General features: G+C 43.5%; 3 protein-coding genes across 8 annotated transcripts; 2 read left to right on the forward strand and 1 right to left on the reverse strand.

The window, feature by feature from the left end:
- The first annotated feature begins 24,913 nt into the window (after positions 1 to 24,913).
- Positions 24,914 to 26,711, forward strand: LOC135524829 (transcription factor JunB-like). Of its 2 annotated transcripts, XM_064952697.1 has the most exons (2): positions 24,914 to 25,095; positions 25,345 to 26,711. In XM_064952697.1, the coding sequence occupies exon 2, from the start codon at positions 25,383 to 25,385 to the stop codon at positions 26,280 to 26,282; it is 900 nt and encodes a 299-aa protein (XP_064808769.1). In that variant the 5' UTR covers positions 24,914 to 25,095; positions 25,345 to 25,382; the 3' UTR covers positions 26,283 to 26,711. The 2 variants fall into 2 exon arrangements, with proteins under 2 accessions (XP_064808769.1, XP_064808761.1); XM_064952689.1 differs by having other exon boundaries at positions 24,914 to 26,711.
- Positions 26,712 to 27,903: 1,192 nt separating this feature from the next.
- Positions 27,904 to 32,193, reverse strand: LOC135524843 (peroxiredoxin-1-like). Of its 2 annotated transcripts, XM_064952714.1 has the most exons (7): positions 32,091 to 32,189; positions 31,452 to 31,524; positions 31,081 to 31,201; positions 29,966 to 30,119; positions 29,309 to 29,431; positions 28,935 to 29,065; positions 27,904 to 28,450 (listed from the first exon to the last, which is right to left on the reverse strand). In XM_064952714.1, the coding sequence occupies exons 3-7, from the start codon at positions 31,181 to 31,183 to the stop codon at positions 28,368 to 28,370; spliced, it is 594 nt and encodes a 197-aa protein (XP_064808786.1). In that variant the 5' UTR covers positions 31,184 to 31,201; positions 31,452 to 31,524; positions 32,091 to 32,189; the 3' UTR covers positions 27,904 to 28,367. The 2 variants fall into 2 exon arrangements, with proteins under 2 accessions (XP_064808786.1, XP_064808779.1); XM_064952707.1 differs by lacking the exon at positions 31,452 to 31,524 and having other exon boundaries at positions 32,091 to 32,193.
- A 238-nt stretch (positions 32,194 to 32,431) lies between these two features.
- On the forward strand, positions 32,432 to 48,335 carry LOC135524860 (protein Wiz-like). Of its 4 annotated transcripts, none has more exons than XM_064952722.1 (12): positions 32,433 to 32,529; positions 32,830 to 32,905; positions 33,059 to 33,146; positions 33,358 to 33,813; positions 34,030 to 34,416; positions 34,611 to 35,063; positions 35,276 to 35,460; positions 45,068 to 45,242; positions 45,518 to 45,744; positions 46,447 to 46,693; positions 46,843 to 47,008; positions 47,225 to 48,335. In XM_064952722.1, the coding sequence occupies exons 3-12, from the start codon at positions 33,125 to 33,127 to the stop codon at positions 47,415 to 47,417; spliced, it is 2,511 nt and encodes an 836-aa protein (XP_064808794.1). In that variant the 5' UTR covers positions 32,433 to 32,529; positions 32,830 to 32,905; positions 33,059 to 33,124; the 3' UTR covers positions 47,418 to 48,335. The 4 variants fall into 4 exon arrangements, with proteins under 4 accessions (XP_064808805.1, XP_064808794.1, XP_064808799.1 ...); XM_064952727.1 differs by having other exon boundaries at positions 32,435 to 32,458; XM_064952718.1 differs by having other exon boundaries at positions 32,440 to 32,519.
- The last annotated feature ends 23,754 nt before the right edge of the window (positions 48,336 to 72,089 follow it).

The raw sequence follows: 72,089 nt of genomic DNA on the forward strand, positions 1-72,089 counted from the left end.
GAGCTAAGAGGTGATCTCATCTGAATCACCCCTCTCCACAACATTGTATTTATCTGACCAAAATAACCACCTCGGGTTGGAAAAACCCCACTCAAGACTACAGCCACCCACAAAAATAGGCCAAGCGTTTCCAAAACAGGAAGCTAGCAACTACCTGTCTGTCTGTCTGTCTGTCTGTCTGTCTGTCTGTCCGTCTGACCGACTGTCTGTCTGTCTGTCTGTCTGACCGACTGTCTGGGTGTGTTGAGGTGGTAGTGAAGATAGCTGGTTGAGTCTAAGTTATGAGACAACAGCTACATGGCACAATAACTTTATTTATTGATAAGGTTCCAAACTCTTGACAAAGGCTTCATCATATCTGTCATGCTTAGATTCATTAATAATGTGCTAATAGTGAGTACTGACAATCTTGTTCAGGAATTCTTCTGAATTGAAATCTGCTCGAACCTCAGTTCAATTTTGTCAACTAAATGTATCATCATCATCAATCACCTAGAGCCAGGTCTTCCTTCACTACCACCACCCTCATCAACATTGAGCTTCATGTTTTGGCTATGGACAGGAGGGAAACAGTGCTCTCTTACATTGCTGTCTGACGTTGCTTTGCCAACTCTAAGTCGTCTTGAGGCGATAATTACGCCTATGCACCCTGAGGGAATCGACACACACTCACACAAACATTAACCCTCCCCATCTCCTCTAGAACTCTAGCGTGGTGGAGAAAAAAATAAACGAGCTAAAAAAAACACATTCCATTTCCCGTAAAACCGGGAAAGGGGACCGTGAGTCACCGTGGAGCAGTCTTAAACCGCCCTGTTCTCATCAGGCGGCCGCTCTGAATGTCTCGGCGCGGTGCTTTTAACTTCAGCCGCTCTACTGGCTCCAGTCAAGTGTAGTCTTCGGCCCTCTCTCGCCATCCGTCTCCTTCCCATCGCGCGAATTGTGCAACTGCCACTACGTCTCCGACTATAGCGCTGCACTGTGGAGTTATGAATTTTCTGTCGTTTTTGTCAACGATCCAACGAAATCCCATGTTTTGTTGGCCCGCTCTGAAGTGCGCTCCAAAGATAAGTGTCAACTTCACTAGGAAACATCATACATCATTTACAAAGCAGACGTAAGTTTGAAGCGCCCATCGTGTGAGGATATGCAAACAAAGTGTACCACTACATTTCATGGCAGATGATGGATTACCACTTGCAATAGGCAAGTTCAGCAATTGATAAGGACATATCAATAGAGCAATGTACTCTCACACGCATAATCTGATCCCAATAGGCTACACAGACAACAGTAAACACATCAACCAGCCCACACAGCCCCAGCAGATTTGCTATTGTTTGTCATTTAGAGTTCCAGTCCTTTCTTTTCTTATTCTGTTTCCCCACAGTTTAATGGCGCCTTAAAAAGCATTATGGTAAACGGAACCTGAAAGGAACTGCCAAAGAAAGACACTCTTATGGGAATACGCTTCAGTAGGCTAACACACACACACACACACACACACAGTCTTTCTCTCTCTCTCTCGGAGTACCCATGACTAGTATAACTGGAACCCCAAAACAGATCCAAACCCCCAAACAATCACATATTATTTTTTCCCATCCAACTCGCACGCACTTCCCTGAATCACTGATTAGTCAAGTCCCGCTGATATACCCACTTCATACATTCACAACATAGGGAACCGGTTAAGTAACCCAGTCAGGGTTCTGGCGAGGTGTCAACGGAGCCTGGGTTCTATTAGACAACTGCAGCTGCATATAACTGATTCAGCTTCAGGTAGATCACAGAAATTGGTATGATGATTTCTGTTCATAATTAAGACCAGGGACCCGTGTGTGTGTGTGTGTGTGTGTGTGTGTGTGTGTGTGTGTGTGTGTGTGTGTGTGTGTGTGTGTGTGTGTGTGTGTGTGTGTGTGTCTGCCTGTCTCAAATACAATTTATGGCTTGCCAAAGGGAATATGTACCCCTCCTTCCATCCATCCGTACCTCCCCTGCTCAATGTTTCCCCATGATCATCCCCCTCTATCTCTTTTTCCACTCTCTCATTCCTTCTCAGAGGATTTTATAGGCAGATTTATGTTCTTCCCCCATGTCTCGCCCATTGGGTTTTAATGATCACATGTCAAGCTCCCTCATCTGGCCAATGTCCTCCAGCTGATACCTTTAGGATCACTTGGGGCCAGATTCTCAGACACAGATTAAGTTTAATCCTGGACTGGAATAAAAAACACACTCAATGGAGAATCTCTGTTTTTTAGTCCAGGAACAACTTTTATCTGTGTCGGGAAAACTTACAAACATACAGTAGATCCTTAGAGTTCATAGTTACATACAGTAGATCCTTAGAGTTCCTAGTTACATACAGTAGGTCCTTAGAGTTCATAGTTATATACAGTAGGTTATTAGACTTCATAGTTACATACAGTAGGTTATTAGACTTCATAGTTACATACAGTAGGTTATTAGACTTCATAGTTACATACAGTAGGTTATTAGACTTCATAGTTACATACAGTAGGTTATTAGACTTCATAGTTACATACAGTAGGTTATTAGACTTCATAGTTACATATAGTAGGTTATTAGACTTCATAGTTACATACAGTAGGTTATTAGACTTCATAGTTACATACAGTAGGTTATTAGACTTCAAGTTACATACAGTAGGTTATTAGACTTCATAGTTACATACAGTAGGTTATTAGACTTCAAGTTACATACAGTAGGTTGTGTCTCTATCCAGACAGAGATGCTGTTCTAAACCCAGACAGACCCAGACTGAGACACATTCCCCTCCTATGATGGAGATATCCCACAGGTCTGTACAACTCCCTGCCTGGACCTTAGTGCCTGTCTGCACACCCACCCACACACTCCCACACACAGCAGCTCCAGACCCCTAACCATGCACCCAAAGGGGACAATTGTGACTCAGTGCGACTCACGCATAGGTCTAGTAAGAGGTGCAAACAAACACACACACACTCATACACAGTGTGTTACTATACTTGTGGGGACTTTTTGGGGACCTGCAATTGAAAGTAAGGACCAGAAAGATGTCCTCACTTCTCTGAATGTTCGTTGGTTTGCTATTTTTGTGAGGACTTCTGGTACTTACAAGTATAGTAAAACGTGTACACACACACACACACACACACACACACACACACACACACACACACACACACACACACACACACACACACACACACACACACACACACACACACACACACACACACACACACACACACACACGCAGTGCTTCCAAAATGCCAAACAGCCAGCCTCTTACAGTCAGCTCTCCATCTCCCTCACTGAAGTTATCATGTTTTGATGATGGTGACCACTTGGGAATTTGGCTTTGCGTTAGATACCCTCCTACGCTTTCTGAGCAGAGGGGAGGAGGGGTAGGCGAGGGGGTCAAAGAGAGGAGGCGAGGGGGAACAACTGATTTTGGCTGGAAGTTCCACTTCAGGTGCCAGAGGAGACACCCCTCCCCCCCTTACTCACCCCTCCTTCCCTTTTCTTCATGTGGTGGAATGCTGGGTAACTATTAATCATTTAACTATTAAACAACACAGTGATGTCATTGCCCCCACATCTTATTCTGTAGCCATAGAAAAAAAAGCTCACGTGGACCATTAAAGTGGCGTTGCTACCAGTAACAACACAAACAAACGTTCTAACTGGATGTCTAGAGTGAGCTCTCGGGGCAAGTAAAACTTAGGAATCACAATGATGTTTTTATCAGGTTGTTTCCTATAGAAGACCCAAAACGTAATACACAGCAACACTTTCGCCATTCGTCCTTCATATTATGAAAGCACCTATTGTCCAATTCTGTACCTATTATCATGATGATAATAGTGATACTTGTGTAGTATGTAGATGAGGTATTGAATGTTGAACAGTAGTTACAAAGGGGGAGGTGTGTGTGTGTGCGCGTGTGTGTGTGTGGGGGGGGGGGGGTGAATTGACTCATGTTCACATTTTCCAAGCAATAGAAGGAGAGACTGTTCTCTGGCCCATATGCACAAGGCAAGCTGAGGCAAGGAGAAAGAGTGGAGAGATAGAAAAAGAGAAGAGAGAGAAGGTGAGAAGAGAGAGAGAGATTTAAAGAGATTTAAAGACAAGGGAGGCTAGAAAGAGAGAGAAAGAGAGATAGATAGAGGAAATATATTGAGAAGAAGAACGAGAGAGAGAGATGGTGAGAGAAGGAGAGAGGACAGATTGATGTCGTAACACAGAGAGGGTGAAGTGGGAGAGAGATGGTGAGAGAGGAAGAGAGGACAGATTGATGTCATAACACAGAGATGGTGAGAGAGGGAGAGAGAGGCAGCTACAGTGCGATAGTGTTTCAGCTGGTCTGTGTGTGTACTGCGAACATCCAAGCGTCAGAACGAAGCTATTCCCAGACTCACACACACTCACAAAAGCATTTACATATGAGTGTCTGTAGCCCTCCATTTCTACGCGCACAATGTAATTCCAGGAGAGAAACTGCGTGCATGTTGTGATCTTTCTTTTTTTTGGTCTTCGCTCTTTTGATGTATTCGTTGCCATTTCTCCACACACCGCTTTGATTGGCTTTTGGTTGTTTCCTTGACAACAGATCTATATTGGTCGTATCCCTGTTGGCGTAGGGGGGTACACAGTCTAGGGATGCATCACTACTACAAGTAGACCCATGAAGGCTCATGGCTGTAGAGATACACACCTTACACGGCATGGGTGTGGCAAATACCAGAACATCAGGACACTGGCAGTGTATTTCTATCACTATAATATCACTCCATATTGTCATATCATGACTTTCTTTTTCTCATTCGACATGAAGAGGCTTAAGAGTGCCGTTCACCACTCTACAACACCATAGCCAAGGTGAGCTGTGGTACCAGAAAGTGAGAGGGATTGAGTGGGGCCTTTGAGGCCCCAAACACTGGTAAGGAGACGTTGGCTCAGTTCCAATATCCATACTTGCCACTTATTTAGTTAGAATCTATGGCCATTACATTTCTTCATTCTAAGTAGTACGCTAGTATAGACACTGGAACGAAGCCACAGCCTATAAGAGGCCCCTAGGGAGTGAGCGTGGCCCCTGAGGACCCCAGACACTGGGAACAGGAGACATCAGACTGGGTTTATCTACAGTACAAGGTGATAATCACACAGAGAATTCTGAAGGCTCCGATGTTGAGTGAATGTGTCAGTTTGATTTTCGGATTGCTTAACACCTTGTGTTGTCTTGACGTCATTTCGAGGATCTGGCAAGACACACACCCTCGTGACTAACCACCCACCTGCTGTGTCCGTAGACATTATGGTAACAGCCACGATATTCAAATAGTTCTATCAAATGGTTTACCTCCTCTCTTGCATTTTGTGACTTGAACTCCCTCTGTTTATTAGCACTCAGGCTTGGCCCTCTAATGCTTCGTTCATTTTAAGGGGTAATGATTAACATAGTTCATGATTAATGAGCTTCGAAGCATTTTCCTTACTGTTATTGTATGACGTGTGTGTCCATGATAATATTACACGTACATGGCTGAACACACACACACACACAAAGACATGTACGTACGCATACGCACACCGACATACACACACACACATACACACACACACACACACCAACCCCCCACGTCACTAACATGCTCACTCCACTACAGGAAATAAAGCATTTCCTGCTGCATTTCACACAGGAAGTGAGGTTTGTGGCGAACTGTGTTTTTGGTGAATTATGAATGAGAAGCGTAGTGTCATTCAGCCCTGATGAAGGAACTGTTCGAGGGCTTTTTATTGATCATAAACCGGAAATCAAATCCGTCTGGGTTGTGTGTCTATGAGGCTGAGTGTGACCGATGTCTTACCTCTTCAACTTGATGTTCAGTTGTTTATACACGTGCAATATCATTCTGCTCATCCAACCAACCCCAAATCCTTCCCTCTGTATCCCCATTCGGGACACACAACCCTGGAGTCAAAGCATCTGCCCCCCTCCCACTGGCTCCCAGTCTATAAAAACAGAACGTGTGCTGCTCCCTCTCTCGCCTGTGGAAAGGAGAAGGTGAGGGGAGGAGGCGGTGTGTGTGTGTGTAGGGGGGGTGGGGGGGTTTCGCTTAGAGCCGCGCCATTAGACTGATTATAATTGGTGAATTACACAGGTGCTCGTTAGGCCTCGTTAGAGCTCTGCGCTCTGATGTGGCTTGTCGACACAGGCACTTACAGATACAGAACAAAGAGGGATGGAGGAGGGGGAGTCTGTTGTGTTTTCTCTTTATGGCAGGGGTGTGTGTGTGTGTGTGTGTGTGTGTGTGTGTGTGTGTGTGTGTGTGTGTGTGTGTGTGTGTGTGTGTGTGTGTGTGTGTGTGTGTGTGTGTGTGTGTGTGTGTGTGTGTGTGTGTGTGTGTGTGTGTGTGTGTGTGTAGACAACTATGGGTACGTTTACATGGACACAGTAATACAATTACTGAGATCAGGCTACTGGTGGGATTTGATAAATGCAGAAAAATTGGCAATCAAAATAAACATTTTATCAAAGTGACCATATTATTTTTGGGAAGCCAATTTAATTCTGAGTTCGGGCATCTGAAGTTTGTATGTGAAAACTATTTCTAACATGCATACTTCACTGGCGCTAAAGAGAGAGGCTCTCGGCTGGTGCTAGCACATGCGCAGATCAAACACACTACTGGAACGCCGATTAAGGTGTTTACATGTCCTAACAATTAGTATAGAAGGTGTTTTAATCAGCGATTATGACCTTACATCGATTAAGATAATCAGTTCAATATCAAATGATGAATGTGCATGTAAACGTAATCATTGATGTAGCAAGGTGGAGTCCAGGGATGAAAACAAGTATTTCATTAGTGTTGTACACCTGTGTCTCTTCTCATTGATCCGTTTTTTCTTCTTCATCTAGGTCAGATCCTACCCCTGGTCATAGAAGTCAGTGGAGGCTACTGAGGGGAGGACGACTCATAATGATGGCTGGAATGGATTAAATGGAATGTTATCAAACAGATCAAAGACGCGGTTTCCATGTGGTTGATGCCATTCCATTGACTCCATTCCAGACATGATTATGAGCCGTCCTCCCCTCAGCAGCCTCCACTGATAGAAGTTCAAAACAGTGCCTTTCTTTAATGGAGATAGAGTCAAAACCATGTTAGGATCATCACCTTTCTTTAATGGAGATACAGTCAAAACACTGTTAGGATCGTCACCTTTCTTTAATGGAGATACAGTCAAAACACTGTTAGGATCATCACCTTTCTTTAATGGAGATAGAGTCAAAACAGTGTTAGGATCATCACCTTTCTTTAATGGAGATACAGTCAAAACACTGTTAGGATCGTCACCTTTCTTTAATGGAGATACAGTCAAAACACTGTTAGGATCATCACCTTTCTTTAATGGAGATACAGTCAAAACAGTGTTAGGATCATCACCTTTCTTTAATGGAGATAGAGTCAAAACAGTGTTAGGATCATCACCTTTCTTTAATGGAGATACAGTCAAAACACTGTTAGGATCGTCACCTTTCTTTAATGGAGATACAGTCAAAACACTGTTAGGATCATCACCTTTCTTTAATGGAGATACAGTCAAAAGAGTATTAGGATAATCACCTTTCTTTAATGGAGATACAGTCAAACGAGTGTTAGGATCATGACCTTTCTTTAATGGAGACACAGTCAAAACAGTGTTAGGATCATCACCTTTCTTTAATGGAGACACAGTCAAAACAGGGTTAGGATCATCACCTTTCTTTAATGGAGATACAGTCAAAACAGGGTTAGGATCGTCACCTTTCCTTAATGGAGATACAGTCAAAACAGTGTTAGGATCATCACCTTTATTTAATGGAGATACAGTCAAAACAGTGTTAGGATCATCACCTTTATTTAATGGAGATACAGTCAAAACAGGGTTAGGATCATCACCTTTCTTTAATGGAGATACAGTCAAAACAGGGATAGGATCATCACCTTTATTTAATGGAGATACAGTCAAAACAGGGTTAGAATCATCACCTTTCTTTAATGGAGATAAAATGTCAAGAACAATATTTAAAACATTTCCACCATAACAGGTGAAGACTTAGGAAGCAAAGATATTTCACATACAACCACTCTCCTGATTGAATGATAAGACACCCTCATTTCTAGGCCTCAGCCACCAGGACTACCAAGTCAGCTGCACAGCTGGGGGAGATTTCAGAAAAATTATATAACTCAGTTTAACCGTTTTGCTGCCGGACAGAATTAAAGTTTAACCGTTTCACTGCCGAGCAGAATTGAGTCGTCTGTGGTCTAGGCTGAGCTCCCTGACTAAAAGCATGCAGCCTTTCTCTCTCTGTCTTACTGGCTGAGAAGTTTCAGTCGCACCAGTACTGGTGTTGTTGAGGTCCGTTGCTCGGCCTCTCCCAGTCTGCTGGTGGTTGGTAACTAGGCTACGCCTGTCTCGGCTACCACTACCTGACAATTAGCATTGTCACTACTGCTAGTTTGTGCTGATGACCCAGAAAACACCTAGAGTAAAACAGACTGATTAAGTATAAATGTAATATCACGGCACGAACAATACTGTCAACAGTGAAAATATCCTTCAGAATCCTTTGGCTTTTTTTCTCTAAATTCATCACTGCTAGTCGAGTTGTGAGAATGGGTGTTTATGACTGTTCAGGTACATCATCATGTGTGTTGCACAAAGTGTTGCTTAGAAAAAATAAGTGCAAGTAAGCTTTCTCTTTCAGTGAAAATGAAGGGTGTAAAAGAAGAGAGAGAAAGAAGAGAGAAAGAAGAGAGAGAAAGAGTGAGAGTGACAAATCTGCTGCCGATTTTCTGAAAAAAGAAAGCCACACATGCTTCACCGTGCCTAGCAGTGACGGTGTGTTTTCTCCCCTCTGCTTGTCAGGGGATTCAGGGGAAGGTAGATCGAGCTCAGGGGTCTGCACAGACAGGCACAGAGCATTTGATGTGTGACTGAAAAGTGTGTGTCATGTTTATTTGGGGGCGTGTGAATCCGTGAGTCACTGGGGTGCACAGAGGGCCTTTATGAGTGGAAGTGTCTGTGTGTATATGTACTACGATCCCATGTTTCTATGGGACTGAAATGTTTCTCTTTGTGTTTTTTTAAAAGTATATGTTATCCATCCCGCGTATAACAGTTGCAAGTGTGACTTTCTGAGATTGTAGATTTCAACTGACTGGTAGTCTGCTGTATAATTCTGATAAGTAGAAATCAATGCTTATGAACACAGACTATGTATATTGTGGGTACAAGCTGGTGAACCACTTCTGGTAAATAAACTGGAAGGAAGTGAAATCTTTTGTTAGTTGGCGTTAGTGTGGCATAGTGGTTAGAGTAGGTAGCCTAGTGGTTCGAGCATTGGACAGGTAACTGAAAGAGTTGCTGGATCGAATCCCCGAGCTGACAATGTCGTTCTGCCCCTGAACAAGGCAGTTAACCCACTGTTCCTAGGCCGTCATTGAAAATGAGAATTTGTTCTTAACTGACTTGCTTAGTTAAATAAAGGTAAAAGAAATGTAAAAAATACATCAACAGCAGTTGCTGATAGAAGAGAAAGTTAATCATTTTTCATACTAGCACTGACTTTGCGGATAAGTACTTTGAGGGAAAATTGACTTGCTACAACTGTGATATGTTGTCTCACCCAGCTATCTTAAGATGGATGCACTAATTGTAAGTGTTTCTGCATAAGAATGTCTGCTAAAATGACTCAAATGTCAAATGTAAATCGGTTGGTGCTGATTTCTGAAGTGTTTTCAATTGAGGTGTTTTGACGCAAAATAGAATTGAATGGTAAAAACATAGTGAATGTAACCAGACATTCAATGGACCGGAGAAGTGAATTCACTTCACTCTGCCCTGAGGAAACGTCATCAAATCTCCATCCCAAGCATGTGAATCAAGAGTAAAGTGAAATTGATGTTTGTCGAGCAGCATATACCGTATCATCATGTCAATCATCACACACACACACACACTTCTCTTCATTACTTAATTTCCTGGAAGCATCAGGGGCAGTTGCTGATTCTAAATGATGATCAGCCCTGCATCTGAATGCAGCATGTCGCCCACACAGTTTCGGCTAAACTCACACCATCACACGCACAGACAGTGTGTCCTCTCTCTCTCTTTTTAAAAGCCCATCCTCTTACTTTGTAAGATAAATGTTTATGCATTTCCTATGCAATTATGTATGTTTTCACTGTCAAACAAATGACAAAGTGTCTTTATAAACACACACACACACTCTCACCAACACACACCATTTCTTTGAAATGGGACTGCCTGGGAATGTGGAGTTGTTTGGGTTGTCAGACTCTAGAGCGCTACTGGAAATGACTGCTTTCACTTTTTGATTCTGATCACTGGAGTATTCTAAGTATTATTACTTGAAGAGTATATATAGCCTCTGTGAATTCACACAATGGGGTACATGGTTAACATTTCACCATCTATCATTCAAATCACTTGCTGGGAAATACTGTCTGTGTCTGTGTGTGACTGACCTCCAAACCAAAGTGCAAGCGCTCACATGCCAGACGTAAGCTACCGTATATATGCTAAGTAATTGTACTGCAATGGTTAACAGCATTTTTTAAACACTATTTCCAAATTGTCATTTTTTTTCATATTTAAAAGTAATCCTTAAAGCTAGAATAATACATTTAAACAATAACAAATCATTTCCCCTGGCCTTGTTTTGCTGAAAAGCTAAGGGAGAGGGCTGGAGAAATGTAACCAGTCGAAAATTCATAGACAAAGCTATGGATGCAAGGACTGACCCTCCATGATATCAACCTTATAGTTTTAACTATGTTTTGAGGCTATACAGCGTTTGTTTACATTTAGGTTGTTTACAAACATTTGGGTAAAACAGAGCTTATATTTTGGGTTCTGATTGGGTATGTGTCACGACTTCCGCCGAAGTTGGCTCCCCTGCCTGTTCGGGTGGTGCTCGGCGGTCGTTGTCACCGTCCTACTAGCCGCTACTTGTCCCCTTTTGAGTGTGTGTTAGGTTACCAGCCGGTCCTGGTCCCATGGCATCAGAGTCAGACCGAGGCTCCTGCGGTGAGAAATGGGTACAGCGCTCCAAGGACACCTGGAAAGCCATCCAGGACTCGCTAAGGTTAGTGGGAGAACGGCAGAAGAGGAGCGCTGACCAGCACCGCAGTGAGACCCCCGTGTTTGCACCGGGGGACAGGGTCTGGCTCTCGACCCGAAACCTGGCTTCCGCCTGCCCTGCCGGAAGCTGGGGCCGCAGTGTGTGGGGCCGTTCAAAGTCCTGAGGAGAATAAACAAGGTGTGTTATAGGTTACAACTTCCTAGGTATTATCGTATTAACCCCTCGTTTCATGTGTCTCTCCTCAGGCCGGTGGTGGCTGGTCCCCTGCAAGAAGGTGAGGTGCCTGAGGTCCCTCCGCCCCCTCTGGACATCGAGGGTCCCCGGCGTACACAGTCCGTGGCATTCTGGACTCGAGACGCCGGGTGAGGGGCCTACAGTACCTCGTGGACTGGGAGGGGTACGGGGGGGGGGTATTGTCACAACTTCCGCCGTTGGCTCCCCTGCCTGTTCGGGTGGTGCTCGGCGGTCGTTGTCACCGTCCTACTAGCAGCTCCCAATCCCTTTTTTGTTTGTCTGTTGGTTTTGTTGGTTTTGTGTGTAGCTTCCCTATATGTAGTAGTTTGACCCGCCCTTGTTTTGTGCTGGTTTGTCTTTTGTTACGTGTGTACATATTAGGTCGTGGTGTATTTTGTTTTCTATACTGGACACCCTGTGGTTTTGGGTTGTCTGGTATAGTGTCCTGCGCCCTGTATTGTATTGGGCTTATCAGTTTGGTGTGCAATAGTAAAGCACTTTACTCCGTTACTCTCTCTCTGCGTCTGATTCCTGCACACACACCAAGTCCAGCGTGACAGTATGACACGAGCTCAAGAGGCATTTCTAAGTTATATACTTCAAGAATCAATGGGTATTTATCATTCATTTAATTCCATGTATTTAAAGATGCAGGAATATGACAGTAGTAAAATAATATAAATACCTTTAATTAGGGCCATAAGTGTTTGTGAGAGTGAGTTTTGCCAGATTATTTTTGTGTGCTGGTGTTGAGAGGTTTTCCTGTCTTCTTGCCACACAGGTCAACTCCACCATTCTGGGAAATGAAGATGTGGTGTACTGTAGCTCCATCCATCCAGCCACACCCAGACCAGTACCCCCCACCTCACATTCACTTCTGCTATTTCTCTAAAGATGAACCGTCTCTAGTACTAAGACCAAATACACAAGTATATGATTGGAAAACATTTACAGTGCCTTCAAAAAGTATTTATACCCCTTGACTTATTTCACACTTTGTGTTACAGCCTGATTTCAAAATTGATGTTTTTCACACCCATCTACACACAATATCCCATAATGATGAAGTGAAAACATGTTTTATTTTAATTTTACACAGAAATATCTAATTTACTTAAGTATTCACACCCCTTTGCTATGACAATCCAAATTGAGCTCAGGTGCATCCAATATGCAAACAAGTCTCTCGCCGTTGCCGCTTGCTATAGACCACCTTCTGCCCCCAGCGGTGCCCTGGACACCATATGTGAATAGATTGCCCCCATCTATCTTCAGAGCTCGTGCTATTGGGTGACCTAAACTGGGACATGTTTAACACCCCGGCAATCCTACAATCTAAGCTTAATGCCATCAATTTCACACAAATCATCAATGAACCTACCAGGTACAACCCCAAATCTGTAAACACAGGCACCCTCATAGATATCATCCTAACCAACCTGCCCTCCAAATATACCTCTGGTGTCTTCAACCATGATCTCAGCCTTCACTGCCTCATTACATGCGTCCGTAATGGGTCTGCGGTCAAACGACTACCCGTCATCACTGTCAAACGCTCCCTAAAACACTTCAGCAAGCAGGCCTTTCTAATCGACCTGGCCCGGGTATCCTGGAAGGATATTGACCTCATTCCATCAGTAGAAGATGCCTGGTTATTTTTAAAAGCATGCCCCATAAAACAATTTTAGGACCAGGAACAGATATAGCCCATGGTTCACTCCAGACCTGACTGCCCTTGACCAGCACAAAAACATCCTGTGGCGTACTGCATTAGCAATCGAATAGCCCCCGCGATATGCAACTTATCAGGGAAATTAGGAACCAATATACACAGGCAATTAGGAAAGCAAAGGCCAGCTTTTTCAAACAGAAATTTGCATCCTGCAACACAAATTCCAAAATGTTCTGGGACACTGTAAAGTCCATGGAGAATAAGAGCACCTCCTCCCAGCAGCCCAGAGGCACTGAACCTAGGAAACACTGTCACCGCCGATAAATCCAGGATAATTGAGAATTTCAATAAGCATTTTTCTATGACTGGCCATGCTTTCCACCTGGCCACACCTACCCTGGTCAACAGCCCTGCACCCCCAACAGCAACTTGCCCAAGCCTCCCCCATTTCTCCTTCACCCAAATCCAGATAGCTGATGTTCTGAAAGAGCTGCAAAATTTGGACCCCTACAAATCAGCAGGGCTAGACAATCTGGACCCTCTCGTTCTAAAATGATCAGTCGAAATGGTTACAACCCCTATTACTAGCCTGTTCAATCTCTCTTTCGTATCGTCTGAGATCCCCAAAGATTGGAAAGCTGCCGCGGTCATCCCCTCTTCAAAGAGGGAGACACTCTAGACTGCTACAGACCTATATCTATCCTACCCTGCCTTTCCAAGGTCTTCGGAAGCCAAGTTAACAAACAGATCACCGACCATTTTGAATCTCACCACACCTTCTCCGCAATGCAATCTGGTTTCCGAGCTGGTCATGGGTGCACCTCAGCCACCCTCAAGGTCCTAAACGATATCATAACCTCCATCGATAAGAGGCAATACTGTGCAGCTGTATTCATAGACCTCGCCAAGGCTTTCAACTCTGTCAATCACCACAGTCTTATCAGCATACTCAACAGCCTTGGTTTCTCAAATGACTGCCTCGTCTGGTTCACCAACTACTTCTCAGACAGCAAGGACTGACCCTCCATGATATCAACCTTATAGTTTTAACTATGTTTTGAGGCTATACAGCGTTTGTTTACATTTAGGTTGTTTACAAACATTTGGGTAAAACAGAGCTTATATTTTGGGTTCTGATTGGGTATGTGTCACGACTTCCGCCGAAGTTGGCTCCCCTGCCTGTTCGGGTGGTGCTCGGCGGTCGTTGTCACCGTCCTACTAGCCGCTACTTGTCCCCTTTTGAGTGTGTGTTAGGTTACCAGCCGGTCCTGGTCCCATGGCATCAGAGTCAGACCGAGGCTCCTGCGGTGGAGGAATGGGTACAGCGCTCCAAGGACACCTGGAAAGCCATCCAGGACTCGCTAAGGTTAGTGGGAGAACGGCAGAAGAGGAGCGCTGACCAGCACCGCAGTGAGACCCCCGTGTTTGCACCGGGGGACAGGGTCTGGCTCTCGACCCGAAACCTGGCTTCCGCCTGCCCTGCCGGAAGCTGGGGCCGCAGTGTGTGGGGCCGTTCAAAGTCCTGAGGAGAATAAACAAGGTGTGTTATAGGTTACAACTTCCTAGGTATTATCGTATTAACCCCTCGTTTCATGTGTCTCTCCTCAGGCCGGTGGTGGCTGGTCCCCTGCAAGAAGGTGAGGTGCCTGAGGTCCCTCCGCCCCCTCTGGACATCGAGGGGTCCCCGGCGTACACAGTCCGTGGCATTCTGGACTCGAGACGCCGGGTGAGGGGCCTACAGTACCTCGTGGACTGGGAGGGGTACGGGGGGGGGGGGTATTGTCACAACTTCCGCCGTTGGCTCCCCTGCCTGTTCGGGTGGTGCTCGGCGGTCGTTGTCACCGTCCTACTAGCAGCTCCCAATCCCTTTTTTGTTTGTCTGTTGGTTTTGTTGGTTTTGTGTGTAGCTTCCCTATATGTAGTAGTTTGACCCGCCCTTGTTTTGTGCTGGTTTGTCTTTTGTTACGTGTGTACATATTAGGTCGTGGTGTATTTTGTTTTCTATACTGGACACCCTGTGGTTTTGGGTTGTCTGGTATAGTGTCCTGCGCCCTGTATTGTATTGGGCTTATCAGTTTGGTGTGCAATAGTAAAGCACTTTACTCCGTTACTCTCTCTCTGCGTCTGATTCCTGCACACACACCTAGTCCAGCGTGACAGTATGACACGAGCTCAAGAGGCATTTCTAAGTTATATACTTCAAGAATCAATGGGTATTTATCATTCATTTAATTCCATGTATTTAAAGATGCAGGAATATGACAGTAGTAAAATAATATAAATACCTTTAATTAGGGCCATAAGTGTTTGTGAGAGTGAGTTTTGCCAGATTATTTTTGTGTGCTGGTGTTGAGAGGTTTTCCTGTCTTCTTGCCACACAGGTCAACTCCACCATTCTGGGAAATGAAGATGTGGTGTACTGTAGCTCCATCCATCCAGCCACACCCAGACCAGTACCCCCCACCTCACATTCACTTCTGCTATTTCTCTAAAGATGAACCGTCTCTAGTACTAAGACCAAATACACAAGTATATGATTGGAAAACATTTACAGTGCCTTCAAAAAGTATTTATACCCCTTGACTTATTTCACACTTTGTGTTACAGCCTGATTTCAAAATTGATGTTTTTCACACCCATCTACACACAATATCCCATAATGATGAAGTGAAAACATGTTTTATTTTAATTTTACACAGAAATATCTAATTTACTTAAGTATTCACACCCCTTTGCTATGACAATCCAAATTGAGCTCAGGTGCATCCAATATGCAAACAAGTCTCTCGCCGTTGCCGCTTGCTATAGACCACCTTCTGCCCCCAGCGGTGCCCTGGACACCATATGTGAATAGATTGCCCCCATCTATCTTCAGAGCTCGTGCTATTGGGTGACCTAAACTGGGACATGTTTAACACCCCGGCAATCCTACAATCTAAGCTTAATGCCATCAATTTCACACAAATCATCAATGAACCTACCAGGTACAACCCCAAATCTGTAAACACAGGCACCCTCATAGATATCATCCTAACCAACCTGCCCTCCAAATATACCTCTGGTGTCTTCAACCATGATCTCAGCCTTCACTGCCTCATTACATGCGTCCGTAATGGGTCTGCGGTCAAACGACTACCCGTCATCACTGTCAAACGCTTTCTAATCGACCTGGCCCGGGTATCCTGGAAGGATATTGACCTCATTCCATCAGTAGAAGATGCCTGGTTATTTTTAAAAGCATGCCCCATAAAACAATTTTAGGACCAGGAACAGATATAGCCCATGGTTCACTCCAGACCTGACTGCCCTTGACCAGCACAAAAACATCCTGTGGCGTACTGCATTAGCAATCGAATAGCCCCCGCGATATGCAACTTATCAGGGAAATTAGGAACCAATATACACAGGCAATTAGGAAAGCAAAGGCCAGCTTTTTCAAACAGAAATTTGCATCCTGCAACACAAATTCCAAAATGTTCTGGGACACTGTAAAGTCCATGGAGAATAAGAGCACCTCCTCCCAGCAGCCCAGAGGCACTGAACCTAGGAAACACTGTCACCGCCGATAAATCCAGGATAATTGAGAATTTCAATAAGCATTTTTCTATGACTGGCCATGCTTTCCACCTGGCCACACCTACCCTGGTCAACAGCCCTGCACCCCCAACAGCAACTTGCCCAAGCCTCCCCCATTTCTCCTTCACCCAAATCCAGATAGCTGATGTTCTGAAAGAGCTGCAAAATTTGGACCCCTACAAATCAGCAGGGCTAGACAATCTGGACCCTCTCGTTCTAAAATGATCAGTCGAAATGGTTACAACCCCTATTACTAGCCTGTTCAATCTCTCTTTCGTAATCGTCTGAGATCCCCAAAGATTGGAAAGCTGCCGCGGTCATCCCCTCTTCAAAGAGGGAGACACTCTAGACTGCTACAGACCTATATCTATCCTACCCTGCCTTTCCAAGGTCTTCGGAAGCCAAGTTAACAAACAGATCACCGACCATTTTGAATCTCACCACACCTTCTCCGCAATGCAATCTGGTTTCCGAGCTGGTCATGGGTGCACCTCAGCCACCCTCAAGGTCCTAAACGATATCATAACCTCCATCGATAAGAGGCAATACTGTGCAGCTGTATTCATAGACCTCGCCAAGGCTTTCAACTCTGTCAATCACCACAGTCTTATCAGCATACTCAACAGCCTTGGTTTCTCAAATGACTGCCTCGTCTGGTTCACCAACTACTTCTCAGACAGAGTTCAGTGTGTCAAATCGGAGGGCCTGTTGTCCGGACCCCTGGCAGTCTCTATGGGGGTGCCACAGGGTTCAATTCTCGGGCCGACTCTTTTCTCTGTATACATCAATGATGTTGCTCTTGCTGCTGGTGATCCTCTGATCCACCTCTACGCAGACGACACCATTCTGTATACTTCTAGTCCTTCTTTGGACACTGTGTTAACTAACCTCCAGACGAGCTTCAACGCTATACAATTCTCCTTCCGTGGCCTCCAACTGCTCTTAAATGCAAGTAAAACTAAATGCATGGTCTTCAACCGATCGCTACCAGCACCTGCCCGCCCGTCCAGCATCACTACTCTGGACAGTTCTGATTTAGAATATGTGGACAACTACAAATACCTAGGTGTCTGGATAGACTGTAAACTCTCCTTCCAGACTCACATTAAGCATCTCCAATGCAAAATTAAATCTAGAATCGGCTTCCTATTTCACAACAAAGCATCCTTCACTCATGCTGCCAAACATACCCTCGTAAAACTGACAATCCTACCAATCCTTGACTTTGGCGATGTCATTTACGAAATAGCTTCCAACAAATTCTTCTCAGCAAATTGGATACAGTCTATTACAGTGCCATCCGTTTTGTCACCAAAGCCCCATATACCACCCACCACTGCAAACTGTATGCTCTCGTTGGCTGGCCCTTGTTTCATATTCGTCGCCAAACTCACTCAGAGCAGCTCACAGATCACTGCACTGTACATAGCCCATCCAACTACTTCATCCCCATACTGTTTTTTTCCCTTCTCCTTTGCACCCCAGTATCTTTACTTGCACATTAATCTTCTGCACATCTATCACTCCAGTGTTAATTGCTAAATTGTAATTATTTTGTCAATATGGCCTATTTATTGCCTTACCTCCCTTAACTTACCTCAGTTGCACACACTGTATGTATAATTTTTTCTATTGTGTTATTGACTGTATGTTTGTTTATTCCATGTGTAACTCTGTGTAGTTGTTTGTGTCGCACTGCTTTGCTTTATCTTGGCCAGGTCGCAGTTGTAAATGAGAACTGGTTCTCAACTAGCCTACCTGGTTAAACAAAGGTGAAATAATCCTATACAACTTTAAACAAATTCATTCAGAATGATGTACCTGTAAATACAATTGTAAGCCTACATGCATAAATTGATACTAGGCTACGATTACTCTATGACTGGCAGTTGGCCAAGAACATCATGTGGACCAACATTAAATGAGTCACTTTAGAGTCTAGTCGACAACACTTTACAATGGCAGATGTTTAAAGTAGCATGACTGTGATGAGCATTGTTTTGGTGTGTTTGGAGTGGAGTGTGAGTTACTACTTACTCACATCTCTCCATTATTCACTCTCTCTGCTCTGCGTTAGGTATGACGTCATCACCATGACCCCTTCATAATGTACGCCCCCCCCTATCCCTGACATCTCCATGGCAACCCGTGACCTCTATAACCCTCTGTAGATACCACCTTGACATTGTGCCCTAGCAGACCAACGATAAACCCCGTTTAACTGCTATAATGGAAGAGTTGAGAAATTCATGGTGCTTTTCACCTTACAGCAGGGGTCTCAAACAAATGGTGCCCACAAACCAATTTAATGCAGGATGAGTTGTTTGAACTCTGGAATTACCTGTATTAGACCTTTGTAAAGGTCAGGGTTAAAAAATTTAATGATAGGTAATTCTAAATGTGTGAGAGAAAAAAAACATTCTAGTCTCCACCCTCCCTCGATATTCCTTACACAGCAATCGAAAACGCCTCATCTCTTTATGAAAAACACAATGGCAACCCAATTAAATGAAATTAGCATGAATTAAATCAAATGATAAATCCTGTACTTATAAGAACCTACTACCGTTCGCCTTTTTACAGACTGGCAGAGCGACAGTTAAGGAGATGGAAGAGGAAGGACAGCTCCATATGTATCGCGTCAGCCCCTGGGCCAGAGGGGACAGTTTAGGCCGACCGTCTTTTCTCTGCTGCGCTCTGCGCTGCTCATTTGGCCTCCCCCTGTCTTGTGCTAAAGGTCTCTCACTGCTACAAGGCTCCTTAGCACTTCTCTGGGAGCTATGGAACGAGGATATGCAGATTCAACGGCAACGCTGCATTCCCTTCATTAAAACGATTACATACACAAAATCTAATTTTCCCACGGGCGGACAGATAACGACGACAGATGGAAAATGGGGATTGACAAAAGGAAGAGAGGGAGGGGTCGAATGGGGTGGGGTAAATTATTTTAAAAATGTATCTAATTATAGATAGTGACCCCCACGCACAAGGCTGACTAGCCCCTTTACTAACCTCTAACAACCGTCCTCTGACTTATTTTGCTGGTTCAGGGTAGTGAGCGAGTTTTCCACTGTTGTCCTCGCGGGGACAGAGCCATACCTGACTCACCGTACCTTCCAGGCCGTTTCTGGTTCACTGCACATGGAGCAGAGAAGACCTTGCCAGAGAAAAAGACATGTAGTGGGGAGTAGATGAGATTTGTTCTGGTTCGTTTAACTGCGATGGCCAGTGTTAAGCGTTCGGCAAGGGCCTGACTCAGAGGGTGAACCGGGGGCAAAAGAGGAGGGAGGAAGAGAAAGAGGAAGTAGAAATAGTCATTGTGAAGGGGGAAGTTCGGAACTAGGGGCATATGAGGAAGGAACGATGTAGGGATGGAGGAACTGGGGGCATTAGAGAAGGGAGGGATGGAGGGAAGTAAAAAAAAAACAGTCATCATTGTGAAGGCCAAATAGACATCATGTTCCTTCAGGCAGCTTTATTGTTTTGTCCTTTACTAACTGAGGACTCAACTTTGGAGTAAGCGAACTAATGACATACAACGGACAGAGAACACAAACACGTAGGTTTGGTTTACAGTATATGATGGCAGAATGGAGACGATACTGCTAGTGTTGGCACGCATAGGATACACCTCAGTGCAGAGATCTTACTGAAAAAGAAAGGCCAAGCGGGATTTCAGATGAGTTTCTTTCACCCACAAATTCTGTGACTCACAATCAAATTGATCTGAACGTACATGCCTCTTTCTATTACCAAGCCATTTGCCGTGAGAGAATGCTTAACACTTAACCATCAATCTCTGTCTTGTCATCAAGGTAGTGCTGAGTTATTATTGTGCTTTGAGGTCGGTTCCGATAAAAAAAAAAAAAAAAGAACACCAAATGCGTTATTAAATTACTCAAAAATTATTTTAGAGCTTTTTAATGGACATTCCAAAGCCAAGAATGGTGAACATGCAATTGCTAAAACATGTCAAATATTCCATTGTCTCTGTCAGGTCCACATTGGGTAAAACATCAATAGTAAACAACTAAATTACTATTAAATCATACAATATCTCAGTTGTTTATTTACAATACTTCGTTTTTATTTGACGACTTTATTTTTTTTTTAATTCCTTAAAAGTCATCACCTCATCTCTGCTCAGGCAATAGCAGCCAAACAAAAGTTATCTCTGCCCCCCATACTGTACTGTCTGTACTGTCTATAGTCATCCCATTTAGGGTGTGTTCGGAATTTCATTCTGGAGTGCCAGAGTGCGCTGGGCGATCATAAGTGTAGAGCGTTGTCAGATTCTCCGTTCGTAAATTCGGAGCGTTTCGCTCTCGGAGCGTACACTGGATGCTCTGGCCGAGGAGTAGGGTTGATCCGAGCGTTCTGAACTCACAACGGCAGGCTAGACTGCCTAAGCATGCTGCATCCTTTCCTCATTCTCTTTCAAAGCCTTGCTTGACCTTACCACTCTCCTTCCATTCTCATACAATATCCTTCCTTCACTCCCTCTCTCTCTCTCTCTCTCTCTCTCTCTCTCTCTCTCTCTCTCTCTCTCTCTGCCTCTCTCCAGCCCTTCCGCCCAGCCCAGGGCAGAGTGCTAGAGTAACACCCATGGCAGGGCAGTGATGTTTGGGCCCAATAGTGAGTGACCAGGTTTAATTGCCCCTCTTTTCCTACAGCTCTGCCACAGGCCTCATGCACGCTCACACACACGCCTGCATCATGCTCACCACCGTGAGTGATTAACACCTCAGGGCTCTATGGTTTTACTGTCTTTTTCTTCCACATTTTGCTTCCCATCTTTCACCTTCCTCAGAAAGCAAATGAAATCTGTCATCCTAAATTACCCTCACTCAGCAAAAATGACTAAATTGCCCGTATGAGCTGTGAACTGTGTGTGTGTGTTTGGGCATGCATGTGATGTGTGTATGTCTGTGTGAGAGAGCGAGTACGGGCTCAAGTGAGTCTGTGTGCTTATGCATGTGATGGGTGTGAGAGAAAGAGAGAGAAAGGGGGAAAGAAGAGAATTCTATTTGTGTTCAGGAGAAATCTTGTCTCGAAATAAAGTGCTGAAAACACCTGTTTTCTCATGAAATATTGAATACATTTTTAAGTAAACGGAAGCAAAACAAATATCCATGTCTATCTTAATAAACTGGAAACAGTGCACTTATATGACCACTCCACAACTCACTCATCCATTATTAGGTCTATAACTAGTGAGTAATTACTTAATAACCACTCACTAAGTGGGACCCCCCCCCCCCCCCCAAAAAAAGAAAATGGCACACCATGTCACAGATCATAGGCCCACAATGAACAAGATCCCTATTGATTTTTGACAATCTTCTTGACCTTTTAATGAATGAGGTCAGACTGGTCAGTGACCTCTCTCAAGTCAAGAGTAGACCACTGCTGTGGTGACTGGCTCTTTCTCAAGTCATATTTCCTTCATTCCTCACATTCTCATCTCCTTCTCAAACCACATTGGAGGAGGACCCAAGTTCACTCCCCTCTAACCTTCTCCCCCAATGCATATTGAGAAGGGGATGTGGAGAAAAGAGCAAGAAGTCACAAGAGCCGCTATGCATCATGCTGTTCCTCTGAAGTTACTCACTGACAGGAGAGAAGAAGGGCAGATGTAAATAAGGTCAATGTTTCATGTGGAGGAGTATGTGTGTAGGGGTGACCTCTAATTGACATGTCCTGGGGGCTGGACCCATGGGCTGACCACCATTTAGGCCGAGCATTAGTTCCCATAAAGAAAAATATTAAGAGTCAGCATTGGCTTGAGAAAGATAAACAATGGACATATTTCGGAAAACCCATTTCTCATGGGGAAAACCTTTTTTTTCTAATTGCAGATACAGAATATTAATCGTATTTTTTTCCCTTACAAATGATCATAACGGATCAATTCATGTGGTGCAAATTTTATTGAACAAGTTGCCTAAAAATAGCACAAAAGGTCACAGAATTGGGTGCACAACAACAGACATGGCAGATGCTCAGAAGTAAAGGTAAACCTAACGGAAGTTGCTTTCCTGAATACAATTTTGACAGAAGTTATCAAACAACTTCGCTTATAACTTGAATGTTTCTGTCTAGCCACAACATCGTTATGGTGTTTTCCCTTCAAACTCATCTCATTATTTTACTATGAGTGTCTTTATAGTACAAACAATGCGCTTACTCATGAATGTACCTAGACGAAATATAACCATAACATTTGTCTGTAAATAATTAACACATTTTACTCATCACTTTATGGCCATAATAAATTGATAATATCTTAGACGCACTGAACCGATGATTTCAAGTCCAATCATGATACATGTAAGTCATCGATTATTGGCTCTTAAGTATTTTCTACTAAAGCTATCTTATCTATACATTGCAAGGTCTGTGGTCAAATTGTTGTCAGGAAATGTGTCAGTGCGTAATTGACATATGTCATATTTCTTGGCATATGACAAATTGCCATACCAAAACTGAGTACACAGAAATTATATTAAAACATTCGTACTGAGCACATTGTGCTGCCAAAAATCTGATTGTAAAAAAAAATAATAATAATAAAAAACAGTATTTACGGCTTGAAGGAAATGACAATGGAAGTGTTTTTAACAGTTATTTATTGTCAGATATCGTTCTGTTCCCCTGATGGGCATACAGGTATAGACAACATAGTAGACTGCTACTCCACCTGAGGATATGGGTGAAAGGTTGGGACGAGTCGAACATGGAGATAGGACTTGGAGAACTAGGGGCGCGTGGGCGGATGCCTGCATCGTTCGATTCGACCGTTCTTTTATTCTGGATGAGAGAATGATTCAGACCTCATTACCATACTCAGGAGACAGAGACGTCTTTCTCCTCGAACCAAAATAGAGGGGTCTCCTGCTCTGTTGTTTTGTTGCTACCATCGTTTCTCAAGGTAAAACACCACCTGAGGCCAGAAAATAGCTGTTTGTCAGCTAATATTATAATACATTTAAAAGTCTGGCGTGGCCTTTCCATGCGTAAAATACCAAAGGCTGATTACAAAAAAAGCCTAAACCACACTAAGTGTCATCGTGATGCTTACAGCAATTGATACGAAACAAAATAATGCTGCTTGGCCTCTGTCTCTGGGTAAAAAGAAAAAATAAAGACAAAAAGGTTGATTGTAAGAATAAAAAGAATCCTAAACCACTTTTTTCAGGTTTCATCGTTATGATGTCAGCAATTCTTCTGATTTGGATATTCTGGACATAACTACTTTTCCACCCCATAATAAATTCATAACCATTTGGCTGGCGTCACTATGCGTAAAATGAAAAGGAAAGACTCCAATACTTGAGAAATAATAGGCCTACTGACCTATGTGGGCCACAACCACTTTTTCACATGTGATCGTGATGGTGCCAGTCTTATTCTTGTTCTGAATAAACTATTTTAGACATATCGCAGTACCTTACAACTCAAGCTTCTGCTCTCCTCCACATCCTACCCTCCCTCTGCTCTACTCGGAGTATAGTACGGCTACTCCGCCTCTTCCCGCCGGGAGGCCTGCTCCTGGAAGCGGTCCAACCTGGGAGTGGCTTCCCGCTTTTCACACGGAGCAGGAACTGATGCGCCAGGATAACCAAATATGGACTTGCTATCAATTTCGTTGCCATGACTCAGCCTTGCGCCTTGTCAATCGAACACTATTGAACACTGTGTGGATAGAAGGCGATGGGAAGGGGAATTTGGCTACTGTTCAATAAGTTATAAAATGACATTGCATAGGCTAAATAGTCGTGTTCTTAGCATGAGGAAGACCTATAGTTTTCTTAGGTAAATGACCCAAGCTGATGTAATTGTAAGGCAATCTTCAATCAGCTAAATGTGTCAGTGATATTTTCTGATATGGACCCTAATAGGCACAAAATACATGTAGCCTATCAATACATGTAGAGTACTCAAATGTATCAATATAATATTATATCCAACTGGCAATGCCCCCTTCATAACGGTGTTATAAAGATAGCCCTCAAGATTATATCCACATCAATATATGAAGTCAAAAGGAATCCGAAAGTGGAGGTTCGACGCAAATAACACTACAATTTAGCCCAGATAGATGTATAAAATAATTTACGTCGCCTATCACTTTCCTCTCTCAAGTCTTGTTTATCTCAGCAGTTCCTGGCAACAACGTCATCGAGCAGCTGACGTTTCAGGGCGTGGAACAAGGGCTGGCCAATCGGTGCGTTTCTTGCACTATAAAATGTATAAATTGCCTGTATCGCATGAACACTGGTAGAACGCGAGTTTAAACCAGCGAGAAAACAACTAACATTCCAGTTCGCAAAGAAATATCAACGGGACGAAAGACTGTGTGGAATCCAATAATTAGTCACCGGACATCAGTTTGAATACAACGTTCAAGAAAAAAAACCCGACGACTATTGACTCGGTACAGTACAGTTCCACTATTTTGGAAGTTTTGCTCTGTTCTACATTGATAACTTTGGGCTTGATTATAATATACCTTCTGCGGAAACGTTTGGTTGCTGAAAAGACACTCGAGAGGGCTTGCCCTTTTTTGGACTTATAAATTCAGCTACTACACTGAAGAATTCCAGCAATATTTGAATAATGTCCACAATAATGGAACAGCCTTTCTATCATGACGACTCGTTTCTTTCTGCTTATGGTCATTCAGGCGCTGCCCTGCACGACTACAAGCTCCTCAAGCAGAACATGAACTTGAACTTCGCCGAGAACTATCGGAACCAAAGCCTCAAGGCTCAGCTGCGCAACGAGAGTGAATTCTATCCGACCGGGGGCGCATCAGAAGTCGGCTCGCTGAAGCTCGCCTCTCCTGAACTGGAGCGATTGATCATCCAGAACAGCAACGGTGTCATCACTACCACACCGACACCTGGGCAGTACTTCTACAGTAGGGGAATCACAGAGGAACAAGAGGGCTTCGCGGACGGGTTCGTTAAAGCTCTGGACGACCTCCACAAGATGAACCAGATGCCGCCACCGAACGTGTCCATCGGAACCGGTGGAGTCTCCACGTGCACTGTGGCCTCCACCGTGTTTGGTTCCTCCATGCAGCCGGAGCACCTGGAGTACACCACCCTGAACAGCTGTGGCCCTCACACTAACCTCACACCTGCAACCAGCAGCTACCCCTCCACCACCATCAGCTACCTGCCTCACCACCAGTACCAGCACCACCAAGCCGCGGCGCACCCATCCCACCACTTCCAGCACCCTCTATCCGGAGCAGGCATACACGCACAGCGATATTCGGGGCTGAAAGAGGAGCCCCAGACCGTTCCAGACATGCAGAGCAGCGACGACGAGTCAGTTTGCGGCATGTCCCCAATCGACATGGAGAACCAGGAGCGCATCAAGGCCGAGCGCAAGAGGCTAAGGAACCGCCTGGCAGCCACCAAGTGCCGGAAGCGCAAGCTGGAGCGCATCTCGCGCTTGGAGGACAAGGTGAAGATTCTGAAGACAGACAACGCCGGGCTCTCCAGCACAGCTTCCGTCCTGCGCGAGCAGGTAGCTCAACTCAAACAGAAAGTTATGACACACGTCAGTTCTGGCTGTCAACTCATGTTGACATCCAAGATCAAGTCGTTTTGAAAACTATAAAACGATGGACTATAAAATAAACACTGGACAATAATAGGGATTACATTTGTTTTCCTTTGTTAAAGCAATCAGAACTTACTGCACTGTTGGGACAGCAATTGAGTGAACTACAATTTATGTGTTTTCATGTTGAAAATATTCAAAAGTTGGTTATTTTTTTTGCATTGTCTATTGGTTTCCAGGGTATGATGGACATGGGAAACCGCGTGCACAATAAGACTAATAACACTCGGGGCATTCTGAACAAGTTATATACAGTGTCCCTCAGTAATGACTTTGCCTGTTTACATTTGTTTTTTATTCATTTGAACTGTCATTTGTGAAATGCATTCCATTTATAAGTTATTGTTTTAAGTCAGGTTGATCCTCACTGTCTTTTTTACTTGTACAGTAAATATTTAAGTAAAATCTTAAAATGTACCCTCGTCTATTTTACATTGTATCCTTTCTACACAACTACATTGACATTTCTCAAACCAACGAACGCTGTAGGCCTATGAATTAGATATAGCCTAAATATTATATTTCAGCTATAGTGTTCATGACAAGCTTTATTTTTAACATAGAAGTAGGTGCGTTAAGATGGATACGTAATTACATTGAAATGTCCCACGCTAACCAGTAAATTATCAGGAACGGTTTCTGTTTTTAATCAACCAACACAGAAACGGGGCTTGACGTACGAGACGTGCCCGCGTTGTGGTGTTTGCCCTCTGACGTACATACGTATTGCCAAATATGGTATTTTTTTGAATTACACGTCACAGCAGGGGGAAGATTTCCGTGAACCCCCGCCTACATTGCCCGTCAGTAGAGCGGCGCGTTTTCGAGAGACCTTACTACTAGACCATACTGTGCGTGAGAAGAGACGTTTGTCAATGGCAAGCTTTTAAAGACGGGGGGAGTTTCCCTAGTCAGCCACCGCAGTGTTTAAGTTCCCAAAACAACCCTATGCGATACTAATGTCGAGACAAAAATACACGGGTCAATTTTCCAGCAAAGCAAACGATGTTCTTTGCTGATGTGAGAAAGGAAACTAAACATATTGGTAGGCTACGTGGGAGTAATCTTGTACAGGTCTCTGAACATTCCAAGTCTAATGTAAACTCAGCAAATAGCCTTGCCAATAAGTAGAACAGGAAAAGTGTAGGACTATTATAGACCAACTGAAGGTCATGTCATTGATATCAGCAGAGCTCGAGCAAAGTTCTTAATTCAACTCCATGGCTCCTAAACAAGAGCTCGGCCAGAGTTCATATCCTCCTAACAGTTAGCCAATGATCTAGGGGATGCAGGGTAGAGGTTGGCTGCGGAGAGCGGTAGGTTCTCTGCATTTATTTGGAGCTCAACTTCATAGAAAAGGTGTCATCTGATGACTGACGGTGCTTTTATAACGTAGCCTGCTTCAAGGAATCCAATCCAGGGTGCAGGATATCCTACTGATAAAGACTGTGCTGGGAATTCTCCACATTACACAATCTTACAAAACCTTTATTAGATCACCACCTACCATTGTTGAAACAGATCTGTAATCGGATTTTAGGAGAGAATCTGGCAAAGTGGCGATAGAGCGCCACCTAGTGGTCAAAACTAAATTTCACACATAACAAACCACCTTCACTTAGTTTTATTTTTCAGACAAAAACACTGCCAACATGTAAATCATTATTTCCCCCATTTGTTGTTATTAATGTCCCGTGACAGTAGACTGAATAGTTAACAATTGTGAGGTACAAAACACTCAATGCTTCTTTTTTTTTTTAAACACTTGAGAAAAGAGCACAAACACTTTCAGTGCATGGGACTAGAATAAACTTTCCACCAGTAGCTTATTTGTCATACAGATAGAAGAGCGGGAGTCTAACAAGTTCTTTAAAACCTATGTATAAGTGTGGGTTGGACACCAAGAGACTGTTGCTGAAGGGAGGACTTCCCATCTGAAGGTAAGTGCTAGGACATCTGAGCGTGGGTCAGAAATGGCACCCTATTCACTATAAAGTGCACTACTTTTGACCGGGGTCCATATGCACTATATAGGGTGCCATTATTGACACAGCCTGAGGCTCTGTTGTGTTGTCACTGTTTGGAGAAGAACTCCTTGCTCTTCTGGATGTCGGGGACGATGGTGTCACTGCCTGGCTTCCAGCCAGCGGGACACACTGTCACAGGAAGAGAGGGACAAGCCCAGGATGAGTCACACTGACATGGAATATTCAAACAATTCCTAACCAATGGTAAAAATTCCATGTTTTCCAAACACATGCCACATGTTTGAAAGTGAGCTCCCATATTAAAACAGACTAATGAAATGGTATTAGGTTTTGTAAAGAGAAAATGATTGCTTGCTCTGTTAACTGAATGACTTAATGTCTTTAAAAAAGACAAAGGTGTTGGAAGTGTCCTGTGTGCATAGCAATGAGACTAGATCCAGATGCTGCAGGGCGCTACACACACTTTTAATTAAAACATTTATGTTTAGAAGGAGCACGCATGTGAAAAATGTAGGGGAACAAAAATTCCAGGTTGCACAGATAAATATTTTACAGCATATGCGAGTAAAGTTGTCGCACTGTAGAGCCCTGTGCTGGTTCTTGAAATATGAACTAGGTAGCAAAAACATGTAAAAACCTGCTAATCACTTACCCTCTCCGTATTTGTCTGTGTGCTGGAAGGCCTGCACTAGACGCAGGGTCTCGTCCACAGAGCGGCCCACTGGCAGGTCGTTGATGGTGATCTGCCTCAGGATGCCCTTGTCGTCAATCACAAACAGACCCCTGAGAGAGTGAGGGAGAGAGGAAGCAGACAGTTAGGGTCAGAAAGCCACATAGGGCATCTGAGACATGCTTGAATCAATGTCCAATACAAGAGTAAAATTCGAAAGTCAGCCAACATGAAAGTGAATCAAATGCAAAGTTAAATACATGAATTTAACAATAACCTTGGAAGTGCACACTAAACTTCAAATGGCACCTTTATATACAGAGGTTTCAGAAACACACTACTACTTAATAACTGACCTGTAAGCGATGCCCTGGTCCTCCTTCAGCACTCCGTAGTCTCTGGAGATAGACTGGGTGAGGTCAGCCACAAGGGGGATGTTCATTGGTCCCAAACCACCCTGCTTCCTGGGGGTGTTGATCCTATAGGGAGGGAGAGGGAAAGGGCACAATGTCGTCATAAAATCAAAAACAGCCCCTGTTTAAGCTTCATTAAAGATGTAGTGAGCATCACATGGTAACAGAAAGTCAAATTAAGAATTCTGACATTCACACAGTAATAGTCAAAGTAAATGAACAATTAATGCAAATGTAAACTACAGAAGACAGATTCTAAAACCATTGTTGGATTGAGTCCAGTGACCGTTAGTTCTTCTAAGAGCTATGGCACTTATCACCACTAGGCAGTACAGCAGGCGAGATAGCCAGAGCATGGGAGTGTACTCAAAAGCCTGTTACATTTTTTACGATTGGCAGGTGGACAACTGGAAAGCATTTTACACGGACAGAGAAATGCACGGATACATTTGTCATCAGTTGAAATAGGTCAGTCTCTTGACCATTCTGATCAAGGTGCAGGAATATTCAACCCTATTGTATGTCGCCGTGCCTTTAAAGTTCCCATCAACAGAAATTACTAAAACAACCCAATGCTCAAAAGTCTAAACCAGTTCTTACCAGGCCAGGTGGCTAAAGTGAGAGTCTGTGGAGGCGCCGATGACCTCACAGCCGATCTTGCGGAACTCCTCGGCCTGGTCGCTGAAGGCCACAATCTCAGTGGGGCACACAAAAGTGAAGTCCAGTGGGTAGAAAAAGAACACCACGTACTTCCCTGGAGGGGACACAGGCAGGAGAGGAGTCAGAAGTGTGTGTTTGGGTACATGTAGGCCTAGTCTCTTGGAACAGCAGTAACACAGAGTTGCTGATTTGGCTCCGGTTGCCAGTAGTGTACTCTTTAGCCTATTCTTTTGAAGATGTGTCACCTTCCAGGATGCAAGTACATAAGACAGTTACATTCTAGTCGGTCAGAATATCAACTATTCTGTACCCTGCACACACACGGCTGACTGGCCTTGTTAAAACTGGCGTCATGAGTAGTTCTGCATGGTTGTTAAAGACAATGAAGACCCTTAGCTTCATAGTTAGTCTGATTAATCAGGCTGTAAAAACAAATTAATTGGTATATACAGCCTGTGACGTGTGAAAATGTGTAAATGGTCATTTCAAGCCAGACTGTTGAATAAAATTACATTTAAACTTGCTCTATCCATTGTCTGTGTAGTTTGTCCTTCAGCTACTCAAATTTAGACAGAATACCCAGAGTGGTGTTATTAACCAGACTTTCAGAACACTGGTCTGTATAACTGTTTGTACTTCAGATTTTTGATTTCAATACTGATGCAATTCGCACATGACAAACACTTGCTCAATATGGCCGAGTCTAACCGAACCAGACCAAATGGAAAACACTGCTTGCTGATTGTGAGGAAACAAGCTGTGGTCGACTACTTTCGGTTACATTTGGACCTACCGGCGCCGAAAATAAGTCCTCCTCCTACCGCCAAAAGTACCAACAGCAAGTACAACCAGTAAAGTAACCTCAAATATAATTTAATACAACATTCTGGCTTGTAGAGACTACTGCCTCTACATCAACTTCTTTCAGACTGATATCCATGGTTGTAACCATGGTAACACTCTGATGCTTCAGCAACTTTGCTGTTAGATGGTAACCTGTAAATGACTGACCTGCCAATAAAATTGTCATTTAGAGAAAATCATAAAGTCATTACCCATGTAGTCAGACAGCTGAATCTCTTTGAACTGTCCGTCCACCACAGCAGTGGCTTTGAACTGTGGGGCCGGCTGGCCTATCTTAGCGTTTCCAGATGACATGGTGACAATGACAGCTCACTGGGAAAGACAAACGACCCAGAAAAGTCAATCAACAGTATATCAATACATCGTGGAACTTCATCTCAATATGGCAAAGCAAATAGGTTGGAGTCTAGTAGGCTATGGTCCAGGAGCCTCTCACTCCTTTGTAACAAGTATATGGAAAGTAAATCAGTCAAAGTAATAAAATGAAAAGTTTTAGACAAATGCTCAAATCTCCATTTTTTTAACACGGATCTTAATTCTACTGCAGTGCTGTGCTACCTACCTAACTGTACAATGCTGCAGGATCAACTTGCCAATACCAAGCCTAGTCACATGCAAGGCAGTTGTTCTCAAGGCTGTGCGTGAGAACAAAGGTTTTAGAGTGTAGCCTTGCCCAATGAAGAAATGTTATACTCGGTTGACATTCAACGGTCCTTGTCAAATAACTGTTTCAGACATTAAAATAGTAACGTTTAACTAGTGTCAGGATACTGATTACTACATAGTTGGGTTTGGAACTGACGTTAACAAGGCTAACGTCAACACTCATTTTGCACGTGACAAACTTGAAACTATAATGCCTATAAGATTGTTAAATATACATGTTTAACAATGAAACAATTCAATAGTAATGTATGCATTTATTTAATAACCAGCTATGCACCTAGTTATATTACAACTAGCTAGCTAATTGGTGCCAATCCCCCCACACCCACCAAACTGTTCAAAGGGACAAAGAACCAGTTAGTAAAACAGAGGCCACAAGTACAAGGAGGCTTGACCCACAATGCCTAGCTAACGCTAGTTGTTAGCCGGTTTCTTTTGTCTGCAACTATTTGCATCCACAGAAAAAGTAGCGACATGTTAGCAGCTGAACATAATATGCACGGAATGATAGTCGAAGTATCTAATATATACTTACGTTTCTTGTGAAAGCACTAAAGCGTTTGTGTTGCGGTTTACTGCAATTGCATGAAAGCCGCTAATCCGGAAGAAAGAACTTTACCTTTATGTTTTAAAAGATTTTGTTTTCAAAATAAAAGTCGCCAGAGAAGTTGTTAAAATAAATGTCAATCGAATTAGAGAGCTTGTTGTGTGATTCATTTAAATTCAAAACACTTTCTGATATTACAATATGCATACACAAAAGTGTTGCTGTGGAATGACACCACATTATATTATACTTTTTTAATGTTCAATCGATGGATTTAAAACAAGGACTTTTAATTTGTATGAGTAAATATTTTGACCCGGAAACGATTTTTGAAAACTTCTTCGCAGGCGCTGATGGTGGGACATGGGTTAATTTGTCGAGTTAAATTATTCAAGAGGATAATATTGTATATTTTCGGTCAGTTATGGTCTGTTTAACTAGTTAAGTTCTTAGCTACCTATCATGTCTTATTGTGAAGTATCCTCTTCTCTGACCAATCCAGTTTTCAACAAACCTCGCTATCTAGCCAGCAAGCTAACGTTAGCTAGCAAAGTGCAGTCATTTAGCTAACAAACTACAATGCCAGTTTACGTATTCTTTTTTGATAAGTTGAGTCTGATAGCCAAGCTGTGGAGTTGTATTTTCAAATCGTTATGGCTAGCTAGCTTGATATCTATCTAACAATCTGAGCAAATTAACTCCTATCTCTGTTTACATCTATTGAAAGGGAACTCTGCTCAACTGCTGTTGCTGGTCTGAGTGTCATTCAAGAAGTTTGACAGCCCTCGAGTTGGACGTTACTGGTAACTTACATTAGGACCAAATCAGAGTGGTCTGAATTGACTGGATGTGGCATGCTGTTTCAGTTACTTTCTATTCTAACCAATGAGCTGCTAAAACATACACCATGTGTTTTCTATCCATTTCCCCCCTCTCAATTATCTTATGTACGGAAGAAGACAACATCCTAGGCTAGTTCCATCATCAACCCTGGAATCAAAGTCATCCAGTCACCCGCACTCATGGAGAACACAAAAGAAGAGGGTAAGAACAAATAGGAAAAGAGAAGATGTGCATGAATTATAGTCTGAGTCAGTTGGAACCATTTTTGATTAGAAGCGTTGTTTTGCCTCAGATTCAGAATGTCTCTGGATTTACACTCACACTCTTACTATTTCCTCTGCACCACTTCATCTCTTCCTCCTCTCTTCCCTTCCTCCTCTCCTCCCTCCCTCCTCTCTCTCTTGTCCCTCAGCCCCGGCCCCGGTTATGTGTGAGGTGTGCGGGACCTACTTCGAGACACGGCGGGGTCTCTCTAGTCACGCCAGACTCCACCTCCGTCAGCTCGGCGTGGCTGTCTCGGACAACAGCGGAGCTCCCATAGACTTACTCTACCAGCTGATTCAGGACAGGGACGGTTCCATGCACCCACCCAAACCCGTCTACTCTTCACCCAAAAAAACCAAGGGGTCGGGGACACTAATCTCGCAGAAGGAGTCCCCTCTTGGGGGTAGGGTCAAAGTAGTGACAACCCCACAGAATAATATATCCAAGGTAGCTCGTAAAGGGACAGTTTTGGCCAAGCCTCGGCAGTCTTCCATGTCGTCGTTCCTAACAGCAGGCAAGACACCATCGGCCTCAGGGGGAGCGAGCCTGGCCTCGGCCAAGCCTGCCTGGGCACCACAGGAGACGGATGCCCCTCTCACCCTGGGCAAGTCTCAGTCTGGGTGTTTTTTAAGTGTTCCGTTATTAGATGTTTGTCATCAGGAAGTCACATATTAGGCCTATTATATTTGTGGAATTGAACGTTGTACCATTTACATGTGTGCAGATAGATATTTGTGTTCTTATGTAATGACATTATTCAACTCAAGTATAACATGGCACTTTCTAACACCAGTCTCTGGCTCCTCCCCGGCCTCTACAGCGATGGACACCAATGACGAGGTGCATGTGTGCCAATTGTGCGGTGCTTGGTATGAGTCCCGCAAAGGCCTGGCCAGTCACTGCCGGGCCCACTTGCGCCAGTTTGGCATCACCGAGAACACCGAGACGAAAGGAGGACCAATAGAATTCCTCTACCAGATCATGGAAGCAGAAGACCTCCAACCTATAGCAAGTGAAGGTCTCAACGTCTATAACCCTTCTATGTCTTCTAACTCTAACAAACGGCCCTCCGGCTCTGGTTCGTCCACATCGCCTGCTAGACATAAAGGATCCCCCTCCTCCTCCCTTCACCAGCCTCCCTCCAACAAACGGCCCAAGCCCTCCGCATCAGAAGGAACCGCTCCACAGGATCATAGGCTCAGCACGGGTGAGTTTCAAGTTATTTTTAAAGGGGCAATCTGCGAATGGTACATCCATATAGTTTAAGTCATATTTTAAGTCAAATTTAGTCATTTTATTTTAAGTCATTTTAAAAGGATGTCACAATTCAAAGAACAGAACAAGAAAGGTAAATGATAAAACCTCAAGTGATTCATCAAAAACATATTATTTGGAATACAGGTGAGTTCACCTGTGTGTTGTGCGGTGAGGAGTTTGAGAACCGCAAAGGCCTAGCAAGCCACTCCCGCTCTCACCTGCGCCAGCTCGGCGTCACCGACCTCCTGGGCAAGGCGTCGGCCATCGACACGGTCCAGCAGCTGGTCAGCAGCGGCGTGCTTGCGGCTGCTGCATCGGTACGACCCAGTAACACAACCACCAAGACCCCTTCTCAATCTCCAGCCCCAGCCAGGTCTCCAGCTAGATCCTCAGCTAATGCCCACCTCAGCCCCCTGGCCTCCAGCCACAATCCCAGGTCCAAGGCCAAGAAGGGCTCCACCCTGGTCTGTCCCAAGCCGGAGCCCCTGGAGATGGAGCTGGATGTGGGGTTCTCCAGTCCGCTTGGGGGGTACAGCAGCAGTAATGGATCTCAGGGTTCTCAGAAGTGGGCCAAAAATGGCCAGTCCTTCAACTCCGGTAAGATGTGCGTCCTATCTTTTTGACCTAGTGATATAAATTCTGTGGTTTCTAATTTGTTTGGTGTCAAATTCCCTCTTCTATTTGTGTTTTTCTGTTTTACCATTGAATAACTGCGCTCAGACCATTGACCATCCATTCAGTCAAAGCAGCATAGCTAAATGCAGAGACATGTCAAGGGACAAATTCCTCCCTCCCTTTCCCTTCCCCAGGTTCAGACCAGGAGCTCATGATCACCTGTGAATTCTGTGGCCAGTTCTTTGACAGCCGCAAGGCCCTGTCCTGCCACGCCCGCTCCCACCTGCGCCAGCTGGGAGTCATGTGGTCTGTCAACGAGTCCCCCATTGACTTGCTGAGAGACATCCTGCTGAAGGAGGGCAGTGCCAATGCCACCCAGGTGAGTGCATGTATGTGTGCAGTCCATTTGGCAATAGAGGTCACGTCAATATCTCATCATGTGCTACCTACCTGCTTGTGCCCTCGAGCAAGGCACTAAGGGGCGAATCATAACTTCTGCTTAAAGGGTAACTCTCAACCCCAATTTCAGCCCAACCTCTTGAAATTAAAAAAAAAAAAATGTATTGAGGTGAGAAGTTGTGGGTGGGGGGAATTTGCTCATAAATATTAATTTTGAGGGTAGGTAAACATAGTTGTACCTGATCCCAACACTTTCTCACTAAAACATACTTATCAGAAGTCCACTGGCACACTCTGATAATAAAATGATGTGCGTCGCAAGCAAATATGACTCTGGACAGTTAATACCCGCAAAACACCAGTCTCAATGTCAACACTGAAGAGGTGACTCCGGGATGCTGGCCTTCTAGGCAGAGTTGCAAAGAAAAAGCCATATCTCAGACTGGCCAATAAAATAAAATAAAAGATTAAGATGGGCAAAAGAACACAGACACTGGACAGAGATGGCTTTTTCTCTGCAACTCTGCCTAGAAGGCCAGAATCCCGGGGTCGCCTCTTCACTGTTGACGTTGAGACTGGTGTTTTGCGGGTACTATTTAGTGAAGCTGCCAGTTGAGGACTTGTGAGGCGTCTGTTTCTAAACTAGACACTCTTATGTACTTGTCCTCTTGCTCAGTTGTGTACCGGGGCCTCCCACTCAACTTTCTATTCAGCCAGTTTGCGCTGTTCTGTGAAGGGAGTAGTGAACAGCATTGTATGATATCTTCAGTTTCTTGGCAATTTCTCGCATGGAATAGCCTTCATTTCTCAGAACAAGAATAGACTGACGAGTTTCAGAAAAAAAACCTTTGTTTCTGGCCATTTTGAGCCTGTAATCGAACCCCCAAATGCTGATGCTCCTGATACTCAACTAGTCTAAAGAAGGCCAGTTTTATTGCTTCTTTAACCAGAACAACAGTTTTCAGATGTGCTAATATAATTGCAAAAATGATTTCTAATGATCAATTAGCCTTTTAAAATGATAAACTTGGATTATCTAACACAACATGCCATTGGAACACAGGAGTTTTTTTTCACCTTTATTTAACCAGGTAGGCTAGTTGAGAACAAGTTCTCATTTGCAACTGCGACCTGGCCAAGATAAAGCATAGCAGTGTGAACAGACAACACAGAGTTACACATTGAGTAAACAATAAACAAGTCAATAACACAGTAGGAAAAAAAAGGGTCTATATACATTGTGTGCAAAAGGCATGAGGAGGTAGGCTATTAATTACAATTTTGCAGATTAACACTGGAGTGATAAATGATCAGATGGTCATGTACAGGTAGAGATATTGATGTGCAAAAGAGCAGAAAAGTAAATAAATAAAAACAGTATGGAGATGAGGTAGGTAAAATTGGGTGGGCTATTTACCGATAAGACTATGTACAGCTGCAGCGATCGGTTAGCTGCTCAGATATCAGATGTTTGAAGTTGGTGTGGGAGATAAAAGTCTCCAACTTCAGCGATTTCTGCAATTCGTTCCAGTCACAGGCAGCAGAAAACTGGAACGAAAGGCGGCCAAATGAGGTGTTGGCTTTCGTTCCAGTCACAGGCTGCAGAAAACTGGAACGAAAGGCGGCCAAATGAGGTGTTGGCTTTAGGGATGATCAGTGAGATACACCTGCTGGAGCGCGTGCTATGGGTGGGTGTTGCCATCGTGACCAGTGAACTGAGATAAGGCGGAGCTTTACCTAGCATGGACTTGTAGATGACCTGGAACCAGTGGGTCTGGCGACGAATATGTAGCGAGGGCCAGCCGACTAGAGCATACAAGTCGCAGTGGTGGGTAGTATAAGGTGCTTTAGTGACAAAACGGATGGCACTGTGATAAACTGCATCCAGTTTGCTGAGTAGAGTGTTGGAAGCTATTTTGTAGATGACGTCGCCGAAGTAGAGGATCGGTAGGATAGTCAGTTTTACTAGGGTAAGTATGGCGGCATGAGTGAAGGAGGCTTTGTTGCGGAATAGAAAGCCGATTCTGGATTTGATTTTCGATTGGAGATGTTTGATATGAGTCTGGAAGGAGAGTTTACAGTCTAGCCAGACACCTAGGTACTTATAGGTGTCCACATATTCAAGGTCGGAACCATCCAGGGTGGTGATACTAGTCAGGCGTCCAGGCAGCAAACGGTTGAAAAGCATACATTTGGTTTTACTAGCGTTTAAGAGCAGTTGGAGGCCACGGAAGGAGTGTTGTATGGCATTGAAGCTTATTTGGAGGTTAGATAGCACAGTGTCCAAGGATGGGCCGGAAGTATGTAGAATGGTGTCGTCTGCGTAGAGGTGGATCAGGGAATCGCCTGCAGCAAGAGCAACATCATTGATATATACAGAGAAAAGAGTCGGCCCGAGAATTGAACCCTGTGGCACCCCCATAGAGACTGCCAGAGGACCGGACAGCATGCCCTCCGATTTGACACACTGCACTCTGTCTGCAAAGTAGTTGGTGAACCAGGCAAGGCAGTCATCAGAAAAACCAAGGCTACTGAGTCTGCCGATAAGAATATGATAATGGGCCTCTGTACACCTATCTAGATATTCCATAAAAAAATCAGCCGTTTCCAGCTACAATAGTCATTTACAATATTAACAATGTCTAAACTGTATTTCTGATCAATTTGAAGTTATTTTAATAGCCAAAAAATGTGCTTTTCTTTCAAAAACAAGGACATTTCTAAGTGACCCCAAACGTTTGAATGTTAGTGTGTGTGTGTAATATACAGTTGAAGTCTGAAGTTTACATACAAGTTTACATATATCAAGTACATTTAAACTCAGTTTTCACAATTCCTGACATTTATTCAGAGTAAAAATTTGCATGTCTTAGGTCAGTTAGGATCACCACTTTATTTTAAGAATGTGAAATGTCAGAATAATAGGAGAGTGATTTATTTCAGCTTTTATTTATTTCATCACATTCCCAGTGGGTCAGAAGTTTACATACACTCAATGAGTATTAGGTAGCATTGCCTTTAAATTGTTTAACTTGGGTCAAATGTTTTGGGTAGCCTTCCACAAGCTTCCCACAATAAGTTGAGTAAATTTTGTCCCATTCCTCCAGACAGAGCTGGTGTAACTGAGTCAGGTTAGTAGGCCTCCTTGCTCGCACACACTTTTTCAGTTCTTCCCACATTTTCTATTGGATTGAGGTCAGGGCTTTGTGATGGCCACTCCAATACCTTGACTTTGTTGTCCTTAAGCCATTTTGCCACAACTTTGGAAGCATGCTTGGGATCAATGTCCATTTGGAAGACCCATTTGCGACCAAGCTTTAACTTCTGGACTGATGTCTTGAGATGTTGCTTCAATATATCTACATAATTTTCGTTCCTTATGATTCCATCTATTTTGTGGAGTGCACCAGTCCCTCTTGCAGCAAAGCACCCCCACAACATGATGCTGTCACCCCGTGCTTCACGGTTTGGATGGTGTTCTTCGGCTTGCAAGCCTCCCCTCTTGTCCTCCAAATTTAACCTGTTGAAACTCTAGGGGCGCAATTTCATTTTTGGATGAAAAACGTTCCCGTTTTAAACAAGATATTTTGTCACAAAAAGATGCTCGACTATGCATATAATTGGTAGCTTTGGAAAGAAAACACTCTGACGTTTCCAGAACTGCAAAGATATTTTCTGTGCGTGCCCTAGAACGTGAGCTTCAGGCAAAACCAAGATGAGACGGCATCCAGGAAATGAGCAGGATTTTTGAGGCTCTGTTTTCCATTGTCTCCTTATATGGCTGTGAATGCGAGAGGAGTAAGTCTGCCCTTTCTGTCGTTTCCCCAAGGTGTCTGCAGCATTGTGACGTATTTGTAGGCATATCATTGGAAGATTGACCATAAGAGACCACATTTACCAGGTGTCCGCCCGGTGTCCTGCGCCGAAATTGGTGCGCAAAAGTCAGCTGCAAGTATTTTTCCATGGAATTTATAGAAGAATGCAGGCTTCCACGAACGATATATCAATGAAGAGATATGTGAAAAAACACCTTGAGGATTGATTCCAAACAACGTTTGCCATGTTTCGTCGATATTATGGAGTTAATTCGGAAAAAGTTTGACGTTGTAGGTGACTGAATTTTCGGTTCGTTTCGGTAGCCAAATGTGATGTACAAAACGGAGCGATTTCTCCTACACACAGACGCTTTCAGGAAAAACTGCGCATTTGGTATGTAACTGAGAGTCTCCTCATTGAAAACATCCGAAGCTCTTCAAAGGTAAATTATTTTATTTATTTGGTTATCTGGTTTTTGTGAAAATGTTGCGTGCTAAATGCTACTCAGAATGCTAAGCTAGCTTAGCATACTCTTACACAAATTAGTGAATTGCTATGGTTCAAAAGCATATTTTGAAAATCTGAGATGACAGTGTTGTTAAGAAAAGGCTAAGCTTGAGAGCAGGCGCATTATTTTCATTTTATTTGCGATTTTCAGAAATCGTTAACGTTGCGTTATGCTAATGAGCCTGAGGCTTTAGTCACGATCCCGAATCCGGGATGGGGAGTTTCAAGAAGATAACGATGGTCATTATGGCCAAATAGTTCTATTTTGTTTCATCAGACCAGAGGACATTTCTTAAAAAGTATGATCTTTGTCCCCATGTGCAGTTGCAAACCGTAGTCTGGCTTTTTTTATGGCCGTTTTGGAGCAGTGGCATCTTCCTTGCTGAGTGCCGTTTCAGGTTATGTCGATATAGGACTCGTTTTACTGTGGATATAAATACTATTGTGCCTGTTTCCTCCAGCATCTTCACAAGGTCCTTTGCTGTTGTTCTGAGATTGATTTGTACTTTTCGCACCAAAGTACGGTCATCTCTAGGAGACAGAACACGTCTCCTTCATGATCGGTATGACGGCTGCATGGTCCCATGGTGTTTATACTTGCGTACTATTGTTTGTATAGATGAACGTGGTACCTTCAGGCTTTTGGAAATTGCTCCCAAGGATGAACCAGAATTGTGGAGGTCTACAATTTATATTCTGAGGTCTTGGCTGATTTAATTTGATTTTCCCATGATGTCAAGCAAAGAGGCACTGAGTTGGAAGGTAGGCCTTGAAATACATCCACAGGTACACCTCCAATTGACTGCAATGATGTCAATTAGCCTATAAGAAGCTCCTAAAGCCATGACATAATTTTCTGGAATTTTCCAAGCGGTTTAAAGGCATAGTCAAGTTAGTATATGTACAGTCATGGCCAAAAGTTTTGAGAATGACACAAATATACATTTTCACAAAGTCTGCTGCCTCAGTTTGTATGATGGCAATTTGCATATACTCCAGAATGTTATGAAGAGTGATCAGATGAATTGCAATTCATTGCAAAGTCCCTCTTTGCCATGCAAATGAACTGAATCCCCCCCAAAAACATTTCCACTGCATTTCAGCCCTGCCACAAAAGGACCAGCTGACATCATGTCAGTGATTCTCTCGTTAACACAGGTATTAGTGGTGACGAGGACAAGGCTGGAGATCACTCTGTCATGCTGATTGAGTTCATATAACAGACTGGAAGCTTCAAAAGGAGGGTGGTGCTTGGAAACATTGTTCTTCCTCTGTCAACCAGAGTTTCCTGCAAGGAAACACGTTCCATCATCATTGCTTTGCACAAAAAGGGCTTCACAGGCAAGGATATTGCTGCCAGTAAGATTGCACCTAAATCAACCATTTATTGGATCATCAAGAACTTCAAGGAGAGCGGTTCAATTGTTGTGAAGAAGGCTTCAGGGTGCCCAAGAAAGTCCAGCAAGCACCAGGACTGTCTCCAAAGTTGATTCAGCTGCGGGATCGGGGCACCACCAGTGCAGAGCTTTCTCAGGAATGGCAGCAGGAAGGAATGGTGCATCTGCACGCACAGTGAGGCGAAGACTTTTGGAGGATGGCCTGGTGTCAAGAAGGGCAGCAAAGAAGCCACTACTCTCCAGGAAAAACATCAGGGACAGACTGATATTCTGCAAAAGGTACAGAGAATGGACTGCTGAGGACTGGGGTAAAGTCATTTTCTCTGATGGATCCCCTTTCCGGTTGTTTGGGGCATCTGGAATAAAGCTTGTCCGGAAAAGACGAGGTGAGCGCCATCAGTCCTGTGTCATGCCAACAGTAAAGCATCCTGAGATCTTTTATGTGTGGGGTTGCTTCTCAGCCAAGGGAGTGGGCTCACTCACAATTTTGCCTAAGAACACAGCCATGAATAAAGAATGGTACCAACACATCCTCAGAGAGCAACTTCTCTCAACCATCCAGGAACAGTTTGGTGATGAACAATGCCTTTTCTAGCATGATGGAGCACCTTGCCATAAGGCAAAAGTGATAGCTAAGTGGCTCAGGGAACAAAACATCAATATTTTGGGTCCATGGCCAGGAAACTCCCCAGACCTTAATCCCATTGAGAACTTGTGGTCAATTTTCAAGAGGCAGGTGGACAAACAAAACCTCACATATTCTGACAAACTCCAAGCATTGATTATGAAAGAATGGGCTGCCATCAGTCAGGATGTGGCCCAGAAGTTAATTGACAGCATGCCAGGGCGGATTGCAGAGGTCTTGAAAAAGAAGGGTCAACACTGCAAATATTGACTCTTTGCATCAACTTCATGTAATTGTCAATAAAAGCCTTTGACACTTATGAAATGCTTGTAATTATTCTTCAGTATTCCATAGTAACATCTGACAAAAATATCTAAAGACACTGAGGCAGCAGACTTTGTGAAAATTCATATTTGTGTCATTCTCAAAACTTTGGCCACGACTGTAAACTTCTGACCCACTGGAATTGTGATACAGTGAATTATAAGTGAAATAATCTGTCTGTAAACAATTTTTGAAAAATGACTTGTGTCATGCACAAACTAGATATCCTAACCGACTTGCCAAAACTATAGTTTGTTAACAAGAAATTTGTGGAGTGGTTGAAAAATGAGTTTTAATGACTCCAACCTAAGTGAATGTAAACTTCTGACTTCAACTGTATGTATCGAGAGATAAATATATATAGATATATACTGCTCAAAAGGGAACACTAAAATAACACATCCTAGATCTGAATGAATAAATATTCTTATTAAATACTTTTTTCTTCACATAGTTGAATGTGCTGACAACAAAATCACACATTATCAATGGAAATAAAATGTATCAACCCATGGGGGTCTGGATTTGGAGTCGCACTCAAAATTAAAGTGGAAAACCACACTACAGGCTGATCCAACATTGATGTAATGTCCTTAAAACAAGTCAAAATCAGGCTCAGTAGTGTGTGTAGGCTTGCACGTGCCTGTATGACCTCCCTACAATGCCTGGGCATGCTCCTGATGAGGTGGCGGATGGTCTCCTGAGGGATCTCCTCCCAGACCTGGACTAAAGCATCCGCCATCTCCTGGAAAGTCTGTGGTGCAACGTGGCGTTGGTGGATGGAGCGAGACATGATGTCCCAGATGTGCTCAATTGGATTCAGGTCTGGGGAACGGGCAGGCCAGTCCATAGCATCAATGCCTTCCTCTTGCAGGAACTGCTGACACACTCCAGCCACATTAGGTCTAGCATTGTCTTGCATTAGGAGGAACCCAGGGCCAACCGCACCAGCATATGGTCTCACAAGGGGTCTGAGGATCTCATCTCGGTACCTAATGGCAGTCAGGCTACCTCTGGCGAGTACATGGAGGGCTATGCGGCCCCCCAAAGAAATGCCACCCCACACCATGACTGACCCACCACCAAACTGGTCATGCTGGAGGATGTTGCAGGCAGCAGAACGTTTTCCACGGCGTCTCCAGACTCTGTCTCGTCTGTCACACGTGCTCAGTGTGAACCTGCTTTCATCTGTGAAGAGCACAGGGCACCAGTGGCGAATTTGCCAATCTTGGTGTTCTCTGGCAAATGCCAAACGTCCTGCACGGTGTTGGGCTGTGGACGTCGTGCCCTCATACCACCCTCATGGAGTCTGTTTCTGACCCTTTGAGCAGACACATGCACATTTGTGGCCTGCTGGAGGTCATTTTGCAGGGCTCTGGCAGTGCTCCTCCTGCTCCTCCTTGCACAAAGGCGGAGGTAGCGGTCCTGCTGCTGGGTTGTTGCCCTCCTACGGCCTCCTCCACGTCTCCTGATGTACTGGCCTGTCTTCTGGTAGCGCCTCCATGCTCTGGACACTACGCTGACAGACACAGCAAACCTTCTTCCCACAGCTCGCATTGATGTGCCATCCTGGATGAGCTGCACTACCTGAGCCACTTGTGTGGGTTGTAGACTCCGTCTCATGCTACCACTAGAGTGAAAGCACCGCCAGCATTCAAAAGTGACCAAAACATCAGCCAGGAAGCATAGGAACTGAGAAGTGGTCTGTGGTTATCACCTGCAGAACCTCTCCTTTATTGGGGGTGTCTTGCTAATTGCCTATAATTTCCACCTGTTATCCATTCCATTTGCACAACAGCATGTGAAATTTATTGTCAATCAGTGTTGCTTCCTAACTGGACGGTTTGATTTCACAGAAGTGTGATTGACTTGGAGTTACTTTGTGTTGTATAAGTGTTCCCTTTATTTTTTTGAACAGTGTATATATCGACATGGGGCAGATTTTATATATATATAGGGCAGATTATATATATATATATATATATATATATATATATATATATATATATATATATATATATATATATATAAAAATCTGCCCTATGTTGGAGAACTCACAATCATCGAGTCATGAGTCGACTGTTTTTAGTTTTTGACCTGACCACCATGGTCATCTTCTTGCTACAATGGATGTAGCTATGAATTTAAATGTAGAATCCTCATAGCTATGTGTATTTTTCTTCGTAAAAGCACAGATGTGTATGAAACAGTAAGCAAAAACATTGAATTTGGTCATATGCGGAAATGTGCCTTACTGCCCTTTGAATTTTTGTTTAACGTCAGTAACAACACAGAAACGACAATAAAAAATAACAACGAGGCTATATACAAGGGGTACCGGTACTGAGTCAATGTGCGGGGGTGAAGGTTGGTTGAGCTAATAGAGGTAATGTGTTCATGTAGGTAGGGGAAAAGTGACTAGATAATGAACAGAGTAACAGCAGCGTGTTTGTGTGTGTGGCGTCAATATGCATGTGTGTGTATGTCTGTGTGTGGCATGAATGTGTGTGTGTGTGTACGTGTGTATGTCCGTGTGTGTGGCGTGAATATGCATGTGTATGTATGTATGTCCGTGTGTGGCGTCAATATGCGTGTGTGTGTGTGTGTGTGTGTGTGTGTGGTTAGAGTCCAGTGAGTGTACATCAAGCCTGTACAAGAGAGTGATTATTAATAACATAAGGGGGTCAATGTAAATAGTCCAGGTGGCCATTTGATTAGCTGTTCAGCAGTCTTACGGCTTGGGGGGTAGAAGCTGTTGAGGAGCCTTTTGGCCCCAGACTTGGCACTCCGGTACCACTTGCAGAGAGAACAGTGTATGACTTGGGTGGCTGAAGTCTTTAACAGTCCTTCCTCTGATTGGGGGCTGTGATGGCAAAAAACCTGTTGAAATGGCTCATTAAAGATGTATTGTGTTGTAGGTCAAGAGGGAGCCAGCGTCCGCTCACTCCAGCGCCGACCCGGCCTGGGCCAATCACAGGAGGTTCTCGGAGCCTTCGTGGGCTCCCCAGGGCTCTAAGAGGACTTTCACTCCTCCACTGGACTACTCCCTCAACGACAAGCCTTCCCCTGATAAGAATGGATCCTCCCAGTCTGGTAAACTAATAGTGCTCACGCCTGACCAGCAGATCTCAGCCAGGTTATTTGTGGCAGGCAACTGTTTTCCATTGCAGCTGTGATGGCAATTGTAATTAGCAGGAGCTCTTTCCAAAGGTGACTGATTCCATTATTAGTAAAAAAATATATATAATAAAAATCAACTGGGTAACCTGCCTAGTAATTAGTGCTGAAATAGAAACGTTTATCACAAGAAACGCTTCAACTGTCAAAACGTCTGTTTTTAACCCCCCTGTCCTCTTCTCTCCTTCCAGCCGGGGAGGCGTGCTGCGAGCTGTGCGGCTTTGACTTTGAGAACCGCACGGCGCTGGCGAGCCACGCCCGGGCCCACCTCCGCCAGCTGGGGGTTAAGGAGTGGAGGGTAGAGGGTGTAAAGGCCTCCCCCATCGAGTTGCTCAGCGCCTGGATCCAGAGGCAGCCCCGCAAGGCCGCGGAGATCCACCGCCAGTACCGCGACGGTGACCGCAACATCAGGTTTAAGGTGAGTGTTACATCTTCTATTACAAACTGGGTGGTTCGAGCACTGAATGCTGATTGGCTAATAGTCATGGTATATCAGACCATATACCACAGGTATGACAAAACATTTATTTTTACTGCTCTAATTACGTTTGTAACCAGGTTATAATAGCAATAAGGCACCTCGGAGGTTTGTGGTATATGGCCAATATACCACGGCTAAGGGCTGCGTCCAGGCACTCCACGTTGCATCGTGCATAAGGACAGCCCTTAGCCGTGGTATATTGGCCTTATACCACACCCCCTCTGGCCTTATTGGTTAAGTATAGCGCCCATTAGGTTTGGATCTAATTGCTCTGTGGCAGTGGCTGATCACGGAATCTTGGATTAAAAGCAAGTGACAATCACATCCCCTCAAGTGCATGACATTTAGGCACTTTCCAGCTGCTTAGTTCTGTGACAGGAGTGCTTCAACTCTCAGTCTCGGAGAGCGGCTGGGTTTCATCCTTGCTTTTCTAAACAGTAGCTGAGGATTGGGGAGACGAGATGAGTGGACAGATATTGATGTAAATTGAGAGGAAAGTGGCAGGTTGACACCAATAGAATAACAGTGGTCTGTAGTTGCTAACATCAGTCTGTGTGTGTGCTGTATGCTATTTCTACTACCATTCCAACTTAGAGGGAAAACTATTTCACCAACAGTTGATTTCTTTTACCCTTCCAGAGGAACACCCCGTCCCACTTTCCCTCCACAGACTCAAGCTCCTTCCCCTCGGGAGCCCAGAGGGCTGTGGGGCTGGGGCGCAGGGCGGGCCGAGAGGTGGCCAGGGTCGCTGGGGGTTCGTCCAGGGCAGCTCAAGGTCAACGGTCACAGGGGGAGACGGGACACTCGTCATATCACCATCATACCGTCACTCATACGCAGTCCCAGGGGGCTAGAGGAGACTTCAACCACATACGCTCTCCTAGAGGTGAGAGATGGAAACCGACTCAAAAGTGCATGTACACACACACACACACACACACCCTACAGAACTTTATACCTGTTTGCCCTCTGATAAAACCAACGTTGAGCTATGGTAGACTCTGATTTTAAACCCCTTTCCAACCCGTCTGCCAGGTTTTGAGCGGCGGGTCCCTAAACACACCGCCCATACGGAGGGAGCAGAGGGAGACGGCGGCTCTCAACAACCCCCCCGGTCAGGAAACATCCCTTCCCTGGTTCCCAGGCCTCCCTCCACTCCTCTGGTCAAACAAGTGGGCAAAGAGTACACCCTCAAGTGCAGGTGAGCTGATTGCCAAAATGCTGATAGTTTAATGTACGCTGAACTCAGATTGCCTGAGGTCACACACTTGTATGATTTATTATTGGCATCGTACGAGGGTCTCTGCACTACAGGTTCCACAATGTTTCACAGAAAGTGGTTTAAGCACTGGTCTGTTTGTATATTAATATTAACCAACCTTCCCTCTCTTGCTTTCTGTTCTATTCCATCCCTCAGGTTCTGTGAGGCAGTGTTCCATGGATCTCAGTCAGTACAGGAGGACTGGATCAGACACCTGCAGAAACACATCCTGGACCTCCGCTTCAACAAGGCCTGTCCTCCCCCTGACCCAGAACGGCCCCTGGTCCCGGGCATCGAACCCTCAGCCACCACCACCACCCCGGTCCTTCTGGCACCACTGGTGGTTTAAATGGTCCACTACTGTGGCTACACTCACTGCATTTCCCTTATTACCACTGAGTTGGATCGTCTTATCTGTTGTTCATCTGTTTGTTTTCCTCACAGGACTGTTGAACTCAGTCTACACTGTGGTAAAAACACCTAATAAGGTGTGTGTGTGTGTGTGTGTGTGTGTGTGTGTGTGTGTGTGTGTGTGTGTGTGTGTGTGTGTGTGTGTGTGTGTGTGTGTGTGTGTGTGTGTGTGTGTGGGGGGGGGGGGGGGGGGGGGTGATGCGTTCATTTATTTATTCAGCGTTAAACGAATGACTTGGTTTGAATGATAACTGCACAAAGTGGATGTACTGTAGCACTCGTCTTGTCCACCAGCTGTGTGTCTCTAGCCTGGGGATAAGGTTCGTGTAGCACAGACATAGCTGTACCAGCCTCATATCAACTCTAGAGGGCCTACTTGGGCCAGTTGAAGAAGTCTACTTTCAGTAACTACTCTTGCTGGGTTAACTTAGACATGGGGTCAAACAAACTAACATTCATTCACCATGACACATTCCTACCACTTAGTAGTCTAGCAATGGTTACATTCCATGTCTTTATTGGGATGTTTATTGCACATTGTTTTTATAGAAACCTAAATTCATAGTAGTCTGACATTGGATGGAATGGGTTTCCATAGACTGTAGTCAGTGATGTCACTGAAGAAGTAAGGCAAAGCCTGTTCGAGCATTAAATACATTTCCCTTGTTTCAACTGTTCCAAAGCAGTGTGGCATTATAGGTTGCATTGCAGAATAGCAGGGAAGGAAGCATGTTCACTTTTGAATTATGGTCTGAAATTTCCCTATTGTACAGGAATTTGTATTAGATTTTTTATGAATTCTGTTTTTAAATGTAGAACTGTTTTCTGAAGTAAATAAATATAAGACAAGGTTTTATATTTGTCTTGAATTCTTCTGTAATTAGTGGTTTGACGGCTGCAGAGCCAGACAGAATACCAGGACGTGTACTCAGAGCATGCGCTGACCAGCTGACGTTTTCAACCTACAGTGCCTTCAGAAAGTATTCACATCCCTTGACTTTTTCCACACATTCTTGTGTTACAGCCTGAATTTAAAATGGCTTACACACAATACCCCATAATGTCAAAGTGGATTTATGTTTTTTACATTTTTACAAATTCATTAAAAATGAAAAGCTGAAATGCATTCAGTCAGGTATTAAAACCCTTTGTTATGGCAAGCCTGAATAAGTTCAGGAGTAAAGTGGCTTAACTCACATAAGTTGCTTGGACTGTGTGAAATAATAGTGTTTAACATGATTTTTGTATGACTACCTCATCTCTGTCCACCACACATACAATTACCTTTAAGGTCCTTCATTCGAGCAGAGAATTACCAAACACAGATTGAACGACAAAGACCAGGGAGGTTTTCTAATGCCACGCAAAGGGCACCTATTGGTAGATGGGTAAAAATAAAAAAGCAGACATTGAATATCTCTGAGCCTGGTGAAGTTATTCATTACACTTTGGATGATGCATAAGATGTTACAAAGATACAGGCGTCCTTCCTAACTCCGTTGCCAGCGAGGAAGGAAACAGCTCAGGGATTTCACCATGAGGCCATTGGTGACTGAAATAGTTACAAAAATTAATGGCTGTGATCAACAACATTGCAGTTACTCCAAAATACTAACCTAAATGACAGAGTAAAAAGAAGGAAGCTTGTACAGAATAAAAAATATTCCAAAATATGCATCCTGTTTGCAGTAAGGCACTAAAGTAAAACTGCAAAAATTGTTTCAAAGAAATGAACTTTCTGTCCTGAATACAAATTGTTATATTTGGGGCAAATCCAGCACAACACATCACAAAGTACCACTCTTCATGTTTTCAAGCATGGTGGTGGCTGCACAATGTTATGGGTATGCTTGTCCTCAGGCAAGGACGATGTAATTTTTTAGGATAAAAATAAATGGAATATTGCTAAGCACAAGCAAAATCCTAATGGTACATCAGATAACCTGTCCTCCACAATCACCCAACCACCCAACATCCAATTGAGATGGTTTGGGAGGAGTTGGACCAAAGAGTGAAGGAAAAGCAGGCAACAAGTATTCAGCATATTACATTTACATTTAAGTCATTTAGCAGACGCTCTTATCCAGAGCGACTTACAAATTGGTGAATTCACCTTCTGACATCAGTGGAACAGCCACTTTACAATAGTGCATCTAAATCATTTAAGGGGGGGTGAGAAGGATTGCTTTATCCTATCCTAGGTATTCCTTGAAGAGGTGGGGTTTCAGGTGTCTCCGGAAGGTGGTGATTGACTCCGCTGTCCTGGCGTCGTGGGGGAGTTTGTTCCACCATTGGGGGGCCAGAGCAGCGAACAGTTTTGACTGGGCTGAGCGGGAACTGAGCATATGTGGGAACTTCTTCAAGATGGTTGGAAAAGCATTCCAGGTGAAGCTGGTTGAGAGAATGCCAAATGTGTGCAAAGCTGTCATCAAGGCAAAGGTTGGCTACTTTGAAGAATCTCAAATATAAAATATATTTTGATTCGTTGAACACTTTTTTTGTTACTACATGATTCCATATGTGTTATTTCATAGTTTGATCTCTTCACTATTATTCTGCAATGTAGAAAATAGTACAAATAAAGAAAAACCCTTGAATGAGTTGGTGTGTCCAAACTTTTGACTGGTACTGTATATATATACACTACTGTTCAAAAGTTTAGGGTCACTTAGAAAAGTCCTTGCATCCTGGAATTGCCTCTTCACTGTTGACGTTGAGACTGGTGTTTTGCGGGTACTATTTAATGAAGCTGCCAGATGAGGACTTGTGAGGGGTCTGTTTCTCAAACTAGACACCAATGCACTTGTCCTCTTGCTCAGCTGTGCACCAGGGCCTCCCACTCCTTTTTCTATTCTGGTTAGAGACAATCTGCGCTGTTCTGTGAAGGGAGTAGTACACAGCGTTGTACGAGATCTTCAGTTTCTTGGCAATTTCTCGCATAGAATTGCCTTCATTTCTCAGAACAAGAATAGACTGACGAGTTTCAGAAGAAAGTCTTTGTTTCTGGCTATTTTGAGCCTGTAATCAAACCCACAAATGCTGATGCTCCAGATACTCAACTAGTCTAAAGAAGGCCAGTTTTATTGCTTCTTTAACCAGAACAAGAGTTTTCAGATGTGCTAATATAATTGCAAAAAGGATTTCTAATGATCAATTTAAAATGATAAACTTGGATTAGCTAACACAATGTGCCATTGGAACACAGGAGTGATGGTTGCTGATAATGGGCCTCTGTACGCCTATGTAGATATTCCATAAAAAATCAGCTGTTTCCAACTACAACAGTCATTTACAACATTAACAATGTCTACACTGTATTTCTGATCTATTTTATTTTAATGGACAAAAAGTGTGATTTTCTTTCAAAAACAAGGACATTGCTATGTGACCCCAAGCTTTTGAACGGTAGTGTATATATAAACTGTATATCTACTTTTGTTAAATCTTTAACACTGCATTGTTTGAAAAAGACAAGTAAGTAAGCGTTTCACTGTTAGCCTACACCTGTTGTTTACAAAGCATGTGACTAATACAATTTGATTTGACTGATTTGAGGTCAAGACATCAGTAACAGTGGTTTTTCCAAGGTTCCTTGTCTAATGAAATTAGGCTGAGACTACAATGTAAACAAATCCAACAGATGAATGAAAGTGACTGTCTGTAGCACCACAAGACACAGACCCAAGACGTACACAATGAGCTACAAGAGGCTGGCTAGCAGGGTAAATCGAGAAATTACTGTCCACTCCTGTATATACTTTTTTTCTATCCAAACTTCTACATACATAATTATATCCTATAAAATACCAGGCCCATCTGTCCTTCATTGCTGACAATGCCACGTGTCAATTGGTAGTCTTACAGTATGTCCAATTCTTCCATATAGTGTGGTTGTAAAAAATAAACAAGCCGTTGTAGTTGACTTGGCCAAGAACAATTCCTTAATGTCAAACCGAACCAAAATAGAACTTAAAACTTGAGTGTCATGTCGTCGGGTTTGAATCCATCACAAACACTTTCTTTCACAAAACCCTCTCAGGATCCAAACAATTCAAACAATTTCTGTACAAGTAGAATAGAACCCTATCATTTTCACTCTATTCCACGTTTTCTCTCATCAACCTCATTGTTGTGTCTTTGGGCTTCAGTAACACATTAGACTGAGAACATCTGACAGCGACTTCACACCAATTCAGTCTGAAGCAGAGGGGGCTGGTGGGAGGAGCTATATGAGGTTGGACTCATTGTAATGGCTGGAATGGAATGGAGTCAAACATGTCATTTCCATATGTTTGATATGTTTGATACCGTTCCATTGATTCCATTCCAGCCATTACAATGAGCCCGCCTTCCTATAGCTCCTCCCACCAGCCTCCACTGGTCTGAAGGAATGTTGAAACGGTTCAGTGCTGATGAACAGTTCAGTACATGTTTCCCCATAACTGTGAGGCGATCTGGCCTGGGTTAAAATAATATTTCAAATATGTTAATCTGCCTAGCGTCTGAGATTGACAGGGTTTGAATATTTGGGACTGTTCCATTGGTGCCATTGATGCCAGTAAAGCTCATTATTCAAACTCAAGGAAGCCCAGCTAAAGTACTACATCAGAATTGGGTTGCCTGTGTAGATGAAGCCCAATACTATTTGAACCCAGGTCTGGTGGTGGTGGCCATGGCTCCCTTCACACAACACAAAGCTAGGACAGCTTCCCAGCATTGACAGTAGCAGGCCCGGGATATTAATTTTATTGCCTGTATAAATCATGTCTGGCCAGTGGATATAGTTCTCCCTGATGCTGCAGCCTTCCACTCCCTACTGTTTCATCCGTCTGTTGTACTGTTAATCACTAACCTCCTGGACTGGACCCTGGGGAATGGTAGTCGTTAAATCAGTGTTAGGTCTGCACTCAACAATCTACTTTAGATAAACCACACTTAAAAGATTGATGCAAGTTGTATTTCAGTCACATAGAGTAAAAAACAATCTACCTTAGATAAACTACACTAGATGGTGAAGAATGAAGATCGATGAGTTTTATTTCAGTTGTGTTTCAGCCAAATAATAAATAAATAAATAAATAAATACAGTGCCTTGCGAAAGTATTCGCCCCCCTTGAACTTTGCGACCTTTTGCCACATTTCAGGCTTCAAACATATAGATATAAAACTGTATTTTTTTGTGAAGAATCAACAACAAGTGGGACACAATCATGAAGTGGAACGACATTTATTGGATATTTCAAACTTTTTTAACAAATCAAAAACTGAAAAATTGGGCGTGCAAAATTATTCAGCCCCCTTAAGTTAATACTTTGTAGCGCCACCTTTTGCTGCGATTACAGCTGTAAGTTGCTTGGGGTATGTCTCTATCAGTTTTGCACATCGAGAGACTGAATTTTTTTCCCATTCCTCCTTGCAAAACAGCTCGAGCTCAGTGAGGTTGGATGGAGAGCATTTGTGAACAGCAGTTTTCAGTTCTTTCCACAGATTCTCGATTGGATTCAGGTCTGGACTTTGACTTGGCCATTCTAACACCTGGGTATGTTTATTTTTGAACCATTCCATTGTAGATTTTGCTTTATGTTTTGGATCATTGTCTTGTTGGAAGACAAATCTCTGTCCCAGTCTCAGGTCTTTTGCAGACTCCATCAGGTTTTCTTCCAGAATGGTCCTGTATTTGGCTCCATCCATCTTCCCATCAATTTTAACCATCTTCCCTGTCCCTGCTGAAGAAAAGCAGGCCCAAACCATGATGCTGCCACCACCATGTTTGACAGTGGGGATGGTGTGTTCAATGTGATGAGCTGTGTTGCTTTTACGCCAAACATAACGTTTTGCATTGTTGCCAGAAAGTTCAATTTTGGTTTCATCTGACCAGAGCACCTTCTTCCACATGTTTGGTGTGTCTCCCAGGTGGCTTGTGGCAAACTTTAAACGACACTTTTTATGGATATCTTTAAGAAATGGCTTTCTTCTTGCCACTCTTCCATAAAGGCCAGATTTGTGCAATACACGACTGATTGTTGTCCTATGGACAGAGTCTCCCACCTCAGCTGTAGATCTCTGCAGTTCATCCAGAGTGATCATGGGCCTCTTGGCTGCATCTCTGATCAGTCTTCTCCTTGTATGAGCTGAAAGTTTAGAGGGACGGCCAGGTCTTGGTAGATTTGCAGTGGTCTGATACTCCTTCCATTTCAATATTATTGCTTGCACAGTGCTCCTTGGGATGTTTAAAGCTTGGGAAATCTTTTTGTATCCAAATCCGGCTTTAAACTTCTTCACAACAGTATCTCAGACCTGCCTGGTGTGTTACTTGTTCTTCATGATGCTCTCTGCGCTTTTAACGGACCTCTGAGACTATCACAGTGCAAGTGCATTTATACGGAGACTTGATTACACACAGGTGGATTGTATTTATCATCATTAGTCATTTAGGTCAACATTGGATCATTCAGAGATCCTCACTGAACTTCTGGAGAGAGTTTACTGCACTGAAAGTAAAGGGGCTGAATAATTTTGCACGCCCAATTTTTCAGTTTTTGATTTGTTAAAAAAGTTTGAAATATCCAATAAATGTCGTTCCACTTCATGATTGTGTCCCACTTGTGTCCCACAATATTATCCTTATTCAAAATGGATCAATTCACAATTAACTGCTAAACAATTGTAAATGAGCATCTTTACCCACAACTGGACTATCCTAAAATAGGCTACATGACGTATCTCAAGTATGTTATATACGTAAATACTGAAAGGCCTCTTCCTGGTATAGTGAGTGTTGAGAAGAAACCATATCATTGAGTCAGAGGGCGTATATGAGTAGAGAGAGAGAGGGCGTATAGGAGTAGAGAGAGAGAGAGGGTGTATAAGAGTAGAGAGAGCGAGGGAGAGAGAGGACATTATCCCTACCAGGCTTATAGAGCACGACACGGTGTCTGTGTGTCTGCCTATTCCAAACAGTGGGCCTCACTCTGGAATCGATCTATCACGCTTCTGTCTCAGGCTGCTCTCTGCTTCCATCCTCTCCTCTCCACCAGACATTACGAACATATTGATGGTCCCTGAGGAACCATTCAACCACCCTCGCTGATCCGCTTCCAGCCCCAAGTGCCTACTTTTAAAGCCTGCTAATAACATATTCCTGTATCCCATTCTGTTAATTCCATATTGACCCTATGCATTTATTACACTGTCTGTCTGTCTGTCTGTCTGTCTGTCTGTCTGTCTGTCTGTCTGTCTGTCTGTCTGTCTGTCTGTCTGTCTGTCTGTCTGTGGCAGCCGGTAGATTACTCATGTTCGTCCTTTTCAAAGGGACCTGCTCATTTTAAGTGAGAATGCAGCCTCAATCCCTTCCTGAAAAGGGATGATTGGAACACAGCCTAATCTCCTCAAAAGAGATTATCGTTGAGACAGTTCGTAGATGTACTGTCTATATCCAGGGCCGGCTGAGCTGGATGTTTCATAGAAGTCCTGCTTGTTTTAAGTGAGAACCCAGCCCTCACCTAACCTCCTCAAAATATAGTTTCTAGATGTATTCAAGGACTGGAGCAGTTGGATTATGACTTGAATGTCCTAATATGAGTTGGATATTCTTCTTCTAATGTAATCCTGAGTTTATAGCTGTGTTTTATGTGTTTTACCCTGATGATGGTCCATCTTGGATATAGTAGTCTGTACCAATTAGTGAAAAGGCTTTGCATGCTAAGTCTGCTATGATCAAACAGACTATAGGCCTGTTTAAAAGATAAATGACTGTGGTAGCTCTACTCCATTCATCGGACACCTGTCGTTGATCCGGTATAAGTGATGGCACAGTCCTTGATACAAATATCTAGAGGAGACATTATGTGATATGTGTCACTATTTTTAGCTACCATATCAAGCGTGAGTTTGTGTTGATGCCCAGTGAGCTGTCCTGGATCGTGTTCAGAAGGGCACACCGTAGCAAAGCACTTTGCAACAGAAACAAAAATCTGTCGTTCTTATTGGACAAGTTCAAGTAACACCTTCCGTTTCGCCCCATTTCAAAAGGTGTGTCAAAGTCATACCGTGGAAGGCCTAAGGTCTGCGGGTTTTTGGTCTTTCCTTTCAATTAAGTCCTAGACAAACAAGTGCGGGGAGTTCTTTACCAATTAGTGACCTTAATTCATCAATCAAGTACAAGGGGGAAGTGAAAACCTGCAGACACTCGGCATTCCCAGGTCTAAATCAGTCCCTGATTAGAGGAGAACGATGAACAAATGCAGTGGAACTGGCTTCGAGGTCCAGAGTTCAGTTTGAGGGCTTCAGAGTCATCTTTCCTTTCTCCTTCGTGAAAAGAAGGAACCCATGGAAACAGTGTAGTGGGTGAACCAAGTTGACAGCACATGCTGAGTGACAGACAACATGTAATTTGTGAGGCAGTGCTGCTGTGGGATACATTTAGAAGGATCCATTATTTCCCTTTCCCCTCATTACTCTGGCCATGTCAGTACTTTAACTGAAACCTTAGATATGTCTTCAATAGATTATTCATATAAATACTCTGTGACTTGGCAGAGAACATGGTTTTCTCACACGACTTGTGGCTTCGCAATCAGTGTTCCCAAAGGACCGGTTTTCTCCAACTGTGGAACTGTGGACTGAGTGTGTGTGTGTGTGTTGTGTTTTTCCATGTCGTCTTGTAGAGACCGAATCTCTCTTGTTACACAGGGGAAAATGTAAAACGGGGAATCTCATCATCTTAGACTCTTGAGGTTGAAATCACATTGTTAGTTTGTTTAGAGCTCGTTGGCTTTTCAGGCAGTATTATACATAATAGACCATATCATTTGTTTACTTGAAAGTGAATGCAGTACATATGCATTACAGAATACAATACTGTATCAGTCCGTGTGTACCTAGCAGGGCAGCAACATATCCTGTAAGGCTATGTGCACGAGTCAAATCAAATCAATGTTTAATGGTCCAGTACACAGATTAGTAGGTGTTATAGCAGGTGCAGTGCCAGCTTATGTTACAAACTCCAGCAGTGTGGTAGACTGTCTAGCAAATACTATACAGATACACAAAATCTAAACAAGAAATCAAGAAATGTCAGAATGAGTCCAATTAACCACCCAGAGTAGATATATTAGAGTGAGCAGTAAGTAGTTCAGTCATCTCCACCATGTTTGTAAGACGGGGCAAGGTCCTTGTCTGAAGGCTTCAGCATTTCACCAGCACAGTTGTGACCATGGAAATGGAAGCTCTAACCCTGGCAATTTGACTAGTAAACTCACAGGTACACTCACAATGGCTGCCTGGAATTGTGATGCAATCATTTCCATGGCATCTTGGATTTCCATAGTAATGTAGAATGTATATTTGTTTATGTCAGTTGAGGTGACTCAACAAATCACAGCACAGATTGAAGGATACACATCCTGCTTTTACTTCATGGAATGGGTACACTCAAAATGGCTGCCAGTCCACCCATTATGCCATCACTGACTTGAATGGAGACACCCTTTCTATTCATTCTATTTCTATGGTTGTGACTGGGTCATCTCTGTATGTTCCTAGACTGTATGTAGCCTGATCCCAGATCTATTTGTACTGTCTGGTCAACTCCTATGGTCATTGGTGTGACAGTACAAACAGATCTGGGATCAGGCTATATGTCGTAATGAGGTCATAATAGGGTCACCATGCAGAACACCTTCTGCCTCTCAGGTTACCTGAACTGATGGCTCTCTGCTGTGTCTGGAATCTACTGACACTGGACCCCATAGGGGGGCGAGGGCAATACCCTACCCAGGAGGCCGTGCTGTGCTGCTGGGGTCATCAGTATCAGGTTCATCCATCATAATTAATGATGACCATGACACATTAATGTACATTAAGACATATCAGACCTCGTCGTTCATATGGTGAGAACACAGATGGCTTGTTCATGTGGTCAGTAGCAGTGTACTTGTCAGGTCATGTGATCTATGGGTCCTCTCCTATAACCTGTGACATCATCAAGGACAGAGAGTGAAACAGAGAACTAAACTTACCTTTGAGTCTGACTATAAACTGTGCATTCCTGTAAAGAAAACGTACAGCAGTGTTTCTCAACCTGTTTCTCAACCTGGAACTGGTACGATATGGCCCTTACATTGAAACTACCACTGACATTAAAACTACTATTTAAGAGAAGTGGCTAAATCAGGTTCAAATAAATAACCATCTGAGGGACCGGTTAGCAGCACCCCAGGGGACCAGTTCCACCCAGAACCGGGAGTTGACTGACCTACACTGACCTACAGCATAGCATCGTATAAAGATGACTCATCATATCTCCCTGTAAACAGAGACTTATGTTGACCATCTATATAACGTTTCCACTGTGACTGTCAATAATTGATGTGGTGGATCATCTGTTTCTGCTGGTATTTTTAGGGACAAATTTAAGATATAAGATATGAATTCCGGAATACATCTCTGAAAAAAAATAGTGTTGTACATTTTGTTTTTCTGGATGCTTACTTCTCGTACCCTGGGCTGTGCTGTGCTGGAGCTCGCTGTCTAATCTGGTTGGTCAGTCAGCCGTGTGTGTGCGTGTGTTTGTACGGGCGTGCCTGCAGATGGCAGGTCAGACATTGTTAAGCGCGTCCTGCCACAGAGTCATCGCGTGCTAGGACTGAATGAAGGAACACACACGATGACATGATGAAGGACAGAGCAGGGGTGGAGAGAAGGAGAGGATGTGTGATATTATTAACAAACGTTAATCAGAATCCGCTGTTGCAGTGTGAAAGTAAAGAGTGTTACTGAACCTCGTATGATACACTGTTAGAAAAAACGGGTTCCAAAAGGGTTCTTCGTCTGTTCCCATAGGAGAGCCCTTTTTGGTTCCGGGTAGAACCCTTTTTGGGCCCATGTATAATTGTCTGTGAAAAGGGACCCAAAGGGGTATGGAACCCAAAGGGGTTTTACCTGGAACCAGAAGGGTTCTACCTGGAACCAAAAAGGGTCCTCCAAAGGGTTCTCCTATAGGGACAGTTGAATAATCCTTTTTGGTTCTAGAACACACCTTTTTTTCTAAGAGTGTACCTGTCAATGTCACCTCCAATACTGCATGGTTGTCATTCACGGGACAGAACGTGAGAGGGCGAGGTCATTGTTCTTAGGCGGATAGACAGGGAGTCTGATGTAACCTGTTCTCACCAGGTAGAGGAGAGTCTCTCAGTCGCTCTTTATGACCTGGGATCCAAACTGAATCCATGCTTTGTGACACTATCATGTCACTTCACAGGAGGGGCCCCTATCACCTCTAACACTGTCTGTGTTTTCTCTTTGCCCCCAAGTTTCAGATGTTGACATTTTGGGGAATAATCGTGTCATTGGACATTTAACATACCAGTAATATTCCCACAGTTATTTAGGTATTTGTGACACACCAGTATGTGGCATGTAATGATATTTGAAGTGATGCCAGTCCTAGCCTGGAAACGAGACATGAAAGGGGACTCCTTAGGGACACTAGGGGTTCTGTTTTAGGTATTGGGGCTCGGCAGTGAAGTGAGTTGTCCATAAAGGGACTGAAAAAAATTCATTCTTAACTTTAAAAGTCTGGAGACTTGTTCAGTCTTCAAAGGCCTGTCTGTTGGTTTTAGGGGGTTTATCAGTTCAGTTTTTTTAAATGTTTACTTACACATAATTACAAGATTCCATGTAATTACTGGCATAAGTCAAATGAACCCTGGCCTAATTACTCCTTGGAACCATGACATAAAGTTCTTATATGGTAGTTAGTTAAAATATACTACAGTCTATATGTCTATCAGCGATTTGGGAAAACTCGTCAAACAGGAAATGGGAAAAATCTCCAGTGACATAATTTCCTCTCACTAAGGAGACTACTGAGTGATTTGAATGGACCAGGATTTCCCTCCACCTTATTACTGTACATGATCTGTTATATTTAGGTGCCTGATGCATTTGGGGAAAATCTCACATTAAATCTTACTCATAGTACAATCTTAGTAGCATCAAGCCAAATGTATTCAACACATCCAATTATGATGTGAAAACATTGCTCCTCACGTTGAAGTTTTTTGTTCCATCAACAATGAATGTGGAAATAGTGAAATTCCTGTAAACAGTGATTCACAATGACGCTTTCGGGACAAATAAGAACAAGTTAGGTTGTACATTTAGAGATTTCCCCACATTATCATTTTGTCTACCTAGAGGATTAAAGTACCTTCCCCTCCATCCCTCTCTCAATGTTCTGCCAGGAAAATAAGTCAAATCTGTGACATTCCGGATTAGATGGAATGCTCTTCTTCCAGCCTCCATACACAACGCTTCCATCCCAAATGGCTACCTATTTCCTATATAGTGCATTACTGTTGACCAGAGCCCTGATCAAATTTAGTGCACTAAATAGGGAATAGGTTGGCATTTGGGATGCAAACAACATAATACGTCATGTATGATAAATGGCCTGCCTAGAAGATGTACTATTTCAACCTGGGGGGGGGGGGGGTTACATACACTCTGAAATATTCTGTTTGCGTTGGAACGGAACAGTGGTCCGTGAAACAGTAGGCCCCTCTGTAGTGTGCACAGGGTGTGTCCCAAATGGCACCCTAGCCACCATATAGGGGTCCCAAATGGCACCCTACCCACTATGTAGTGCACTACTTTGAACCAGATCCGAGTGGGCCTTGGTCAAAAGATGTGCACTATAGGGAACGAGGTGCCATTCGAGATAAGAGACCATACAGTATATTTCTACTTATCCCTAACAGGATCTCTACACACAAACATATCGCTCCACTATCACACATCACATCAAAGATTCCCAAACATTGCCTCTGCACTCTAATATGGCTCTGATAACAAAATATACAAATATTTATAATCTAGATAGTACATCATTTTTGGACGAACCACACTAGCTGCATATAATGGTGACTGGATGCAGGGTCATAGGTCAAGCAAGAGCATCAGAATGTAGCGCTGTCTTTTGTACATGTAAGTCAGAAGAACAAGGCTTTTATTTTAAGTGATCAGGTCAATCCAACTCAGTGGCTTTGTGGTTACAGTGTACGCCCTGAGATTGGAAGATTGGGGATTCATGCCAAAGACTTTAAAAATGGGACCCAATGCCTCGACTTGGAACTCAGCATTCATCTCGTATTAGGTCAGTTATGTTTAGATGCATGGAGGTGAATGTTAAATGAAGACGGAGATTGGCTATTAAACAAATGGTATTGATTGGCTACTTTAATGTGCTTAAAATTAAATATATTTACAAGGGGAGTAGATCATGTGGGGCGTTATACAGGAAGTGTGTGTGTGTGTGTGCATGCTTACGCTATGTTTATTTTATCATGCTGTCGTCACCTAACAATTATAATTACTTAAATCAATACAATTAATCAACATGGTCAGCTTCTGTTATGGCTCTGCTCTCTTCAACCTTCTGTAGCAGGGTTGTTCCACCAATTCGGTGTCTTTTAAGTAGTGTTACATTCTGTCATAAAGAGCTCATGTTCAACTTAATAAAAACCGAGTTTTCTCATATATATTTTTTTACTATAGTAAGTGCCTATTAAGTGCCAAATAAAGTAACAGGGTTGACTGTAACAGGGTTGACCGTAACAGGGTTGACGATTTATTTTTAAATCAGCCATAAATCCCTCTGTGACAGGGGGAATGGAAGCTTGTTGTGTGCAGCAGGGAGTGGCAATTGAATGCAAGCTTCACAAAAATGCAAGCTTTTTATTGTAAAAAAAGATTCTAGCCTGTCTACAGTATCTATGGGTAACAGGTTAATGCGCGACCCACTCAGTTTTCCAACACAAAACACCAGAAATGTGTCAAGAAGGGTAGAACCAGCTCACCTGCTTTCATTATATGATTTGACTATTGGATGATTCATGTTTCTTTAGAATTTAAAAAAAAAAGTTTCACCATATTCAACAGAGTTCATTTCACGTGACAGGGTTGACCTTAAAATGAGGCACAGATGTAAATGAATCACTAATCACATTAAACACATTCTTTGTCAAAGCAACAAAATAACTAGGGCTTTATAATGATGGTGAAATTTGAGACATTTTGGGATTAAGTGGGTTAAAATCTTCCAAGATGTGACACAGGGGTGGCAGAGGAATTTGGGGATTAAGTGGGTTAAAATCATCATAGAATTGTGGTACTTTAGCAACCCTTTATTTATATTACAAATCACATTTCTTGAATTCTCCAAGTGGTCAAAATTAAAGGGCACTTCATTTAATATAGCAGGCTTTTCAAATTCAATATTGGTCCACAATTTCTACTTAAAGGCACTCTTTTCGTAGAACGACCCAATACTTGTTCCTTTCAGTCAGCAACCCCATCATTCATTTCATTCGATAACTTAAATTCTGCTCCTTTCAACTCTTTCCATATAACTGTACTTGATTTGTATTGACTATAGTCCAAAAAGACTTGTCCGTCCCAAACAGCATCCTATTCCCTATATATATGACCCTGGTCAAAAGTAGTGCACTATATAGGGAATAGGGTGCCATTTGGGACGCAAGCGATGAGCATTGAATATAGTCCAGACAGAGTTACTGTTTTCTTGCTGAAAGGAGGAAAGCCAACCCAATTAATCAAACTGTTATATTTAATGAAAGCAGACATTTTTAATGTCATGAACATACGCTCCTTCAACAGATATAGTTGACCTTGGTGGGTGGATGGTGAAATAGATCTACCAGAAAATATTAGTTTGGGGTTGTGTTCCTTCCTGAGGACCATAATGGAACCTCTAAACTGAAGATGGATTGCCATGGTTATTACATAGGACAGAAGGAAGCTCTGCTACTGAAACATATCTCTGTCTTCTTTCTGTCCTAGATACCAATCAAGGAAAGACATATTCCTATTCTGAAATGACAAAGGCTTTAAGGATTGCACAAGGCTTTTGGATGGCTCTCCAATGAAGCTGAATTTGCAATTCACATCTGATCTTCATCTCATCTTCTCAATCCATGCCTGGTCTCCCATTCCCTTCCCAACACTGTATAATGTTACCAATGATCCATTTATAACCGGGGTGGATTTGATGACTCCTCCATGAAATCTCATCCTCCATGCTTCAGTGGAAACCAGATGACCTTGGGCTGGAAGGGAGTGAGAGAGAATGTGTGTGTGTGTGTGTGGGTGTGTGTGTGTATGCAAGCGTGTGCGCATACAGGTGTGCTTTGTTCATGTGTGTGCATCTAGAAAGTGGCATGGTCCTCATTGAGGAAGGGCTCGGCTAAACATCTGTTGTAACTGCTGTCTCTCTCAGTCATTGTGGGAATGGTCCGCTGTCAGGTGTCTCCTTTCCATTTCCAAGAACTTACTCACTCAACCTTCCAATGGGTTTAGTATTTTATCCAGACAGATTGGAATTAGTAGCCAAAGTCCCTTCATTGTTGGTGGTGGTGGGTCTGTGAATACGGTTGAACGTTTTCCTTGAGTGCAGCCCGCCTGAGGATATTCAAGGATCTTTCGTTTCTTAGGTTGTTATGGCAACACTTAAACTCTGTAACCAATTAGAGTAGACCAGTATAAAACCAGAAGAGAGGATGAGTAAATGAGCTGTGTACCTCAATGTCAGAATGACATATACTTCATCTAAGCCTTGATTACATTGCATATAGTGGTGGTATGCTCACCAGACCTGGGTTCAAATACTTTTTGAAATGTTTCATACTATTATTGTTTGCTTTAGCCGGTGTCTGGGGCGCCAGGTGGGAGGGGTTAGCAGTTTTTGGGACTTTTCTTTTGGCTCCATTGTAACAGGAAAGCTCAATCAAGAACAGATACAAGTATTTGAAATCATTTCAAATAGTATTTGAACCCAGGTGTGATGCTCACATCCCTTAAAACATTTATCCAGGTGCTGGAATAGAGAGAGTAGTGTCGTGCAGTAGTAGAGCCCCTGAAACAAGACAGAGCCTGCAATGGATAGGGGTTGACATCTCTTCACTATCAAGCCAGTGGTGTGGTCTACTGAGTCAACACATGGTCAAATGTATTCCAGGACAGAAAGTCTTACTGATACAAGGTGGAAGGTCAGCTGGAGGGAAAGTGAGCACTTTATATGTGTCAGCTTGGTGTTGTGTGTGTGTGTGTGTGTGTGTGTGTGTGTGTGTGTGTGTGTGTGTGTGTGTGTGTGTGTGTGTGTGTGTGTGTGTGTGTGTGTGTGTGTGTGTGTGTGTGTGTGTGTGTGTGTGTGTGTGTGTGTGTGTGTGCGAGTGTGTGTGTGCGTGTGTGTGTGTGTCTAAACCATTGTGTAAACCCTGGTGACTTCCCTGCATCACTCAGCAACAGAGCAGGGTCAACTCTCGGCTCCTTATCTGCCGCAGTGCATCTGAGGACACACACACTCTTCCAAATATGTGACAAAGTCAAACGGCAGGAAGTCACACTCCATGTATTCGGGTGGTAGCGGGATTGAGCAGACATATGTAGTGTTTACCGGGATTGCAGTCTCCGCGAACGTGGAAACATTGCCTTTACATTTCACTCATGCTACAACGCTGATCCTCGGCGCTATTGATTGAATCCAGCCCTTCAACTCAGTGACTCTTCATTGCGTCACACATAAACACATATCCTCCTCGTCTTTGCGGCACAATAAAAAACCAAAGCCAAATTCCAAACAACGGTCCAGAAAATGTGGTTATCTTTGACTTCTCGGCGAGAAGTTGATAAAAACGCTTGTGCTCCCGGGTTGTTTATATTGACATGTCTAACGTTCAGTAAACGTCTGCTGACTCCTACTCTTGTTCTGGGACTTGGCCAAGGAGAAGGAGACCCAGGCAAAGTTTGGCTCCTGAATTAGAGATGACTCATGTTCTTTAAGAATAATTTGTTCATCGGTGTTCTCTCCGCTTCTCTGTTATATGACCTTCTTCGTCTTCGGTATAGAAAGGTTTCTAGGCCTCTATAGGAAAGTCGATCACGTGGAACGCCACTACCACTTTATAAGGACCATAACCCGGGGGGGATAATTTGCTCTACAGATCATTTACTGCTGTCTACAGGAGATCACTTATAGCCTAAGCCACTGGAGGCTCAGAGACAGTAATTGAGCTTTAATAATACATTTTGTTTACGTTCTTATGTCAGGGCTCTGGGTAGATACGTTCATTTGGAAAGGTGTAATTTACAAGGTGCTTAATGGCCGTTGGGGATGAGGAAGGGATCAATTTGAAGCCAAGCAGGAATGTAAACATGGGATTTTCTCTTCTTTTCTCGCTCATCATTCTCCAGTTCAGTTACTGTAAATCAGCCCTCATAGCAGCCTTTCCATGTGCCTGCCATAAAGTGTTATAGGCGAACCTGCAAGACAGAGGAATTCATGTGGGCTTAGTAAATATCAAATATGTCACAATTTAATTGAACACAGTATAGTGGCTGCTTCCTCTGCATCCCCTCTATCTGTCTCTCTCCCTTCTCTCTCTCAGCTCCCCCCTCTCTGCCCCCCCCCCCCCCTCCCCCTCACTGGACGTGGGGCTGTGCATAGACTTAGAATGACCATAGTAATGATGCATCACAACACCATGTCAGCCATATTGAATGTACCCATGAGTGTACCAGTACCAGCCAAATTGCCTTGATCGGAGGGACTTTATCCAATCTAGTAGGCCCAATTATATTTCTATGGGCTTGTCGTTGACCACTCTTAACTGTCAGGCTCTGAAAGAACAGAGTGCAGTTTAATTCCTAAGAAATCAAATGTATTTTGCAAGAGAGCCCTGGAGATTATATCTGGGTATCTGAGTTTCCTCCGGGCTAAATGATGAACCATTGGGACTCCGGAGAAGGATTTGGACATCTACTAGATAGCAAAACAAACAGGCCAACAGACACACTGTTGCCAATGTCTCATACTTTGTGAACCACTCCTAAAGAGTCCTAAACACTCTCACTCCCCCCCCCTCCCCTACATTTTTATGCATGATTATTCAGTTAGTGCAGTGGACCTGATCCTAACCCCCTGGGGGGCCTCAACAACAGACCCAGCCTAGGGACAGTTGGTCTCAGCGGTTGTGAAACTGCTGCAGCTCGTGCCAGGGACATGAACTAATGACCGTGATGGCCACCACGGACTAATAACTCCTCTACAGCGAACCGTGAGGACAGGGGGAAGTGTGATTTATGAGCCTGCCTTTCCAAATGGGAGGAAGGTTTACCTAATGCATTAAATACTTTCACATTTCTACAGCATCTCACTTTGGGTTTGCAGTCTATGGTGCGAAGGTTGTGTGTGTGTGTGTGTGTGTGGCTCTATGGCCCCGTTCTACAGACAGAGGTTAGACAACGAGAGACAAGAAGATGAGGGTTTTATTGTTGCTGTCTGGTTGTGTTTAGATATGTGTTCGGTGTATGTTTCCTCGTGGTGAAAACCAAAACAAGGGCTGGATAGAGATGCTGAATGATCAAAATCACGTTTTTCACATCTAGGGGACAACGAATAAACCCAATTTTGCTTTTGCGGTTCTAAAATGATATAATGTTGGATTATTTTCTGAGAATCATTATTATTTTTAATGAACTGGTAATGGTTTGAACTCATGTTAGTAATTGATCTCCTGAAATTGTGTATCCATGACCATGACCATGGTCTAAAAAATGGACCAGGTTCATCTCATAATTGGGACTCGATGGTGAAATCCAACAGGTGTTTCATTGAAAACCCAACGAGCTTAATTCCAATAACAGATTTTTTAATAAACCCAGCTAGACAAGAATACATACGAACGTTAGCCGCATAGCTACCTAATTCCCATACAAGCTGAAAATATATTTGGGAAACATGAGAGACGATTGGTTTACATGCTCCAGAGTTTGGTGGGCGCATTATTCTGATTTTGTACACCCCATATTTCACTTCATTGGCCTTGTAAAGCAGAGAGTGCCAGAGAACTCAGACTGCGGGTCTAGTTCAAAGGAGACAGGCAGGTTCGTATTGGCATCATTCATTATGCAGCTGTGGTGTAGTGATCATCTGATCTATGTCTAAAGGCTCTCTCTCTCTCTCTCTCTCTCTCTCTCTCTCTCTCTCTCTCTCTCTCTCGCTCTCTCTCTCTCCTTCTCTCTCTCCCACTCTCCCTCTCCCTCTCCCTCTCCCTCTCTGCTATGATAGCTTGAGCCAGAAAAATATTGTGTGTTCAGTAAATTAAAAGTGGCCCTAATGCTTAAGGAATTATAGTCCAAGGCAACGGCCGTTGACGTTTGAGTGACCCTTGCTAAATCTAATTTCCTCTCCTGGTAAATTGACCAAAGGGACCTTGATTTTTCCTCTTTGCTCTTGGATGCGAAGGTTGGATGATGTGAGGAGTGTTTGGGACTGGGGATGAGGGATAGCGAGTGTATTTTATATTGGTATAACGCTGATTAAATCAATTCCATGGGCCAATGGTCATTTATGCAGTCAGATTTTCCAGACCCCAGCCAGGTTGGTGACTGTCGTCAAAAACAATCGGACTGTTCTAAAACATGAGATAAAACCCGTAAGAGACGCTAACAGTGTCTCGTCAGTCATGAGATAAATATGGCTGATCTCTCTCTCTCTCTCTCTCTCTCTCTCTCTCTCTCTCTCTCTCTCTCTCTCTCTCTCTCTCTCTCTCTCTCTCTCTCTCTCTCTCTCTCTCCCTCTCCCTCTCTCTCTCTCTCTCTCTCTCTCCCTCTCCCTCTCTCTCTCTCTCTCTCTCTCTCTCTCTCTCTCTCTCTCTCTCTCTCTCTCTCTCTCTCTCTCTCTCTCTCTCTCTCTCTCTCTCTCTCTCTCTCTCTCTCTCTCTCTCTCTCTCTCTCTCTGTTTATTTTTGTCTAAAATATCCAGTTGTCTCCATCTGGTCTAGTAGGCCGTGACCAGACACATGTATGGTAAAAAAAAGGAGCATATCGACAGACAAGCTTCAACCTTTTACCCTAGCAGGAAAACAAACAGCGTTGTGCCAGAAGAATAGTTTTTACTTTATGCAACAGTCTAACATGCTTATTTTTTATTTTCTCTTGCAATGAATCATTCTTCTATCTTTCATTTTCTGGGACTGTGTGACGGAGAATAGCCCCCCAGCCCATACAGAGTTCTGGGACTGTGTGACGGAGAATAGCCCCCCAGCCCATACAGAGTTCTGGGACTGTGTGACGGAGAATAGCCCCCCAGCCCATACAGAGTTCTGGGACTGTGTGACGGAGAATAGCCCCCCCAGCCCATACAGAGTTCTGGGACTGTGTGACGGAGAATAGCCCCCCAGCCCATACAGAGTTCTGGGACTGTGTGACGGAGAATAGCCCCCCAGCCCATACAGAGTTCTGGGACTGTGTGACGGTAAGTAGCCCCCCAGCCCATACAGAGTTCTGGGACTGTGTGACGGTAAGTAGCCCTGTCGTCCCTTCTACGCTACTAAGCAACTAACTGTCAGTCTGCATCTAGTACCCTCAAACTCAACTCGGGACCTCAAAGCCAGTTCCACTGCATTTTTTTCATTGTTCCCATCTAATCAGAGATTAGATTTAGACCTGGGACACCAGGTGCGTGCAGTTAATGATCAGGTAGAACAGAAAACCAGCAGGCTCCGGAACAGAAAACCAGGTAGAACAGAAAACCAGCAGGCTCCGGACCTCGTAGGGTAACAACAGAAAACCAGCAGGCTCCGGACCTCGTAGGGTAAGAACAGAAAACCAGCAGGCTCCGGACCTCGTAGGGTAAGAACAGAAAACCAGCAGGCTCCGGACCTCGTAGGGTAACAACAGAAAACCAGCAGGCTCCGGACCTCGTAGGGTAAGAACAGAAAACCAGCAGGCTCCGGACCTCGTAGGGTAACAACAGAAAACCAGCAGGCTCCAGACCTCGTAGGGTAACAACAGAAAACCAGCAGGCTCCGGACCTCGTAGGGTAAGAACAGAAAACCAGCAGGCTCCGGACCTCGTTGGGTAACAACAGAAAACCAGCAGGCTCCAGACCTCGTAGGGTAACAACAGAAAACCAGCAGGCTCCGGACCTCGTAGGGTAACAACAGAAAACCAGCAGGCTCCGGACCTCGTAGGGTAAGAGTTGAATACTCCTAATTTAGTATATAGAAACAGACTTGTTCAGTCCAGATACTTCACACAGCCTTTCTTAGTTCAGGATGTGTGCAGGAGTGCAGGGATTCACATAGGCCTATCATTTCCCAACGCCATTGGTCCATAGCTTCTCCATTATGATGCAGTTCAGTGTTGGGGTCAATTCCATTTCAATTCAGTCAATCCATAGAGTAAACAAAAATTCATTGGACTTTCAATTTACCTCCTGAATTGATTGAATCGAAATGGAATTGACCCCCAACCCTGAACTGTACTTTACGTGAGAAGCTACGTATGTGAGAAGCGACGCACACGTTCATTGGCACCCCTGGGCTTGCTCAAAACAATAGCCTCCCCCGTAACTCTATTGTATGAACATCTCATGAAGGGGAATGCTAATGGTATGGAACACTAACAGGGAATATTAGCTCATTACAAACTACACCACTTATTCCAATAAAATCAGAAACTAGGCCAACACATTAACTATGCTGGCAGCACATTAGCTTGTTTTCTCCTTCCAGATTTGAACAATGCCTCTGGAATAGGGGGCATCTGGTGGTGCGGGAATAAGCAGTGCCGTATTGGGACATTGATTTGTCTGACCTAGTCAAAAACACTCTAAATGTTCGTTTATTTATGGAGGGGGCTTTAGACGAAGCGTTCACAAGTTTACTGTGTGGAAATCCCAATGTGATTCATGAGTTTCAATTTAGGATTTATTGTTCTTCAGAAACCTTCATTCCACTCGGTTACTGAATGTACATTCAGACAGTGCATGCCCCTCAAATGGCAACCTATTCCCTATGTAGTGCACTTCTTTTGACCAGGGCCCATAAGGCTCCCACAGGGTGCTAGTCAAAAGTAGTGCACTACATGGCGAAAAGGGTGCCATTTCAGACGTAGTCAGTGTTTCAGTTAGAATGAATATATATATCTGTCCCAGAATGGCTGACTGTCCCTAACTGTAGGAAACTGACTGAAATGAATACTTATATCTGTCCCAGAATGGCTGACTGTCCCTAACTGTAGGAAACTGACTGAAATGAATACTTATATCTGTCCCAGAATGGCTGGCTGTCCCTAACTGTAGGAAACTGACTGAAATGAATACTTATATCTGTCCCAGAATGGCTGTCTGTCCCTAACTGTAGGAAACTGACTGAAATGAATACTTATATCTGTCCCAGAATGGCTGACTGTCCCTAACTGTAGGAAACTGACTGAAATGAATACTTATATCTGTCCCAGAATGGCTGTCCCTAACTGTCCCTAACTGTCCCAGGAAACTGACTGAAATGAATAACTTATATCTGTCCCAGAATGGCTGACTGTCCCTAACTGTAGGAAACTGACTGAAATGAATACTTCCCAGAATGGCTGTCCCTGTAGAAACTGACTGAAATGAATACTGAATGGCTGGCCCCTAACTGTAGGAAACTGACTGAAATGAATACTTATATCTGTCCCAGAATGGCTGGCTGTCCCAACTGAGGAAACTGACTGAAATGAATACTTATATCTGTCCCAGAATGGCTGGCTGTCCCTAACTGTAGGAAACTGACTGAAATGAATACTTATATCTGTCCCAGAATGGCTGGCTGTCCCTAACTGTAGGAAACTGACTGAAATGAATACTTATATCTGTCCCAGAATGGCTGGCTGTCCCTAACTGTAGGAAACTGACTGAAATGAATACTTATATCTGTCCCAGAATGGCTGGCTGTCCCTAACTGTAGGAAACTGACTGAAATGAATACTTATATCTGTCCCAGAATGGCTGGCTGTCCCTAACTGTAGGAAACTGACTGAAATGAATACTTATATCTGTCCCAGAATGGCTGGCTGTCCCTAACTGTAGGAAACTGACTGAAATGAATACTTATATCTGTCCCAGAATGGCTGACTGTCCCTAACTGTAGGAAACTGACTGAAATGAATACTTATATCTGTCCCAGAATGGCTGACTGTCCCTAACTGTAGGAAACTGACTGAAATGAATACTTATATCTGTCCCAGAATGGCTGACTGTCCCTAACTGTAGTAAACTGACTGAAATGAATACTTATATCTGTCCCAGAATGGCTGACTGTCCCTAACTGTAGTAAACTGACTGAAATTAATACTTATATCTGTCCCAGAATGGCTGACTGTCCCTAACTGTAGGAAACTGACTGAAATGAATACTTATATCTGTCCCAGAATGGCTGACTGTCCCTAACTGTAGGAAACTGACTGAAATGAATACTTATATCTGTCCCAGAATGGCTGACTGTCCCTAACTGTAGGAAACTGACTAAATAATACTTATATCTGTCCCAGAATGGCTGACTGTCCCTAACTGTAGGAAACTGACTGAAATGAATACTTATATCTGTCCCAGAATGGCTGGCTGTCCCTAACTGTAGGAAACTGACTGAAATGAATACTTATATCTGTCCCAGAATGGCTGACTGTCCCTAACTGTAGGAAACTGACTGAAATGAATACTTATATCTGTCCCAGAATGGCTGACTGTCCCTAACTGTGGGAAACTGACTGAAATGAATACTTATATCTGTCCCAGAATGGCTGAAATGACTGAAATGAATACTTATATCTGTCCCAGAATGGCTGACTGTCCCTAACTGTAGGAAACTGACTGAAATGAATACTTATATCTGTCCCAGAATGGCTGGCTGTCCCTAACTGTAGGAAACTGACTGAAATGAATACTTATATCTGTCCCAGAATGGCTGACTGTCCCTAACTGTAGGAAACTGACTGAAATGAATACTTATATCTGTCCCAGAATGGCTGACTGTCCCTAACTGTAGGAAACTGACTGAAATGAATACTTATATCTGTCCCAGAATGGCTGACTGTCCCTAACTGTAGGAAACTGACTGAAATGAATACTTATATCTGTCCCAGAATGGCTGGCTGTCCCTAACTGTAGGAAACTGACTGAAATGAATACTTATATCTGTCCCAGAATGGCTGGCTGTCCCTAACTGTAGGAAACTGACTGAAATGAATACTTATATCTGTCCCAGAATGGCTGGCTGTCCCTAACTGTAGGAAACTGACTGAAATGAATACTTATATCTGTCCCAGAATGGCTGGCTGTCCCTAACTGTAGGAAACTGACTGAAATGAATACTTATATCTGTCCCAGAATGGCCCCAGAATGGCTGGAATGGCTGTCCCTAACTGTAGGAAACTGACTGAAATGAATACTTATATCTGTCCCAGAATGGCTGACTGTCCCTAACTGTAGGAAACTGACTGAAATGAATACTTATATCTGTCCCAGAATGGCTGACTGTCCCTAACTGTAGGAAACTGACTGAAATGAATACTTATATCTGTCCCAGAATGGCTGACTGTCCCTAACTGTAGGAAACGGACTGAAATGAATACTTATATCTGTCCCAGAATGGCTGACTGTCCCTAACTGTAGGAAACTGACTGAAATGAATACTTATATCTGTCCCAGAATGGCTGGCTGTCCCTAACTGTAGGAAACTGACTGAAATGAATACTTATATCTGTCCCA

Source organism: Oncorhynchus masou, chromosome 4 (assembly GCF_036934945.1).
Source record: "Oncorhynchus masou masou isolate Uvic2021 chromosome 4, UVic_Omas_1.1, whole genome shotgun sequence".
NCBI classification, from domain to species: domain Eukaryota; kingdom Metazoa; phylum Chordata; class Actinopteri; order Salmoniformes; family Salmonidae; genus Oncorhynchus; species Oncorhynchus masou.

Coding starts and splice junctions, on each gene's coding strand:
- LOC135524829 (XM_064952689.1), top strand. CDS start 25,278: ATGTCCACAATAATGGAACAGCCTTTCTATCATGACGACTCGTTTCTT.
- LOC135524843 (XM_064952707.1), bottom strand. CDS start 31,183: ATGTCATCTGGAAACGCTAAGATAGGCCAGCCGGCCCCACAGTTCAAA. Junction 29,432..29,965: donor CACTTTAGCCACCTGGCCTG/GTAAGAACTGGT, acceptor CCCTCCCTATAG/GATCAACACCCCCAGGAAGC. Junction 28,451..28,934: donor CACAGACAAATACGGAGAGG/GTAAGTGATTAG, acceptor TTCCTGTGACAG/TGTGTCCCGCTGGCTGGAAG.
- LOC135524860 (XM_064952733.1), top strand. CDS start 33,125: ATGGAGAACACAAAAGAAGAGG. Junction 33,147..33,357: donor GGAGAACACAAAAGAAGAGG/GTAAGAACAAAT, acceptor CTTGTCCCTCAG/CCCCGGCCCCGGTTATGTGT. Junction 33,814..34,029: donor GGATGCCCCTCTCACCCTGG/GCAAGTCTCAGT, acceptor CGGCCTCTACAG/CGATGGACACCAATGACGAG.